General features: G+C 37.5%; 5 protein-coding genes across 9 annotated transcripts in view; all 5 read left to right on the top strand.

The window, feature by feature from the left end:
- Nucleotides 1-4,588: 4,588 nt before the first annotated feature.
- On the top strand, nucleotides 4,589-8,634 carry LOC104106258 (BEL1-like homeodomain protein 1). Of its 4 annotated transcripts, XM_070177595.1 has the most exons (6): nucleotides 4,589-4,752; nucleotides 5,162-5,190; nucleotides 5,224-6,125; nucleotides 6,777-7,153; nucleotides 7,576-7,636; nucleotides 7,725-8,634. In XM_070177595.1, the coding sequence occupies exons 3-6, from the start codon at nucleotides 5,310-5,312 to the stop codon at nucleotides 8,400-8,402; spliced, it is 1,932 nt and encodes a 643-aa protein (XP_070033696.1). In that variant the 5' UTR covers nucleotides 4,589-4,752; nucleotides 5,162-5,190; nucleotides 5,224-5,309; the 3' UTR covers nucleotides 8,403-8,634. The 4 variants fall into 4 exon arrangements, with proteins under 4 accessions (XP_070033696.1, XP_009613053.1, XP_033514614.1 ...); XM_009614758.4 differs by having other exon boundaries at nucleotides 5,162-6,125; XM_033658723.2 differs by lacking the exon at nucleotides 4,589-4,752 and adding an exon at nucleotides 4,819-4,914 and having other exon boundaries at nucleotides 5,162-6,125.
- Nucleotides 8,635-40,486: 31,852 nt separating this feature from the next.
- Nucleotides 40,487-47,850, top strand: LOC104107009 (uncharacterized). 2 transcript variants are annotated; one of them, XM_009615686.4, is made up of 7 exons: nucleotides 40,487-40,856; nucleotides 40,993-41,039; nucleotides 41,356-41,421; nucleotides 41,902-42,159; nucleotides 43,646-43,801; nucleotides 45,928-46,017; nucleotides 47,358-47,850. In XM_009615686.4, the coding sequence occupies exons 1-7, from the start codon at nucleotides 40,582-40,584 to the stop codon at nucleotides 47,552-47,554; spliced, it is 1,089 nt and encodes a 362-aa protein (XP_009613981.1). In that variant the 5' UTR covers nucleotides 40,487-40,581; the 3' UTR covers nucleotides 47,555-47,850. The 2 variants fall into 2 exon arrangements, with proteins under 2 accessions (XP_009613981.1, XP_009613980.1); XM_009615685.4 differs by having other exon boundaries at nucleotides 40,488-40,856; nucleotides 43,643-43,801.
- Nucleotides 47,851-53,805: 5,955 nt separating this feature from the next.
- LOC138894428 (uncharacterized) lies at nucleotides 53,806-54,372 on the top strand. Its single transcript, XM_070179127.1, has one exon. It carries the CDS (start codon nucleotides 53,806-53,808, stop codon nucleotides 54,370-54,372), a length of 567 nt encoding a protein of 188 aa, XP_070035228.1.
- Nucleotides 54,373-68,539: 14,167 nt separating this feature from the next.
- On the top strand, nucleotides 68,540-70,041 carry LOC104107010 (E3 ubiquitin-protein ligase PUB23-like). The gene has a single exon (XM_009615687.4). The coding sequence runs from the start codon at nucleotides 68,629-68,631 to the stop codon at nucleotides 69,886-69,888; it is 1,260 nt and encodes a 419-aa protein (XP_009613982.1). The 5' UTR covers nucleotides 68,540-68,628; the 3' UTR covers nucleotides 69,889-70,041.
- A 914-nt stretch (nucleotides 70,042-70,955) lies between these two features.
- LOC104107011 (leucine-rich repeat extensin-like protein 4) overlaps nucleotides 70,956-72,089 on the top strand; it is a 2,039-nt gene continuing 905 nt past the window's right edge. The window contains exon 1 of the mRNA XM_070177596.1: nucleotides 70,956-72,089. This exon is cut by the window's right edge and continues 446 nt beyond it. Within this exon, the coding sequence (XP_070033697.1) occupies nucleotides 71,128-72,089 (962 nt within the window). The 5' untranslated portion in view covers nucleotides 70,956-71,127.

Consider the following 72,089-nt stretch of genomic DNA (forward strand, 5'->3'; position numbering starts at 1 on the left):
AAAGAAGAAGAAGAAATCCTAATCAATAGTAAAAAGTAAAGCATCATAACAGCTCGACATTGTAAACATCATAAATAATATTAAAATATGTTCACAATAACCATATAAAATCATTGCCACCCGAAGAAGAAGAAGAAGAAGAAGAAGAAGAAAAAGGAGGAGGAGGAGGTGGAGAAGGAGAAGAAAGAAAACTGGAGTTGTTTAAAAGTGGGTACAAGTTAAAACGTTTTTAAAAAGTGGGTATAGGTTAAATGGGAGATATCAAATAGGACACCCCGTGCAACTTTTATACTTTTTAAGGTTAACGAGTCCAATTCTGAAGCCTCTGTTTCTTAGCTTATATCTATCACATTTACCCAACACCAAATGAAAATAGTGAAGAAGAGAATAGAACACAAAAATAATGTCCTTCGTAACACTGCAGTTAGGATAAGATTATACCTAATCTCTCTTGTTAATTCTAATATCATAATATATGCATCATGTTAGCTTGAATATGCGAGTAGTATTTCGAAAAAATATTACAAGTAATATTAACTCTTTCATTCAATAAAATCGATAAATTAATTAGTCAATTCAACGATATTGTTACTTATGCTGACCCATATCTCTTAATTTATTCTCTCAATAAATTCATCTCTAAGCTTGTTGAATTATTATTTTTTTAAAATTTCTTAGTTTATTACTCTAGATTAGTTTTAGCACACTTTAAAAAATCGATTGAATAGATTAATTATTTTAGTTTAATTTAGTTGATAGATAATCTGAGGTCATTGTGAGAATAATACTTTGCTTATCACTTTATTACTTACCGAACGCGTATACTTACATGTGCAATTGACGGTACCAATCTACAATTCTATTTAATTTTGAGAGTAATATTCTCTCAAACGTGCCAATATCAAATAGGAGTAACCTTTTAAGGGGCTTTTGCATTTATTCCCGATTTTGGGGTCACAATTCAACCTATACCCACTTTGAAAAAAAGTTTACAAACGTACCCACTTTACGATATCAACTTCAAACTTATCTGGCCTGAAGTTAAAAACAATTAGTTTGAAGTAAAAAAATTACACTTTAAATGCACTTAAAGCCAAATAGGTCTGAAGTGAAACCAATGGTTTCATGTACTTAAGGCTAATAAGTCTGAAGTGAAAACTTGCACTTCAGATGCACTTAAGACCAAAAAGTCTGAAGTGAAAATTTGCACTTCAGATGCACTTAAGGCCAAAAAGTCTGAAGTGCAACAAATGTTTTCATTCACTTAAGGCCAATAAGTTTGAAGTGAAAATTTGCACTTCAGATGCACTTAAAGTCAAATAGATCTCAAATGTAACCAATGGTTTCATGAACCTAAGCCCAAAAAGTCTGAAGTGCAACAAACGTTTTCATTCACTTAAGGCCAATAAGTCTGAAGTGAAAAATTATACTTGCGATGCACTTAAGGCCAAAAGGTCTAAAGTGCAACCAACGTTTTTATGCACTTAAGGCCAAATAGGCTTGAAGTGCAAATTGCCGTGAAACATGAAATTGTTCTTCGAATTATAACAATCAATTATACGATTTAATACCTAAATCTACTCCAAATGAGCTCAAATTTGAAACATAACCTCCAACTATCATCAGGAACAAATCCCAATCATCAATTTGTCAAAACACCACTAAATCTAATAAACTCATTTTGCAATTAAGAAAAAGAAGAAAAAGAAATCCTAATCAATAGTAAAAAGTAAAGCATCATAACTGCTCGAAATTGTAAAAATATCATAAACAACATTAAAATATTTTCACAACAATCATATAAAATCATTTTCACCCGAAGAAGAAGAAGGAGGAGGAGGAGGAGGAGGAGAAGGAGGAGGAGAAAGAATCCTGGAGTTGTTTAAAAGTGGGTACAAGTTAAAACATTTTTAAAAAGTGGGTATAGGTTAAATGGGGGATATCAAATTGCCGAGAAACAGAAAATTATTCTTCAAATTATTACAATCTAATATACGATTTAATACCTAAATCTACTCCAAATGAGCTTAAATTTGAAACATATCCTCCAACTATCATCAGGAACAAACCCCAATCATCAATTTGTCAAAACACCAATAAATCTAATGAACTCATTTTGCAATTAAGAAAAAAAAAAAGAGGAAATCCTAATCAATAGTAAAAGGTAAAGCGTCATAACAGCTGGACATTGTAAAATATCATAAACAACATTAAAATATATTCACAGAAACCATATAAAATCATTGTCACCCGAAGAAGAAGAAGAAGAAGGAGGAGGAGGAGGAAGGGGAGAAGAAAACGAAGGAGGAGAAAGAACCGTGAAATTTTTTAAAAAGTGGGTACGAGTTAAAACATTTCTGAAAGGTGGGTATAGGTTAAAGGGGGGCGACCAAATTGGACACTCCGTACAATTTTTACACTTTTTAAGGTTAACGAGTCCAATTCTGAAGCCTCTGTTTCTTAGCTTATATTTATCACATTTACCCAACACCAAATGAAAATAGTGAAGAAGAGAATAGAACACAAAAATAATGTCCTTCGTAATACTGCAGTTAGGATAAGATTATACCTAATCCCTCTTGTTAATTCTAATATCATAATATATGCATCATGTTAGCTTGGATATGCGAGTAGTACTTCGGAAAAATATTATGAGTAATATTAACTCTTTCATTCAATAAAATCGATAAATTAATTAGTCAATTCAACGATATTGTTACTTACGCTGACCCATATCCCTTAATTTATTCTCTCAATGAATTCATCTATAAGTTTTTTGACTTATTTATTTTTATTTTTTTAATTTCTTAGTTTATTACTCTAGATTAGTTTTAGCACACTTTAAAAAATCGCTTGAATAGATTAATTATGTTAGTTTAATTTAGTTGATAGATAATCTCAGGTCATTGTGAGAATGATACTTTGCTTATCACTTTATTACTTACCGAACGCGTATACTTACGTGTGCAATTGATGGTAGCAATCTACAATTCTATTTTATTTTGAGAGTAATATTCTCTCAAACGTGCCAATATCAAATAGGAGTAACTTTTTAAGGGGCTTTTGTATCTATACCCGGTTTTGGTGTCACAATTGAACATATACTCACTTTGAAAAAAAGTTTACAAACGTACCCACTTTACGATCAATTTCAGACTTATCGGGCCTGAGGTTAAAAAAATAGTCTAAAGTGAAAAAATTGCACTTCAAATGCAGTTAAAGCCAAATAGGTCTGAAGTGAATTCTTGCACTTCAGATCCACTTAAGGCCAAAAAGTCTGAAGTGAAAATTTGCACTTTAGATGCACTTGAGGCCAAAAAGTCTGAAGTGCAATAAACGTTTTCATTCACTTAAGGCCAATAAGTCTGAAGTGAAAATTTGTACTTCAGATGCACTTAAGGCCAAAAAGTCTGAAATGCAACAAACGTTTTCATTCACTTAAGGCAAATTAATCTGAAGTGAAAATTTGCACTTCAGATGCACTTAAGGCCAAAAAGTCTGAAGTGCAACAAACATTTTCATTCACTTAAGGCCAATAAGTCTGAAGTGAAAAATTGCACCTCAGATGCACTTAAAGGCAAAAGGTCTGAAGTGCAACCAACGTTTTTTTGCACTTCAAACAGAAAATTATTTTTCGAATTATAACAATCCAATATACGATTTAATACCTAAATCTACTCCAAATGAGCTCAAATTTGAAACATAACCTCCAACTATCATCAGGAACAAACCCCAATCATCAATTTGTCAAAACACCAATAAATCTAATATACCCATTTTGCAATTAAGAAAAAAAAATCCTAAGCAATAGTAAAAAGTAAAGCGTCATAACAGCTCAGACATTGTAAAACATCATAAACAACATTAAAATATGTTCACAACAACCGTATAACATCATTGTCACCCGAAAAAGAAGAAGAAGGAGGAGGAGGAGGAGGAGGAGGAGGAGAAGAAGAAGAAGAAAACGCAAGAGGAAAAGGAGGAGGAGAAAGAAGCGTGGAGTTGTTTAAAAAGTAGGTACAAGTTAAAACGTTTTTAAAAAATAGGTATAGATTAAATGGGGGCGACCAAATAAGACACCCCGTTCAATTTTTACACTTTTTATGGTTAATAAGTCCAATTCTGAAGCCTCGACTCTTAGCTTATATCTATCACATTTATCCAACACCGAATGAAAATAGTGAAGAAGAGAATAGAATACAAAAATAAATGTCCTTCCTAACACTACAGGAAGAAAGAAAGAAAGTACAGAATAGAAAACAAAATGCTCCTCTCAAGTCTTAACTATTATTACTCCTTTGTCAATCCGTTATATCCTCTTACACCGTGATAAAAAAAAAAAGAAAAAAAAAAGAGTTAACCTAAATAAATATTCATCCAATCTCTTAAACTAAAAGTAGTCTGAATATATATATATATATATATATATATATATATATATATATATATATAGACTAAAAAAATTAAACAATAAATTTCGATAAGCTATTTGTATAAATATCTAAAAATATCTCATTCTAGTATCATTTTTTTTTGGGTGCTCTCTTACCCTCATCTTTTCTAATTTGTCCTGTTGTGGGTGGCTAGGATAGGAGCAGTTGGTATAGAGAGTAGGGTGGGGTAACCCCACATCTTTTTATTCATATTTCCCTTTTCTGTTGAAGAATTTGCAGAGAAAACTGATCAGTCTGACAAGAAGGCAACTTCTCAAGCTTAGAGCTACCCAAGATAGACAGTTAGTTAGACACACATGTGAGTCTGTGTATTTTATCCATTTTCTGATAGCACAATCAAAGCTGTCTCAGTTAATATCTTTCTCTTTCTCTGCCTTCCCTTTCTTCTTGTTTTCCTTTTTCTTTTGTGTTTATTTTATATTTGAAGATCTCTGATTATACCCTTTACTTTTTGTCAGCTGTAAGCAGAATTTTGATATCCCATTTATCTACTTAAACAAATCCCCCATCTTTCTATGCTTCTAATATTTATTTTATATATCAAAATCAAAAGCCATCATCAATCAAGAATCATCCCATGTTTTGGGAGTTTTCATATATATATATTTTGAATTAATATTTAACTCTATGCTGTGTCAGAAATGCTCGCCATCTTTAGGATTCTTTGCGGATTTATTATAAGCTTCTTCTCTCTTACTTTCTTTCAGGTACCTTCCATCAGTACAAGTTAGCGCAGGTATTTGAAGTGACTTCCATCGGTAGATAAAAGTAGAAACCCGTCAAGAAAAACAAAAAAGAACTTTAATTTCTTGATTGATTGTGAAGTTAGAATTATTCTTTCTGCAATCTGCTGCTATGTACTATCAAGGAACCTCAGATAATATTCATCAAGCTGCTGATGGTAATATTCAGACACTTTATCTGATGAACCCTAACTATATTCATCAAGGGTACACTGACACACAACAACAACATCAACACCAGCAACAAATTATGTCCCACGCGCCACTGCAGCAGGCGCAGCAGCACTTCGTCGGCGTCCCTCTTCCGGCGGTTAGTTTGCACGATCAGAATCATGCCCAGCTTATCCACCGTCTGTGGAACCAAAGTGGTGGTGGTGGTGGTAGTGGAAATGGAAGTCATCATCAATCCCAGATTATACCGTCATCCACGGTGGTTTCCGCCACCTCCTGTGGCGGCACCACCACGGACTTGGCCTCTCAGTTGGGGTTCCAGAGGTCAATAACCATGTCGCCGACACAACAACAACAACAGCAGCAACAACAACGAGGTGGTCTATCACTAAGCCTTTCTCCTCAACAACAACAAATTCGTTTCAATAACATTTCAGCTCAGAATCAAGTTGGATCAAATATTAATAGAGGATTAGATGGAATTTCCAGCATGGTTTTAGGCTCTAAGTACCTGAAAGCTGCACAAGAGCTTCTGGATGAAGTTGTTAATGTTGGAAAATGTATCAAAGGAAGTGAATTAGAGAAGGAGGAATTCATAAATAAAGAATCAATATTGCCTTTGGCTAGTGATGTGAACACTACTAATAGTGGAGGTGAAAGTAGCAGCAAGCAGAAAAATGGAGTTGCTGAACTTACAACTGCCCAAAGACAAGAATTTCAAATGAAGAAAGCCAAGCTTGTTACCATGCTTGAAGAGGTACATACTTCAATTCATATATTTACAGTTTTATCTTCAACTTCTATCTTTTCTTATTTTTCATTTTCCAGGTTAATTCTAATTTCATCAACATGTCAAACTTTAGCTTCCTTGATGGAGTTTTGTCTAGATGAAAAAATCAAATGATCCATAACTGTAAAAACAATTTAATTATATCTACTCTATTATTTACTTTTTTCTCATAGTTTTGTGGAGGAAATGAAAACATACTATGGCTATAAAATTAATTAAGACCCCAATCACGTTTTACTCTGTTGATATCAAAGCTGATAATGTGTGGCTCTAAATTTTCTTCTGCGGGTCCAACTAAAGCTAAAGTTAATAGTACACTATAGGAACCTAAAAACTGTCTTTCCCTAGGCGAAAATTCAAAGCAATAACTCATTCTCCATTCACTAATTATTTCTTACTTGGAATCTTCCAACGGAGAGCTTTTTCAATTTTTATTTTTTTTCACGGGAACGACAAAGGCTGAATTTCTTATTAAAGTAGTAGTAATTAGAATTATGTGCTCAAATTTTATCCGTTGTCTCAAAAGGTCTTCTCGGCCTTTACTACTAGCAAACATGAAATAATTCCGTGTTTTAATATTGTTATGAAAGGTAATGACTTTGTTTTTGGTTGGTTTAGGTGGAGCAAAGATACAGACAGTACCATCACCAAATGCAAATAATTGTATCATCATTCGAGCAAGTAGCAGGAATTGGATCTGCAAAATCATACACACAACTGGCTTTGCATGCAATTTCGAAGCAATTCCGATGCTTAAAAGATGCTATTGTTGGACAAATAAAGGCCACAAGCAAGAGTTTAGGTGAAGAAGATCAAAGCTTAGGAGGGAAAATTGAAGGGTCAAGATTAAAATTTGTAGACCATCATCTTAGGCAACAACGTGCACTTCAACAGCTTGGAATGATGCAACCAAATGCTTGGAGACCCCAAAGAGGTTTACCTGAAAGAGCTGTCTCTGTCCTCCGTGCTTGGCTTTTCGAGCATTTTCTTCATCCGTAAGTACTTGTATAGTTATATTTATGCACTAACGATGTAAAAAATATCTACTCTAAAATAAAAAATTGCCTCTTACCAGGTTTTTACTAATGCTTCTAAAGCCAATGGCAGATTAATTAGGATGTCCGATGTATTCTTCAGTCTAATTGAATATACTACTTTTAGGTCGAACTATGTAAACATATACAAAATAAATTAAAATGTCTACGTACTATAAAATCATACTCATTCTAAAGCGTATCGATCAGGTTCCGTCTTTGACTAGTTGTAAACATAAATCTTCTTAAAAATAAATTATCCTTCTCTAATATCAAGAGTTGTTTTTAAATTACCAGGTTCTTGTCACTAATATCTTTGTTATAATTAATTTTTGTTTTTAACAAGTAACAACTGATTTTTTTCCCCGGTTTTTGTATTGCAGTTATCCCAAGGATTCAGACAAAATCATGCTTGCGAAGCAAACCGGGCTAACAAGGAGCCAGGTTCTTGGACACACATTATTCTACTTTATTAATTCTTGAATTAGTTCTTTTTCTTTCTTTATAAAAATTCCTGAAAAATGAAATGCAGGTTTCAAACTGGTTCATAAATGCTCGAGTTCGACTATGGAAGCCAATGGTGGAAGAAATGTACTTGGAAGAAGTGAAGAATAATCAAGAACAAAATACCTCATCAGAAGAAAACAAAAACAAAAATGAACTCAACAAAGAGAAAGTGGTCTCAAAATCAAGTGCTCCACAAGAAAATGGTACTCCAACAGAAATTTCAACCTCAACCATTTCTACTTCTCCTACTGCAGGTGGCTCATTTCAAGCAGTACAAGCTCACAACTTCTCCTTCATTGGTTCATTAAACATGGAAAATAATACTATAGCTAAAAAGCCAAGAAATCATGACATGCATAATAGTTCTCCAAGTAGTATTCTTTCATCGGTAGACATGGCCGAAACCAAAGCTAGAAATCATCAATCAAACAAAAGGTTCAATCCTTTAATGGATGCAACAGCAGCGTATACGATGGGAGAATTTGGAAGGTTCAATCCTCATGAACAAATGGCAGCAACAAATTTTCATGGAAATAATGGTGTCTCTCTTACTTTAGGGCTTCCTCCTAATTCTGAAAACCTGAGCCAACAGAATTACCAGATTGAGTTCAATAGAATGAGCTATGAGAACATTGATTTTCAGAATAAGAGGTTCCCTTCTCAACTATTACCAGATTTTGTTGCAGGTAATCTTGGAACATGAAAAGCACACAGTTTCTAGTATATAGGAAATATTCTTTTTTTTTTATATAGAAAAAAAGAGATTTGTGCTTTAGTGTATAGATAGAGTCTACTTAGTATAGGTCATACTTCCAGTTGTCAGAGAAGATATATACAATACAAACTAGTATCTTTTTTGTTTTTTGGGGGTTGAAATAGCTTGGTTGGATTATTATTTAAGGTTAATATGGAAAATAGTATATAGTTTGTTGCAAGTACCAGTCTCTAAACTCTGTTTTTATTGTTTGTAATTGCAATTTTATTTTATTTTTTACTTTTAAGTATGGTGCAAGTTTATAGTGTCACTGCTTTCACTATTAGCTTAGCAAATGTACACCTTATTTGTTTTTTTTTCATTAGATGGCATGCCGTAATACAATAAGTCAATTGATGTAAACTAAGAGTCCACCATATTATATAGAGAACCTGGTTCTCTATCAATTTTCACAGAACACACACAGCGGTAAGTAAATAACACAATAATATTTTACGTAGAAAACCTACACTCGTAGGATTTCAACTTCACTAACCGAACAACTTTAGATTACAACCTATTGTAATCTAGGAATTAAACTCTTAATCCCTCGCCTACTTGCAATAACTATATTGCAAGCCTCTTTGTAATAACTCTATTACAAAGCAACAAATCTTGACTAACTCTAGTCAAGAAACTAAACCAAACAGTAGTTTAAATTTGTCCTACAAAGACACTTCTTGAAAGTAGTGTAGGATTACAAATGAAGAGCAAATAACAAAGACTCAACAAACCTAAGGACTTAAGATATCTTCAATCTTTGGATATGGTCCTTCAGGTTGCAGCTGCTTTGTTCTTGAGAGAGATGGTGGCTAGCACTTGAGAGAGAAAATCAATTTTAGGTTTTTCAAGTGTTAGACAATGAAATCCCTTGCCTCATCTTGATATTATATATGTGTGAGGTCATTGGGATGATGTAAGCAAATATCTGGTACAAGGCATGCTCCATAAAGTGACTGATGCACTGTTGCGTGTGCAGTGCAGCAGTGCATTGACTTTGACAGCTGTAAGGAGTTAATCTGTACTGTGACCGGAGGAACTGATCTCTATATGTTCTCTCAATTGTTCCCTCTACTATTCCCTTAACTGGTTTCATTGAGAGTTGAACCAGGCATCTGACTAGTTACTCTGAACGTAAAGAAACTAATTGTTTCAGGTTCCTTATCTGGTTCTCTCATGAAGTTTGTCAAATCATTAAAACAAAGGACACATATCTTATCAATTTCCCCATTTTTGATGATGACAAACTTAGAGTTGATATTCTCCCTGAGAGCCAGATCTTCCACATTGTTCCCCCAGCAGAATAGCCATATTCACCTTGAGAACCTTTCCCTATCTAGTTCTCATATTAAGTTTGTTAAATCATCAAAACACAAAGGTACATAACTTATCAATTTCCCCCTTTTTGATGATGACAAACTTAGATTGAAGTTCCCTTGAGAACCAGATCTCCATATTGTTCCCCATGCAGAATAGTCATATTCCCCTTGAGAACTTGTTTCTCCCCTTCAATTTTCTTCCCCCTTTTGGCATCATAAAAAAGAATTAGCCAAGTAAATGCAAAAAGAAGTCTAGCAAAGTTAACTCATGCCACTTGTGTGCACACAACATAGCTAAAAACAGAACGAAAGAGTATAACATGCATTAATAGACGACGATGCTCATTAAGTTAGGGAAAATATATTGTAGAAGTACCATAATTAAAAACATACACAAGTCAAACAAAACTAGAGTACCACAATCGAAAGGGAAGGACAATAAAAAAACACAATAAGATTAAATAGAAGCTGGCAAAGGGGTAAGATATGGGACACTGGATGGAGAATGGAAGGACTAGGAAGCAAGGGCTTTGAGGATGTTGTCCATGCAAGCATTAACACCCATTTGATCGTTGATCAACTGCTCTTTCAGGTTCTCCACTTGGTTCCTCAACTCCATATTTTCAGCTTTTAGGCGGACAATCTCTTCTCCCTCAGCATTGCTGGAACCAGGTTCCTTGCTGGCCTGATTGAGCTTAGACTCAAGAATAACATTTTGCGCCTTCAACCGCCTAATCTCCTCATTTGCAACATTTTGGGCATCGATAAGCCGAGAGATTGTGGAACTGCTGCCTATTCCCTTTTTTTGTCAACATACCCATATTTCTCCAAGGTGTTCATTGAGAACATTTGTTTACGATTTCCTACAACTTCTCTCCCCAAGGGGACCTCAAATCATTCAAAGACTTTTGCGAGCATGAACTTATATGGCAACCCATGATTTTCACCCTTGAAGTTTGCCACTTTATTCATGTGTTCAACCAAAATCCTATGCAGATTGATGGGAGTGTAGCCGTCCAGTGCCTCCAAAAGAACCAGATCCGCTATAGAGGCAATTGATTGCCTTTCTGCTCTTGGTAGCAAGACCTTATTCACCAACTCGAACAAGAGTTGGTATTTTGGAAGCAGTGCCTTCTTGTACACGCGTTCCCCTTGTTGAATAGCTTGAGTCTTGAGAATAAGCTTCCTAAAACCTGGGGAACATGTTCCTTCCATAGTTGAGAGCCCTTCAGCAGGCACCCCAATAATATCCTCGAGCACAACCTCATCAATCACAAATTCTACCCCACTGATCTTCAAATAGCTGGTGTCACCTTCCACTATGAACAAATCAATATAGAAACTGCGAACTTCCTCCTGATAGACCTTTGGACTCTAAACAGTAAAGGGATGAGTCCACTTTTGGAAGTCGCAGATTTCAACCAACTGCCTTATTCCAGACTTATCAAGAATGTCAGTGTCAAAAACTTTGCCCCACAGAACTTTCTATTTTTTCAATTTTTCTTTCCTTTCAAGATCTGACACATCAACTCTGCCCTCTATGAGGAACCAGGTTCCTTACAGCTACTTAGCCTCTTTCTGAGTGGCCTTTTCTTCTCAACATTCTTCTTCTTTTCGACAGAATTTTCTTGTTCAAATCCTTCGTCACCACCAACCCCAGTAACTTTTGCAAATAGGTCATCCTCGCTATCATCAAATTCTCCCGCAAACACCGACTTCATCTCAGAGTACACAACCTCCAAAGGGACTGTATCAAGGTGAGGAGAAGATGAAGGGTTAGTACTGCCAAGGGAATATTTAGTAGAGCTTGGAGTTTCATCCTAGGTAGGAACTGAGAACTCATCTTGGGTAGAGGGACCAGGTCCCTCTGTAGGCTCCCATATAGTACTGACCGGTGTTTGGTCACTTTGAAACACCTGGTCCCTATTTTCTCGTTCTTCCTGCTGAGTCCCAGTACCCATATCACCAGACAAAGAATCTCCAACTAGATGTTCCATAGCAATAACAGTCAAAAACATTTCACCTATCTTACCCACAATAGTTCCCAACAATGCAGTATCAGTAAAAGTGGATGGAGCATTACCTTATGTTGAAGAAATATTCAGATCAAAACTCTGAGCACATTGAGTTTCAAAAAAAACCAGACACAACACATCATCTATCATATCAGGAACCAACACTCCTATCTAGATGGTTGTGCTTCGAGATACGGAGACACAACAGAGATGTCTTTAGTAGATTTAGGAGACTCGGATTGTGGTGAAGACATGGTTGATTCTGAGAGAGGGAAGACACAAAAAGAGGGTTTGGGGTTTTTATAGGGAAAAGAAGGACTGGTTATAATAAGGTGTGTGAAAAAGGGATAGGTAGTCGGGTCGGTTTAATAGGTATGAGAAGAAACGGAGGCAATTAATGATGTGGTACACTAGTAGTTCAAAATGCAAATGAGTGTAAGAGGAACTACTAACCTGAGTCATGGGAACCAGGTTCTTTGACAAATTTTGTAAATACGATCATCATCCTTCTAAAAATTTGCAATGTCATTAGCCACTTATTTGTCATGTAGTTGCCATGCGTGTTTACCTGTAACGGTATAGAATTGAGTTAAAAATTGCTAGAAAACACTTTTTAGCAATTTACCTTACCATATTTTCATAGCCAATCATCGAGGGACCATGTTCTCTGCTATATTAAGGGCACGTGTATTGTCACATAACAGTTGCACATAATCAGAGAATACACCAAAGTCTTCCAATCGTTTCTTGATCCATAATAGTTGGGCACAACAGGAGGCAAATACCACATATCCAGCTTTTGTAGTAGAGAGGGCCATAGAATTTTATTTCTTTGTACTCCATGAAATCAAGCAAGATCCCAAATAGTATGTCATGCCAGATGTGCTCTTTCTATCCACCAGATAACCAGCATAATCAACATCAGCATACCCAATCAAGTCAAAATTATCTCCTGAGGGATAATAGAGGACCAGGTCATGCATTCCTTTGAGATACCTTAGAATTCTTTTGACAGCTTTCAAATGAGATTCTTTAGGATGAATAGAATCTAGCACACAATCCAACACTAAACACAATGTCTGGTCTGCTGGCTATTAGGTACAAGAGAGATCCAATGATGCCCCGATACATAGTTTTATTTACAGGGGAATCAAGTTCGTCCATGTCTAGACGAGTGGCAGTAGCAATGCGAGTATCAATGGTCTTTGTGCTTTCTGTCTCAAACCTTTTTAGAGGCTCCTTAATGTATTCCTAATCACTTATCATCGTTCTCTTAGAGGTTTTCTTCACTTGTAGCCCTACGAAGAAGTTCAGTTCCCCCATTATACTTATCTCAAACTCGCTTCCCATAAGCTTTGCAAATACCTCACATAGGGAATCATCTGTCGTACCAAAAATGATGTCATCAATATAGATCTGCACAATTAGCAGGTTCTTCTCTCTTTTCTTCAGAAAGAGAGTGTTGTCAATTTTCCCTTTAGTGAAATCATTCTCCAGAAGGAACCTGAACAATATTTCATACCATGTACGAAGGGCCTGCTTTAATCCATATAGAGCCTTATCAAGATTAAAGACTTGTTCAGGATGTTCATGGCATTCAAGACCATGTGGTTGTTTGACAAAAACTTCCTCCTTCAAATATCCATTCATAAATGCACTCTTAACATCCATTTGGAATAATTTGAATTCTAAATGGGATGCAAAAGCAATGAGAATTCTGATGGCTTCCATTCTTGCAATTGGAGCAAATTTTTCATCATAATAAACTCCTTATTCTTGATTAATGCCTTGGACCACCAACCTAGCTTTATTTCTTGTTGTATTGCCAAATTCATCAAGCTTGTTTCTTAATGCCTACCTAGTTCCAATAACAGTTCTATCTGAGGGTCGAAGAACCAGGTGCCACATGTTGTTCCTCTCAAATTGATAGAGCTCTTTTTGCATGACAACAATCCAGTCAACAGTTTTCAATGCTTTCTTGATATTTTTTGGCTCAATTTGAGCCAAGGAAGCTGAGAAAGCAAACATGTTTCTTGTCTTTGATCTAATCTGAATTCCTGAATCCAGAGGAGTGATGACATTAAGGAGAGGATGAGAGCTTTTGTGCTTCCAGTTAGACACCTGAGTCTCAGGGTGAGAAGGACCAAGTTCCTCCGTGTGACACTCTGCTCAGCATCAAGTGTGCCTTGCATAACATCAGCAACTCTATTTTCTGCTTCAGTTGTTATGTTAGAGGGACCAGGTTCCTCCGAATCAGTCGGAGGTTTTGTTGTATTTTCTTCACTAGACTCCTTGACCTGACTCATCAGATCTGCCTTCCCGTTTTCCATGTCAATGACTTCTTCAGGAACCTTTGAATACTCTCCATCTTGATCATTTTTATCATGTGAATCTTTGAATAGTCATTAACAATAACAAAGATGTATTTCTTTCCTCGTCTGTTGGTCATCCTCATTGGTCCACACAAATCCTTATGAAGAAGATCCAGTGGCCTTGAGGTGCTCATTTCCTTCTTTGGGTTGAATGAGGACCTAACTTGCTTCACTTTCACACATGCATCACACACATTGTAATCTTGGAACTTTGACTTCAGCAACCCACGAACTAGGTCTTTCTTGATCAGCTTGTTCAACAGAGTGAAGCTTGTATGTCCCAATCTTCTGTGCCATAGTTCAGTTTCAGCTTTCAGTTATTCTGTTGCCTTACATACTCGGTACATTATTTCGTACTGATGTCCCTTTTGCCGGGGATGCTGCATTGCATGCGTGTAGGTTTAGATAGACAGACTAGTAGACCTCCTCAGTAGGTGTTGCCCGAGTTCAGCTTGATTAGTGAGCTCCGCGTCCTTCGGAGTTGTCGGGTCATGAGTTTTATGTACATCTTGTATATATATATATATATATATATATATATATATATATATATATATATGTTATGGATAGGTTGGGGCCCTGTTCCGATCACAGTACGTCCATCAGTAGAGGCTTGTAGACATATCCTGTCAGTTAGTACAGTATGTTGGGCTTGTAAGCCTTGTATGTATATTTTGTTGGTTTGCTAGCTGTAGTAGTTATGACGGCCTTGTCAGCCCAGCTTTATATTGATATTAAGTCAGCGTTCGCAAATTGTCTTGCAATGTGGCCTATGGGCAAAGTATGACATTATATGTTCAGAGTCCCTTAGTCGCAAGTTGGTATGCAAGGATAGGTGAGGCACCGGGTGTCAGTCTCGCCCCCCAGGTTTGTGGCATTACAGAAGTGGTATCAGAGCAGTTCTGTCCTAGGGAGTCTACAAGTCGTGTCTAGTAGAGTCTTGTTTATGGGTGTGTTGTGCACCACATTTATAAGCAGGAGGCTACAGGGCATTTAGGACTGTCACTCTTTCTTCTTACTCTAGATCGTGTGGTAGAGCTCAGTTGTACGAACTCAATTTCCTAAACTCTATCTTATTCACAATATGAGGATGCTTACATCTAGAAAGACGGTTGGTAAGAGATTGCAGGTGGCTGTGAAAGAGTTGAATCAGAGGAACTCGATTTTGCATGATGCTTATGATGAGTAAATGTAAGTTCTTCAGTAGATCATGTGTGTACTAAGACGTGTAAGCCTCTTGATAAGGAGCCTTAAGGCAAAGAATATCTATCCACCCATATGGTGAAAGGCAATGAGAGATTCAGAAGATAGATACAAGCTTCAACAAGAAAAATGAGCAAGATGAGAAGGGTGCGAGGTACCCAGTTAATGAAGATTATCGGTATTTTCAACTCCGGCAGAAAAATATAAGCATTGTGAGTTACCTTTAACGGTAACAGAGGTATGTAGAATTGGCCACACCCATCACAGTTATACCCTATTGGAGGCTAACAGGTGTAGTTTAAGAAAAGGACGGGATATTAAGATCCGAATGGGGTTAGAGTAACCCAAAATGGTGAATGGATTGTTTGTGTTAGTTGACATTTCCGAAGGATATTACAAAGGTTCTAATAGATCTCCTTGTGAGGCACCCAAATGGTGCACTCTAGAATATTACAATTAGATGTGAATATTAGCATGATCAAAAAAAATTTAGAAGATAGGCACTGAAAGCATGGAAGGGATAAATATTACTTTAGTGTGGCTCGCGTCCCTAGTAGAGTGAGAATGTTAAGAACCCGAAGAGCTACTGGATGGAGCAAAGGGTATCTAAAAGCAAAAGAATATCTTGTTCGAGTTTTCAGAATAAAGTGATATACATAAATATTAGCAGAAAATAAGAAAAGAGTTAATGAAGCATTATGAGTAATATATGATACATGGATGACAACGGTAGATCAAAAGATGACAGTATTACAGAGTCTATAGTCAAGTGAAGGAAAAGACGAGAGGTGACAGGCCTTGAGACAACAAAAGAGTATAGGCCATAAAGTCATATCCTAATTTCGAGAAATAAGTTTGTGACTCCAACGCGACTACCAGAAGGAAAAGTTAGACCCCAAAGTAATAGAAATCAGCATGGGCTGGTGAACAAGATAATCTAAACATGAATTAGGGACTGAATGATTTGATAATGGTCGACGTCATGAGAATTTCATATATCGTTTCGGAAATAATAGAATGGACAACAAAAGAAGATTCATGAGAAATTCAGAGAATGGTCATTCAGGAAGACGCTTCCCTAAAGCAAGCAATGTGAGTAAAGTTTGGCTTAAGGGACTGTATGTGTCAGTTATACTAAGTATCACCCTCGCGAGTAAGGAAATTTATTATCCTTGGTACAGAAGGATTACCGCGAGGCGAGTAAGGGTCATCGATGATGTGAAAAGATGCTAAAGATGAAGAGGTAAAACATCTATACATAGATCATCATAGCACTAAATTATACTACTCCCCAAAAGGGGAGAATATAGAGTGATGTGGCATTAAGTCAGAATTAAGTGGTTCTAGTAACTATGGAATGGTAAAGGAAGAATGTGATAAAAATGAGAAAGGGATGAGATTACACTTATTCAAATCCTATAGATATGCTATGATTCCAGAACATTATGCAAGCACGACGTCAAGGAGAGGAAGTAAGGTTTCCTGCCCGGGATGTTTTTGATAAATAAGGAGCCAGTGCGAGAGGTATGTTAAGACAAAAGGAATAACCCAAGAAAGATTATGTGGAATATTGATATGAGAATGGGACAAAGAGTAGTTAGCAGTTAACTCAGGAAGAGCCTAGTTATGGCTAGACAGGTGGTTACAGACGAATCAGCAGATCGTGCAAGATAAACATAGTAAAACCCAATATAGTGAATTCAGTCTCGTAGATATGACATCGTAACCTTGATAAATATTAAGATAGGAGTTGGGGTAGTTAAAGGTACCGTATGAGTGTTACGGAGGAAAAAGAGAGTGCCACTAGGAAGACAATCAAAATATCAACTAAGAAGCAACCCTACGAGCACAAGGGCATGAAGGTAAGTAAGTAAGGATAATTACAAGTAAGAAAGAACATCAAAAATTCTGTCGGGTAAACGATGTAATAAGCTCGCAGCCTTGCAAGAATCAGAGGGTCCTCCCTAAGTACTACAATGAAAGACTAGCTGAGGAAGTAAGGAAGAAGGCTTCTACCTAAGCTCAGTGACCTAAAGAGGAAGTGATCTTATAACAACAGTCTCACAACAATGTTGTATGCACTCCATAAGAAAGCGGCACCTACCGTGGCTAACAGACATGGAGTAAAAATCATAAGTGATATTCAAGATCATATGAGTGGTATGGAATTCCAATATATATGGGCACTAAGATAAGTTAAGTATGCACAGGGGCAGAAAGACCAGGAAAAGTAATTGCCTAGGTTTAAAGAAAGTTGAGAAGGAACGAAAGGAATTATTCGATTAGTGATCCAGAGTTAGCTACGTCATGAATGCACTTACGATTTCAGAATATTATCCATGCAGCATATAGACTGACATTCATATAGCCGTAGAAGACTCCGGTATAAGTTAAAAGAAATAATTGAGCCCAGGGTATAAACAAAGGAAGAGGAAAGTTAAGACAAAAGGAATAACCCAAAAACATTACGTGGAATATTGATATGAGAATGGGCCAAAGAGTAGTTAGCAGTTGACTCAGGAAGAGCCTAGTTATGGCTAGACAGGTGGTTACAGATGAATCAGTAGATCATGCAAGATAAATATATTAAAACCCAATATAGTGAATTCATTCTTACAGATATGACATCGTAACCTTGAGAAATATTAAGATAGGAGTTAGGGTAGTTAAAGGTACCGTATGAGTGTTACGGAGGAAAAGGAGAGTGCCACTAGGAAGACAATCAAAATATCAACTCAGAAGCAACCCTACGAGCACAAGGGCATGAAGGTAAGTAAGTAAGGATAATTACAAGTAAGAAAGAACATCAAAACTTCTGTCGGGTAAACGATGTAATAAGCTCGCAGCCTTGCAAGAATCAGAGGGTCCTCCCTAAGTACTACAATGAAAGACTAGCTGAGAAAGTAAGGAAGAAGGCTTTGACCTAAGCTCAGTGACCTAAAGAGGAAGTGATCTTATAATAACAGTCTCATAATAATGTTGTATGCACTCCATAAGAAAGCGACACCTACTGTGGCTAACGGACATGAAGTAAAAATCAGAAGTGATATTCAAGATCATATGGGTGGTATGGAATTCCAATATGTATGGGCACTAAGATAAGTTAAGTATGCACGGGGGCAGAAAGACCAGGAAAAGTAATTGCCTACGTTTAAAGAAAGTTGAGAAGGAACGAAAGGAATTATTCGATCAGTGATCCAGAGTTAGTTACGTCATGAACGCACTTACGATTTCGGAATATTATACATGCAGCATATATACTGACATTTATACAGCCGTAGAAGACTCTGGTATAAGTTAAAAGAAAGAATTGATCCCAGGGTACAAACAAAGGATTGAATTGTTAGAAGATTTTATCATGGATATTCTATAGCGCCCATGGAAGGCTAAAGTAATAACTAATACCTGGAGCCGCAGATCGGAAGATAGCTCAAGCCTACATGAAGGCTGATCAAAAGGAAAAGGAAATTAAAGAGTTACATCAACCAAATAAATTAGGAATCTGATTATTAGACCCAAAAAATTATAGAAATCGTGATTAAGAACATTGCAGACTTACTCTAATATCAGATGTACAAGAGCGATAGTATAACTACTATGTTCTATAACGGCTTTACGATAAAGCCAGTTAAAAGAAGTACCATCCTCATAAGAAGTCAGTATGAAGCTCCCACCGGATTGTATATGCACCAAAGGTACAAGTATTATAATAGAGCTTCAAGTTGTGGATGTGAATTATACCTATGTGGAAGGAAGGTTATGAAAGAGATAAAAGATGTGATAATAGTCCATACTTTAGATAGAAGGCTAGAAGCGTTGGGATTCAGTATCCATGAATGATAGCAACGTCGTCAGTGGCATACCTTCCTTCCTATGGTTTCTAGGTATCGAGAGGTCTAGTTAAGAGAGTAAAGAAGAGTTTGAAATGATATGATGTCCCGCTTGATGTTCCAGAATGGCACAAGGAAATCTACGGTACAAGCAAGTTGAAAAAAGGTTGCGAGTAGTATAAATGAATATGTGTACGTCGCAAGCTAAAGTATGGTAGAGCAACAAGGTTTTAGGAAGACAGGAGTAAGGATAAGAAAAGGCGAGTGAGAAGGTGACGAAAATGGATAAGTCCACAGGATTAAGCCCAAGAAAACAAGAAGAGCTGATGGTTTCTCTATGTTATAGAAAACTCAGTATAGCCTGAATAGACTCAAACGAGTCTAAGACTAGTAGCATTTAGAAGAGATGAAATGTTGCCCTGCTAGTAGAATGAGGGTGTGATTGTGATAGATAAAGGATGATGTTTGGGCCATCAATTGAGTAATGACTTGAAGAGAATTTCATGAATTGTACGGGATTAAAATACCCATGTAAGGTGAGTCATATTGGAATGCTATAAAATACGATTATGGAAGTAGAGTATCGCCCCTAGGTGGATCAATCTAATCATTTCAGATATTCCCCGATGAGACATAAGCCCTAGCGGCAGTGTTACATAAAAGGTCAAGTTATCAATGGTAGATTATAGATCAATATTGAGGTGAATCAACAATGGATGGATAAGAGTTACAAAGTATGAGATGAGAATAGGTTGTCATTCTTAAGATAAACAGTAACGAGGAAGTTTAAAAGACTTAGATTTATACATCTATGATAAGAAGCGAGAGAGTAACCTGGAATTGGGTAGCAGACCTCGATAATAATAAAACCAATGTAAGAGCTATGGTATAGTATGACCTACCTAGATGCAGTAAAGTCATAGGGATGAATAACCAGGTCTATGAAATAAGATATAACAATATTCATAAGTTCGACAAAGTATCGAGCGAAGAACTTCAGTATACCTATAGATGCCCAGAGGGACATCTTATTAAGATATGTATATGTTTACAAAGTGAGGCATAAAGATTGGCTAAAAGCTGGAGGAAAACAAATGAGAGAAGAGTCGCATAGGCGTACTTACAAAGTCAGAGTCGTATAGGCTGCATGATAAAAGGTAACAACAGTTACAAGATTGGAAGAATTCCGACCACGAGTCGTGGTGTGAGAAAGAGGCCTAAAGGGGGTAATGCCCTGGCCTTTGGATTTATTCATAGAACAATTACCTAAATGGCAAGGACGGTATTAAAACCATTCGTAAGAGCCATCCGGTTATGAGACCGATAAATGTATTACTCAACATTCGAGGACGAATGTTCCAAAGGGGGGAATGATGTTACGCCCCACAGTATTACGTCGATGTTACGCTCCGCAGTATTATATTATGACGATGTTATACCATGTAGTATTGTACATTGAATTTGTCGTAAGATGATTGACATCATTTCAAGGACAAGATTATTTGGAGATTATGAGTTTTATGTTATTTCAAACAAGTGACGAGTAAATTCGTGAAGGTGAGAAGGTAAGCAAATCTAAGAAAATAAATTTTATCGATGTTTGACATTTTGAGATAAAATACGGTCCAAGATAAAATACCCTGTATTTATGGATTAGTGTCATACAAGGTATTACATGACCATGATAGTATGATGTATAAGGTGTATTAAAAATGAGTAGTATTTTAAGTAGTTTGAGATAATTCTTAATTACGTGGATAATTGGTTAATTATTGGTTTAATGGGAGATTAACCATATAATTAAGGATTTGTGTATAATTGTAGGTGGGGACAAAGCCCCCCACGTGGAAGCAAGTGGAGAAAGATTTGATAATGACTTTGACTTTAGACAATCAATTAAGAGGACACATGGATAATATGCTAAGACATTCCTTGCAAACACGTAGAAAGGGAAGTCATATTAATCATACCTACACTTATCTTGAATTAATATCAAAATTCATTTGTTAAGGGAGTTATACAGAAAGGCAAAGCCAAGAACAAAGATGAGTGAATTTGGAAATTCATACGAGACTCCATATTATAATAGCAACGGGATTTTACGATTCTAAGGGAGTACGGTGCAATCTTTCTCAAGAATATCATACGGATTTTTCCTACTCCAGGTATATTAAGGCTAAGCCCTTCTTTCATTTTGGCATGATCTCATAATTACACGAGTTTGATAACGAGGCATAAAGAGAAGTTCGTATTCCTGAACTTATGTACAGTATCCTAGTCTCATAAATTACAGTATTCTCCCTTATCGGGACTTTATATTCAATTGAATATTGTCTTCTTCTAGTCAAGAGAGAAGAGGTTCTCTCTCTCTCTCTCTCTCTATATATATATATATATATATATATATATATATATATATATATAGTATTATAGTATTTTCGCCACCATCGAGCTATAATCGGTGGACAGGCCCCTATTGGACAACCTCTGATCAGATGGTAAGTTATATACCGAGCCTATTGTGGTTGAGCGCCTATGAGCGATCCCAGAATGGATGAGATACAGAGCCTAGTATGGCCGAGCGCCTATAAACGAGCCTACTACGGCAGAGCAGGCCGGGCAACTATTTTACTTACTATATTGAGAGAGTTGAGTCAGTATCAGCAGGTAAGCATATCTTTAGATTATCTTTGACTCCCAGTTACTTTCAGTTATTATATTATCAGTTCAGTTTCAGCTTTCAGTTATTCTGTTGCCTTACATACTCGGTAAATTATTTTGTACTAACGTCCCTTTTGCTGGGGACGCTGCATTGCATGCGTGCAGGTTTAGACAGACAAACGAGTAGACCTCCTTAATAAGTGTTGCCCGAGTTCAGCTTGATCAGTAAGCTCTGCGTCCTTCGGAGTTGTCGGGTATAGAGTTTTCCGTACATCTTGTGTATATATGTATATATATGTTATGGATAGGTCGGGACCCTATTCCGATCACAGTACAACCATCAGTGGAGGCTTGTAGACATATCATGTCAGTTAGTGCAGTATGTTGGGCTTGTAAGACTTGTATGTATATTTTGTGGGTTTGCCAGTTGTAGTAGTTATGACGGCCTTGTCGGCCTAGCTTTATATTGATGTTAAGTCAGCATTCGCAAATTGTCTTGCAATGTGGCCTATGGCCAAAGTATGACATTATATGTTCATAGTCCCTTAGTCGCAAGTTGGTACGTAAGGATAGGTGAGGCACCGGGTGTCGGTCTTGCCTCCTAGGTTTGGGGCGTGACACTTTTTCCTTGTGGAACCCGATTCCTTGTTGTTCCCTCCATTACTTTTATACATGGAAGTGATTGTATCAGAGGTCCAGGTCCACTTCAGAGATTTATCTAGATCATTTTTAACCCTATTTAAATCTTCTTGAAGTTGTCTATTCTTTTCAAGTTCAGCAACAAGACTCAATTTTATATTTTTGAGTTCATTTTCAAGCTTAAGGTATGCCTCACTTGCCACTCCCTTTCCTTTAGAGGAGTTCATCCATTTTTCCATTGAATTTTGTAAGAGGATATTTTCTTTCTTTGTTTCCTCCACTGTATCTTTCAAATCTACAACTACAACCACCAGGTCATCTCTCTCTTGTTATAACTCTCTAATTTCCTCGGTTAAAATATTTTTATCACTAATGAGGTTATGGTAAGCATCAATTAAAACATTAGCGAAAGATACCAGCTTTTTTGTAGAATAAGACTTCAAATTTATTTGAACGTCCAGAAAGCTTACCTCATCGTCATCATCTTCTTCATCCTCATTAGATTTTTCCATCAATGAAAATATGGAATCATATTTTGTAGCTTTACTTTCAACGACCATCATAGAGGTTTCTGCCTGTTCATCATCACCCTCAGAATCACTAGAGGAATCTCTCCAGGCAGCCAGAGCTTGCTTTACAATATTATCAGCGACATCTCTTCTCTTGAACTTTCTGTCGGGGACCGAGTTCTTCTTGACCATCTTATCAGCATTGTGTTTGTAATGATCCAGCTTATGGAGAGGATAATCTTTGATGAAATGTCCTGACTTTCCGCACTTGTGACAACAATCATATTCTTTAGTGTTTCTGCTAGAGCTTCCCTTCTTTAGAATGCCTCCATTTCTACGAACCATTTTCTGAAATCTTGGTGGTCTGTAGGTTGATTGACCTTCTTCAAAATTTGGTGGAGTATCCATATAGATCCTTTCTAGGTGTTAGCCTTATAGAAAGAACCCGCTCTAATACAAATTGATGTAAACTAAGAGTCTATCAAACTATATAGAGAACATGATTCTCTATCAGTTCCCACAGAACACACACACACAACGGTAAGTAAATAACACAACAATATTTTATGTGAAAAACTCCCAGCTTACGGGATTAAAAATCACGATCTACACTCGTAGGATTTCAACTTCACTAATCGAGCAACTTTAGATTACAACCTATTGTAACCTAGGAATTAAACTCTTAATCTCTCACCTACTTGCAATAATTATATTGCAAGCCTCTTTGTAATAACTCTATTACAAAGCAACAAATCTTGAATAACTCTAGTCAAGAAACTAAACCAAACAGTGGTTTTAGTCTGTCCTACAAAGACACTTCTTGAAAGCAGTGTAGGATTACAAATGAAGAGAAAATAACTAAGACTCAACAAACCTAAGGACTTAAGATATCTTCAATCTTTGGATCTAGTCTTTGAGGTTGCAGCTGTTTTGTTCTTGAGAGAGATGGTGGCTAGCACTTGAGAGAGAAAATCATTTTTAGGTTTTGCAAGTGTTAGACAATGAAACCTCATGCCTCATGTTGATAATATATGTGTGTGAGGTCATTGGGATGATGCAAGCAAATATTCGGTACAAGTCATGCTCCATAAAGTGACTGTTGTACTGTTGCCTGTGCAGTGCAGCGACTTTAACAGTTGTAAGGAGTTGACATGTACTGTTACCGGAGGAACTGATCTCTATATGTTTCCTCTACTGTTCCCTCTACTGATTTCATTGAGAGTTGAACCAGACATCTGACTAGTTACTCTGAACGCAAAAAAACTAATTATTTCGGGTTCCTTATCTGGTTCTCTTATGAAGTTTGTCAAATCATTAGAACAAAGGACACATATCTTATCAATTTACCCCTTTTTGATGATGACAAACTTAGAGTTGATATTCCCCTCTGAGAACCAGATCCTCCACATTGTTCCACCAACAGAATAGCCATATTCCCTTGAGAACCTTCCCCTATCTGGTTCTCATATGAAGTTTGTTAAATTATCAAAACACAAAGGCACATAACTTATCACCAATTAATAATGCTAGATAGAACCTTATACATTTTAATAATAGAGGTGTGATATATAGTAACAACATGTCCTTTTGATTTCTTGATCTAGGAGAGATAAGTGGAGAGAATTGTTTGTTTTCACTTTTCAGCTTGAGGAGAAGTTTCTCCTAATCTATATAGAGGAAATAACATTCCACCATATAATATATTTGTAGGCATACAAAATTTATTGAATTTAAATTCAATAAAATAATTTGGACTATATATTAAATTTGTTAGTCTAGCTAAGTATTATGGACTAATATAATTAGATTAATTGTATAAGTCCAAATAGATATGGATTAAATAAATAAGTCTTAATCAATTGGGATAGCCCATTTAGTTGAGCTACAGATGATGAGCCCACTTTGTTAAGCCCAAGATGACATCTTCCTAGAGACCCAGTTTGGTACCACGTGTCAAATGATGCGGCATGCCAAGTCAAGCGGAAAAGCCAATAGGATCGTGCCACGTGTTAAAATGACAAGGCACACCAATTCACATTAAAAGGTTAGTGAAATTGCGCCACGTGTGCAAGTGACATATTCTGGCCAATCAAATACGGCCTTGTCACACTTCGATTTGATTGGTCGGAAAGAGTTTGTTCTTACCATAACTCTTCCCTCCCAAAACTATAATAAGGGTCTTCACAACCCAGAAAAGACACCAGAAGTTATAACAAGAAGCAAGAAAGAGCTCGTGGATCAAACGCTGCAAATCCTCCACAAGTTTCAAGCTTCAAGCAATCAAGTTCAAGTTCAACAATCAAGTTCAAGCTCAAGAACGAAGAACAAACCAAGTTCAAGCTCAAGAACAAAGTACAAATCAAGTTCAAGCTCAAGAACGAAGAACAAATCAACATTCAAGGAGTATGAGTTCAAATCAAAGTTCGTGCTAGTTGAATTCAAGATCATCGTCCGTGACAATGAATATAGATTCAGGATCAAGCTCGAAGGCCCTTGAATTTATATTGGAAAAGTAGAATCATAGGAACCATAGAGATTGTAACACTCAAGTATTTGAAATAAAATACTACGATTGTTGCAATATTTTTCGGTCTTGATTTTATTTTCTCTACGTAAATTTTTTGTCTACAATATTGAATGGAGAAGTTTGCTAAGACAGTGACTCCTCGATTTGTTCTCAACTAGTTCATGAAAAGATTCGAGTTTTCTTGCATTTGAACCAGAAAGCTTTGATTTCATTTACTCTCGATTTCGTTTTGCCCTCCACAAAATTGTACACTTTTTATTCTAGTGGCTTAGAAAAAAAATTAAACATTTTAATATTTAAAAATAATTTAATTATAAACTTATATCCATTTATATTAAATGACATGCTTAATTTTATAACCAAAGAAATGTTACAACAATTTTAAATTCACAAGTTCTAAGTGTATTTTAATTTAGAGAAAAAGGTCAGATTTATCCCTCTACTTTAGTAAATTGTCCATGTTTATCCCTAGTTCTACTATCTGTCCAAATATATCCATACCATTAAGAAAGTAGTAAAAAATGACCCCAACCCTAATAGTTGCATTATGGCAAAGGACCCTCTCAATAAAAAATGCCACATCATTAAATAGAAATGACGAACTCTATATGTGTCCCAAAAATAATTAGAAATGAAATATAAAATATAGTAAGAAAAAAATAAATAAACATAGAAAAAAAGTTAAAGATCTATGCTCGTATCCTTCCCTCCCGCTCTTTCTTCACCTCATCAGAATATTCCAGCCAAAAAAGTATCCTTCTTTTTCATCCAATTTTTTATTTCTCAAGCTTTTACTTTCCTCCTCCTTTCTCTTCTCTGTTCATAAACTATCTCTTCCACTATATCTCTTAATATTCAAGTGGCTCTCAATCCTTAAAATCCCATTAAGAGCACTGTTCTAGATAGCAAATTTTCCTCGGCGAAGTCTTATATTTCAGGCCAAAGATTCTTTTTTTATTAATAATTACTATATTATTTGTTTGCAAAAAAGATTGTTCCGTCGAGATTTTACTGGTTTTGATATGTTCAAGCAGTGAAGAAATTTTTGAGCGAAAAAAGGTTTTTCCGTGGGGTGGATGAAATTTTAAAGAGAAATAGGAGGTCACTAGTAAATGGATTTTTATGGAGGATTTATTTCTTCTGGATCTTGCTCTTCTTCTTTTTGTGGAAAAGGAGTGTTACTGGCCAGTTATGACCAGTAAAGAGGAGCGAGAGATGGGAGAAAAGAGGTAATTTTCTAATGAGTGACTCGAAATATTTATAGAGATGGTTTCTAGTGAAGCTTTTTGGTGGGTATTCTTGATGAGTAATTGCTGATGATTTCTGAGGTGGAGAGAAGGTGGGGTATTTTCTTGGTGGAATACCTGGAGTGGTGGTTCGAATAGTGACGACCAATGATGAAAATTTATGAAATAATTTTGGGGAGCTGGACAAGAACCTTGAATTTGCAGCAATGGTGGTATGTTAGCCGAGAAGGAGAAGACTAATTTTAATGGGTTTAGTTATTTATTTTTACAGATGGAAAATAAATAGTGACATGGAGTCCACCGTGTTATTTTAGTTACTAGGTCATAGACATCCGTTAGATTTAAGGACGATTTTGTCTACTTTCTTAATGATAGGGATATATTTGGACGGATAGTAGAACCAGGGATAAACATGGATAATTTTCCAAAATAGAGGGATAAATCTGACCTTTTTCCCTTTAATTTTGATTCTTTAATTGTGCCTAATCAAACATAATATTATCCTATAAAATAAAAGTTTGCTCCTCACTAGCAACCTTTTCCATGGTAATTATGAATCTACGGTGATGGCGAATATTGTATTCTTGTGTCTTAGAGACTGGTATTTCTAGAAATATATATCAAGTGACAATAGAAACTTTTCATCTGAGTCTACATATATACTTCTTCTTACTTTCATTAGATTATGCGTTTCCAATATAAATATTGTATATGCATATTGAATAATACCTTTTGATCGACCTTCTGTTAACGATATCCTGATGATGACATAAAGCAACTAGAAGAACTGACAGAAAAGGTAAGAGTATCAAACCTTCTGAGTTCTACCTTGCTAAGCTATCACAATTCACAAATATCATAGCCCATACATTGCTCGAGGGTATAAACGTCAACTTCTTAATTGAGAAAAATGGAGTGATTGAGTCCCGGAAGATGAGGGAAAGAAAATGTTGGATATTTGGTTTGACTTATGCGTTGTCCATGTGGACTGACCCAGCCTACTTAAAAATGATAAGGCTGATGGAAGTTAATTATTAGGGAAGTTTATTAGCTTCCAAAAGAATAGGAGAAGTGTCGCACTTTAAAAGAATAGTAGGAGCGTGCAAACAGTTGAAGCAATCGGCAGTTGTCCCATATCCTCTTCCTTATATAGTTCTTTTCACTGGAGATTAAAAAGATATACAATTGTTTACCCTCAAAATCAGATAACAATTAAATTTGTAAATGGTTTTAAGGATACGCGGATTAATTTAATACAAAGCGATAAATTAAGTTACTATTGAACAAACAAAGATAAAATAAATTCAAACCACACGAGTAGGATAGTTCCAGCCTTAGTAAAATAGACACCCTCGAGCCAGGCGCACCACAGCTATCATTAATAAAAAATAGAAAGATCTAGTGATAAAGAAAATAACGATATATTGCTTTGGTAAGCGTGTTACAATGTGCTTCATGAATTATCAGACCCCCTTTATATAGTAGGGAGTCCTACTTTAGGTACAATTCTATAAAAGGTAAAAAAAAATCTGATTAACTTATTGACGGTTCCTTATCGATATGTGCCGAGATCCCCGCCGTGATATCCGGCCGATCACGGATGTTTCGGCCTTCTGTTGGCTATGTTTTATTGTCCGATAATGTTCTTCGAAGTCGTTCGAGGCTAGGACCGATTTCGGAACCATGACCTCGACATTCTCGAGGGCACGCGTCATGCCCCCAGATTCTGGCTCGGTGGGACTTTTGGCTCGATTTTTATCCCTTGCCACCATGTCTCGAGCCTGACTTATCTTGTCAGAGGCCGGGGTACATCATGAGCTTGGTTTTATCCATATACATATAGTTCCCTAGTTTCTTATAGTAATTGACGAGAAACGACATGAGCTCGACGTGAGCTTCAGATTACGTCGCGGCAGAAACGACAAAAAACTCTAAACGTCTCGTCAATCACGTCATAATGGCATTAAATGCATGTCGGCCGCTGATTGGTTGTCCCTGGACGTGAAACGTCATTGAACTACTATAAATACCCCCTCCTTTGTTCATTTTCACTTTACATCAAACCTTCTACCCCTCGTACCCTCAGGATTTCAATACTTTTTAGCACTTTTACCCCCCTTACTCAAGGTTCTTTACAAAAGCTATTACCCATCTTCTTCTCAAGCTAACAAGTCTAATTCTTCAACTTCCTTTCTTTCTTTATCATTTCCATATTTTCCTCCATTTTTACTTTCTAAAGGAATGGCAAAGAATTTCAAAGCCATTCCCCAGAAAGAAGCTCCTTCTACTTAGCGGTCATTGAGATCGAGGAGACCACTCCAGGTGTGGCCGTTGATGAACCAGTACCCGAACCCCCCTTGAAAATTTTCATCTCTGGGGGATGCTCGGTCAATGACGATTTCAAGGTCGAAAAGCCTTTCTTCGTATAGGGTCGGTGTGAGGAGATCTCGAGATACATCTTCTCGATTACCGAAGAGATCCTCCCTACGGTCCGAAAAGACTGCAACTGGGCTGATAAAAACGTACTGGTCCCTGACCCTGAGGAGGCCATTACCACCCATGTCGAGGGATACCTGAGTGTTTACACTTGTCCCTTTACATTGGGACTTGTGGACCCCATTATTATAGATTTCTGTAAGAGATACGAGGTTTGCCTCGGTCATATTCATCCTTCACTGTGGAGAATTATGATCCTCCTTCGGATTTTTTGTGAACAAAATTGACTCCTGCTGGTTCACTGTGGATCACCTACTCCGTTTGTACAGTCCCCGAATATTCTGAGGGGGGTTGATAAAGCTTGTGAGTCGGGCAAGTAAAGCCCCGTTCTCAAGTATCGATGAGGATCAGGATCGAGGCTTGCAAGGCCATTTTGTCCGAGTGAGGACTTCGGACTTGATTCTGGCTGAATGCAGGCCATTCCCCGAGAAGTTAAATACGTCATGTAAGTAGAACTTTCCTTCGAATGTTGATTTTATGTTTACTTCTCTTTTCCTTATTGGTATTTGTAGTGGTGCAACCGTCGCTCGGGTCCCAAATGTTGTCCCTCGACTCAAGGAGTAGCGAGGGTATCGTTTCACAGATACCCTACTCCGAGAGCTTGTGGCACAAACTCTCGAAGGTTTGTTGGGAGGCCCGTTCCCATGGTGAGACTTTTTTCCCGAGTAGGTTATGATAGGCTTCTTCTTTTAACATCAAGTCCTTATTTCCTTTACTTCCTTTTGCAGGCTTGCCTAAGAATATCGAGCTTAGGACTTTAGTCGGTGGTGAGGACTTTCCTGTTGAGTATCCTTCTCCATGGAAGGCCGAAAAGAGGAAAAAAGGAAGGCTCCGAGCACCCCGAGCTCGGAGAAAAAGAAATCGAGAAGGAGGCTAGTTCGAGAGTCAAAAGAAACCTCCATCTCCCGAGTGCTTGACTCGGACTCACTCCTCAGGATCCTCTGGCTCAAGGACGAGCATGAGGAGGACAAAAGTTTAGTTGCCCAAGAGCCATCAGTCCCCGAAGAACGGGCTGCAGCCAAGGAGGAAACGATGGAGGCTAACCCCTTTCAAGTTCGTGAGGCTGATGCTGCAGCGGGGTTCTAGAACTCTCGATATGCTAGCTACGCCCCCCGGTGTGATAGATATTACGGAATCGCCTTCGTTCAAGGACTCAATGTTCGACATAGACCGAACGACGAAGGAGCGATCGAACAAGGGGGCCCACAGAGTGGAGATACCCTTCGTGACTTCTTTGACGGTGTAGACTCGTCCATAACCGGATTGGATGATTTATAAATGCCTAGGAGAATTCAATCCTCAGAGGTTGGCGGGCCCTACTCGAGACCGAGGTTGGTCAACCGGTTCTCGGCCCCGAGTACGGATCCTAGCCGGAAGCGGTCAATTGTCATCACCGTCCTGGAGGATGCCCGAGTTCTTTTCGCCCCCGTTGGGGTAGCTAGCTACCTCCGATGCCTGGTAACCGATAAAGACCAAGATAAAATGAACAAGGTGGGCGCCCCATGCCTGTTCAATGAAGCACAACAGGAGCTGAACCGGGTAAGGTGTTACCAAACATTTTTTCAACTTTAGTTCTTGACGATCCTAATATCTTTTCTCGTATTTGCAAGCCTCGGTGCTTCACCATGAAACCTTCCTCTGGTATCGAGATGAGATGAACCAACTAGATGCCAAAGTCAAAGAGCTTGCTAAGAAGAGAGACACATACAAACTTCTCAGCGAGCAATGTGAAGGAGAGGCTAAGAGCCTTCGAGCTGAGTTGGATATGACTCGGAAATAACACGCCGACCTGGTTGAACAGATAAAAATCTTTGTAGTTAGTGATGATAAGCTAGACACGGTGACTAATTGTCAGAACCCGCAGGCCCAACAAAAGATTTATCGGATCGACCAACTCCAGGCCGAGATAAAAGTAATCAAGGTTGAGGACGAAGAGTGCAAAGGCAAGATGGACCGCTTGGCCTTAGAAAAGGAGACTGCCCGAGTGAAATTGGTCTCGGTGGAGGCCCAACTTCAAGCGACGAGGGAGAAGACTGAGGCATGGCCCCAGAAAATTGAGGAGCTTTAGTCTCAGCTGAGCTCAATTGTTGCCGATCGAGAGACCCTCGCCAAGGAGCTTAAAGCGGCCAAGTCGGTAGCTGAAATAACCAAGGCCGATGCCGATGAGATGGTGGCCCAATACAAAGCCGATGTCGAGGCATCCCAGGACCGCTTGAAAGACATTGTTGAATATGTGAAGTAGAAGTCCCGAAGGGAGGCCTTCGAGGAGGTTCATGCTCGGGGTTTTTATTTATCGACAGAGATCGAAAGTAATAAGGGGCTCGAGGTCGAGGCTAAGAAGTTGGCGTATCCCGAGGATAAAGAAGACTCTAAGGGTTCAGGCGAATTCGGGAAAGGAGAAGACCCCGATGATCCCGATGATGAGGCGAGCTCCGGCGAAGACGAGGCTGTTTAGGTGCCTTGTAGATTTTTCATCATATTTGCACCTTTGTAGTTTTTGTTGAGGTCGTTAGTCCTTTGTAAAGATCTTTTTCTTATATATATATATATATAAGGCTTTTTGTTTTCTCCGACAGTTTTTAAGCTTGTTTCTTTTCGCTATTTTCTTTATGATCATAAAGATATCGAATGCCTTAGCACGTAATAATTAGGTCTTGTTTGGAGGTTCGAACATGCCTTGTTCTCGATATTATTTTTTTTAAGACTTGTGGGGGGCTTGGTATGATCGGAAGCTTTCCCCAAAGTACTTAGAATATCTTAGATTACAATTTACCGAGAGTAGCCTTTTGAACCGGTTTAGAAATTTTAAGGGCCTAATATTTTGGTTACGGGTCTCAGACGTCTTTGAGCCATTCTAGGACAGTCATAGACTTTCTAGTTCGGGAGTTGCCTAGTGGGCTTGTTACCCCGAGTCGTCTGAGCTTACCCAAGACAACCGTCCTCGAATGTAGATGGTTGTAGCCTTTACAGTTCGAGCATTGCCTAATAAGCTTTGTGCCCCTGGTCTTCGTTATCCCGGGTCGTCCGAACCTGCCTTGGGAGGCAGTCACCGAATGAGGTGTCCCTTGGGTTCTATGTCTTTAGGGTACCAAATGTAAGGAAAAAAAAATTAAGGGACAAAATATTTATCCGCAAGGTTGAAACTTCCTTTCATTTATGTGCGTAATATACAAGGTCACACATGTGTAAAAGCTTTGTGTCAAGGCTCGGGTAGTCTATGTTGGGCATGGTGCATTTGACTGTTTGTCCCTTACAGTAAATCCTATCGATCGAGCATAGACTATTTGAGCACAAAGTTTCTTTCCTTGCTAAAAATATTATCCGAGGGTGATGCCCCCCGGTGTTCAAGGCCGATTATAGAGAAGCCTCGAATATTGTTGATGTGATCCTGGACACTGATTCATAATCGGTCTTCAATTCTAAGTTAGCACAATCCATTGTTGCCTCGCTAAAAACCTTGCCGATAAACTCATTTGGGACAAAACCGGTTCAAGGGAAAAAGAGTGCATCGCGTGCTTTCAGGCCTAAAAATTGTATTGTTCTTTGACGGTCACCTGCAAGTGTTAGTCCAAAATATAAATAAATAAAAGAAATGAATAGGGCCGTAACTTAGCAGTAGTATCGTTTCAAGTGAGTTATGTTCTAGTTGTTCGGTAGTAGCTCACAGTTCATTGCTCCGAGTTTGTATGATCCTTTTCCGGTGATCTCGATAATTTGATATGGACCTTCCCAGTTTGGCCCCAGCTTCCCTTCGTTCGGGTTCCGGGTGCTTAGTGTGACCTTCCTTAACACTAAGTCCTCGGCATTGAAGTGTCGAAGGTTGGCTCTTCGATTGTAATACCTCTCAATCCGTTGTATTTGGGCGGCCAACAGGACAAGGGCGACTTTGCGCCTTTCATCTAACAATTCCACGCTAGTATTCATGGCCTCGTCATTTGACTCTTCGGTCACATATCAGAACCTGAGACTCGGTTCTTCCACTTTGACTGGTATTAGAGCTTCGACACCGTAAACCAACGAGAATGAGGTGGCCCGGTACTGGACTTCGAGGTCGTACGGTATGCCTATAGGACTTGGGACAAGATTTCTTTCCATTTTCCTTTGGCGTCGGTCAATATCTTTCTGAGGTTTTGGAGTATGGTTTTGTTCGTGGACTCCGCTTGCCCATTCCCACTAGGGTAATAGGGTGTTGATAGGATCCTTTTGATCTTATGGTCTTCTAAAAACTTGCTTACTTTACTATCGATGAAATGCTTCCCATTGTCGCACACGATCTCGGTCGGCATTCCGAACCAACATATTATGTGGTCCTAGATGAAATCAATGACTTCATTCTCCCTAACTTTCTCAAACGCCTGGGCTTCCACCCATTTAGAAAAAAGTCAATCATAAACAATATAAATTGAGCCTTACCGGGTGCCCATGGAAGGGGGCCAACGATGTCCATCTTCCATTTTATGAACAACCAGGGTGACAAGACCCAATGTAGCAGCTCCCCAGGCTGATGAATCATCGGAGCATGCCTTTGACACCCGTCACATTTTCGTACGAACTCCTTCGCGTCCTTTTCCATGTCGATCCAATAGTAGCCGACTCTGATTATTTTTCCAAACTAATGATTCAGTTCCCGAATGATTTCTGCAGGTGCCTTCATGGACTTCCCTCAGAACATACTCGGTGTCTCCTGGTCCTAAGCATATTGTGAGTGGGCCAATGAATGGCCTCACACTCGGCCTCATTGTTAGTCAATTTTACAGTCCTAATAGATTATCTAACTACGTTACCTGTTGGTGGCTTCAATATAATGCCAAGTCCGGACCCCTTTGCGTTCGAGGCGCTGTCCGTAAAGAGGGTCCAGATTCCCGAAGAAGTCCCCGAGTTCAACAACAACTCTCTTTTGACCTCAGGTATTAGGGCCGGTGTTAAGTCGGCCACGAAGTTTGCTAAAATTTGAGACTTGATGGCGACCCGGGGCCGATATTTTATATCGTACCCACTGATTTACGGCCCATTTGGCCAATCGTCCAGAGAGCTCGAGTTTATGCATTATGTTTCTCAATGGGTAAGTAGTTACAACACATATGGGGTGGCATTGAAAGTACGATTTTAGCTTTCTAGAGGCGCATAGCTAAGCGAGCGCCAATTTTTCTAGGTGCGAATAACTAGTTTCGGCCTCGCCTAGAGTACTGCAAACATAGTAGATTGGAAATTGCGTACCTTCCTTTTCCAGAACCAGGACTCCACTTACCTCTACTTCGGATACTGCTAAGTACAGGTACAAATGTTTGCTTGCTTTCGGAGTGTGAAGCAATGGCAGGCTCGAGAGGTACCGTTTGAGTTCCTCCAAGGCTTGTTCGCACTCCGGAGCCCATGAGAAGTTGTTCTTCTTCTTCAACAGTGAGAAGAACCGATGGTTCTTATGGGAGGATCTCGAGATGAATTAACTCAAAGCAGCTATGCGCCAGGTTAACCTTTGTACGGCCTTAACGTTGTCCACTACGGTAATGTCTTCTTTGGCCTTGATTTTATCAGGGTTGATCTCGATCCCCTAGTTGGACACCATGAATCCGAGGAATTTTCCGGATCCGACTCTGAATGCGCATTTCTCCGGGTTCAGCTTCATATTGTATTTTTTCAATATATTGTACTTTTTTCAATATGTTGAAGGTTTCCTGCAAATGTTTTAAATGGTCTTCTGCTCGCAGGGACTTAACTAACATGTCGTCAATGTAAACCTCCATTGATTTTCCTATTTCTTCTTCGAACATCCGATCTACTAGGCATTGGTAAGTGGCACCGGCATTTTTTAGTCTGAATGGCATTACGTTATTGCAGTAGGTACCGTACTTAGTGATGAAAGATGTTTTTTCCTGAACATCCGGGTCCATCCAAATTTGGTTGTACCCGGAATAGGTTTCGAGAAACTGAGGACCTCGTGGCCGGCCGTCGCACCGATCATGCGATCGATGTTGGGCAAAGGGAAAGAGTCCTTGGGGCATGCCTTATTCAAATCTTTATATTTCACACACATTCTTAATTTATTCCCTTTTTAGGGAATACCACTACGTTTGCTAACCAATCCGGGTATTTAACCTCCCGAATGGACCCTATTTTTAGGAGTTTAGATACCTCGTCTTTGATGAATGCATGCTTGACTTCAGACTGAGGTCTCCTTTTCTGTTTGACTGGATAAAACTTCGGGTCCAGGCTCAGCTTGTGAGTGGTTATGTCTGGTGGGATCCCTGTCATATCAAGGTGGGACCAAGGGAAACAATTTATGTTAGCTATAAGAAATTGAATGAGTTTTTTTATGAGCTCGGGGCTTAACCCCGTGCCCAGGTATACCTTTCGATCAGGCAAATGCTCGATCAATATGACCTATTCCAGCTCCTTGACCGTTGATTTAGTGGCGTCGGAGTCATCGGGGGCTATAAAAGACCTAGGAACCCTGTAGTCATCGTCTCCATCGGTCCCCTGCTTCCCCGGTTGGGTTAGGCCCGGTGTTGGTAATTGCTATTTGGCTTCTTCCTGATGATCGAACCTGGACCTTTTGTCGTTGTAAGTGCGGATATCAGGGTCGCCTCTTCGACCGCGAACATTTCCTTTATGGCTGGCTGTTCTCCGTAGATCATTTTAATCCCTCATGGCGTCAGGAATTTCAACACTTGGTGTAGAGTCGAGGGTACTGCCCTCATGTTGTGGATCCATGGCCTCTCGAATAGAGCATTGTACCTCATATCTACTTCGATTACATACAACTTGGCTTCCTGAATGGTCCCAGCGACATTCACTGGTAATGTTATCTCCCCTTTAGTGGTTTCACACTCCATGTTGAATCCATTTAGAACTCAGACTGCAGGCACGATTTGATCTTGTAGACCGAGCTGTTCTACGACCCTCGATCTGATGATGTTGCCCGAGCTACCTGGATCAATTAGCACACGCTTAACTCAAGATTTATTTATGGATACAAATATTACCAATGCATCGTTGTGGGGCTGCACGATCCCTTCAGCATCCTCGTCATTGAAAGACAAAGTCCCCTCCGGCAAATAATCCCGAGTTCGTTTCTCCCTTGTGATGGATACTTTGGTTCGCTTTAGGATCGGCCCCTAGGGGACGTCGACCCCATCGACGATCATGTTAATGACGTGCTGAGGTTCTTCATGTTGATCTGTTTATTAGAATCTCTATTCCTGAAATGATTCTTGGCTCGATCGCTCAGGAACTCTCGGAGATGTCCGTTGTTGAATAGCCGATCTACTTCCTCTCTTAATTGTCAGTAGTCCTCTGTTCTGTGGCCGTGAGTGCCATGATATTTTCACATTAGATTAGGATCCCTTTGGGATAGATCTGACTGTAGAGGTCAAGGCCATTTGGTGTCTTTGATGCATCCAATAGTGGATACAGTGGCGGCGACGTCGATGTTAAAGTTGTACTGCGATAGGCTTGGCACTTCCTTAGGCTCGATGGGCCTGTCGAAACTGTATTTGCTCATGAGTCCCCAGTTGTTTTGACCTAGATTACTTCTCCTTTCACTTCTCATAGGGTTTCGCCCAGACCCACTACCTCTTTGGTCTCCATTATATGGATGATACCGATACCTGTTCGATCTTGGTTCACGGTCAATGTCTCTCTTGACTCTGTCGACGGCTCCGACGGGATAAACGAACCCGGAAGAGGCCCCAAGTTGATCGTCTTCGACCCTGATTTTTGATTGATACCGGTTATGCACGTCGGCACAAGTAACAACCGGATATTCTACCAGATCTTGTTTCAACTGTTGTGAAGACAACGAGCTTCGAGAATTGAGTCCCTAGGTGAAGGTTTGAACGGCCCAATCGTCCGCGACCGGAGTCAAGTCCATCTGTTCCATTTGAAACCGGGACACGAATTCCCTGATCATCTCATTATCCCTCTGTTTCACTTTGAAAAAGTCTGATTTCCTGGTCTCGACCTTTATAGCCCCGGCGTGTGCATTTATGAAGGAATATGCAAACATAGAAAATGAGTCAATAGAATTAGGAGGTAGGTTGTGATACCATATCATAACTCCCTTGGATAGAGTTTTCCCGAACTTTTTCACTAGGTTAGACTCGATCTCATCATCCTCCAAGTCATTACCGTTGATGGTGCACATGTAGGAGGTCACATACTTATTTGGGTCGGTCGTTCCATTGTACTTAGGAATCTCGGGCATGCGGAACTTCTTAGGGATCGGTATCGGAGCTGCGGTCGGAGGAAAAGGTTTTCGAACAAACTTCTTGGAATCTAGGCCCTTTATATCGGTGGTGCTCCTGGGATTTGGTCGACCTTGGAATTGTAGGTTTCTATCTTTTTGTTATTGGCTTTGATTTTATCTCTCTCTCTATTCTATCCGTTTTGTCAGTTCCTCGAGCATCTTTATGATCTCGGGGTTGGTCTTCGATTCATTTTTATTCGACCTTCCAGTGATTGGTTTATTTTTGCGGGTGACTTCTCGGGATGGCTCAGGCTCATTTCTACTTGGCGCGCGGCTTTGGTTCTGCAACTGGGCTATCGCTGCTTTTTAAGCCTGTAATATTTTGAAGATCACCCGCAAACCGATCCCGTCACCTTCACTGTTGTGCGTATTCTGGGCGATCGATCGGACTTCCCTGCGGACGCTGTTCTCTCGATCGGTAGGCAAATTTTCATTGATGGCCACATGCGAGCTCGCGTCAATCAGGTCCGCGGCTGGAACTCCGCCAAGATCGGCGGCGGGGGGGGGGGATCACCTCGTTACCGGGCGCTATGTTGTTGTTCTCGCCATGGTGGCCGGATTCAGCATCCACGTTTAGAAGGGCTGATTGGGAGTTCGATATTTTAAACTTTGGCCTGAAATTAGAGACACTTCAAAGAACAAGTGTAAAATAGGGTGTGTTATAGAAGTTTGTATCAAATAGCCACTATTATCCTTAGCCCCACAGTGGGCGCCAAACTGTTTACCCTCAAAATCGGATAACAATTAAATTTGTAAGTGGTTTTAAGGATACGCAGATTAATTTGATACAAAGCGATAAATTAAGTTACTATTGAACAAACAAAGATAAAATAAATTCAAACCACACGAGTAGGATAATTCCAGCCTTAGTGAAATAGTCACCCTCGAGTCGGGCTCACCACTACCGACACCAATAAAAAAGAGAAAGATCTAGTGACAGAGAAAATAACGATATATATTGCTTTTGGCATGCGTGTTACAATGTGCTTCATGAATTATCAGACCCCCTTTATATAGTAGGGAGTCTTACTTTAGGTACAACTCTATAAAAGGTAAAAAAATCATCTAATTAACTGATTACCGGTTCCTTATCGATGCGTGTCGAGATCTCCGCCGTAATATCCGGACGGTCACAGATGTTTCGGCCTTCTGTTGGCTATGCTTGATTGTCCGACAATGTTCTTCGAAGTCGTTCGAAGCTAGGACTGATTCCGGAACCATGACCTCGACATTCTCGAGGGCAGACGTCGTGCCCCCAGATTCTGGCTCGGTGGGACTTTTGGCTCGATGGGACTTTTGGCTCGATATCGGTCCCTTGCCACCATGTCTCGAGCCTTGCTTATCTTGTCGGAGGCCGAGGTGCATCATGAGCTTGGTTTTACCCGTATACAAATGGGAAACAAGAACTCCGTTTTTTAGAGATTCAAAGTGCGACTTGGGGCTATTATTTTGGTGTTGAGTTCAATAATTTTTCTGTTGCGTTATTGACAGGTACACTAATGTTATTCTCCTCCCGCGATTTAATCTTCAGGAAATAGAAGAAACAATAAAGTCTTGCTAAGACCTAAGTCCCTTTTCGTATCTCTCCCCGAAGCCCGAACCATTCTAGCATGTAAAGCACACCACAAGAACATCACATACGAAATACGTACGAAGTATATAAGTAGGTCAAGAATTTTAATAGCTTGATTTGGCCAAACTTCTACCTAAGTCAAAAGTATTTTTTTTCTTTCAAAAAAGTATTTTTTTTTTCCTCAATTTGAGGTATTTGGCCAAGCTTTTTTTTGGGGAAAAAAATATTTTTTTGCTAGAAACAGAAAAAAACAGTTTCTCTTCAGAAGCAGAAGCAATTTTGACTTTTCTTCCGACCAAAAATATCCTTAGCAAAATATTATATATACCAAACAACCTTACTTAGTTTAAGCTATTTAGTAATATATAATAAATTTTGTGATGAATTTTCATATTCGTTGAATGTTTTATATCCAAATTATCTTAAAAGAATAAAGTACTTTTTAAAATTTATTTTTATATTTTACTTGAATAAAATAAAAAGACTTAATTATAATCTTTAATAATAAATATGTGATTATTTATCGACTTATATAACATTAACTATTAAGCAAATCTTTTCATGTCCTTATTCGTAATTTGATACTTAAAAATACTTTTTGAAAAACTTGGCCAAACACAAATGGTTGTTTAAAAGTGCTTTTCAAATTGATTAGCCAAACACAAACTGTTTTGCTCCAAAAGTACTTTTTTGAAAAATACTTTTAAAAAAAAAAAAACTTTTTAAAATAAGTTTATTTTTCCAGCTTGGCCGAACGGGCTATAATACTCCGTTGAACGTTTTCTAATTTCCAAATTAAATAAAAAACAAGACCTGATATCAAACTCTTATTTCGAGCTTTTCTAAGAAAATCGTTGAATGACATACATTATTTGTATCCACACTATGATAGCAATTAACAACTTTATCTAAATACCTCTAGTGCATGTATATGTACCATCTATGGATATGATATGCTAGCACAAACTAAACTATCTCTATGCCTAGAATATCTATTTCAAAGGTCTTTGCCTCAAATGTGCTGTCAGTTATATATTTATATATTAAAAAAATATATTTTTAACTATTTTAAAAATAATAGTCGATAAAATATATTTTTATATTTTATATATATATATATATATATATATATATATTGTTTTTTTGTTTAAGCTAACAAATGCAATTATTTCAGACGACTAGCTAATTTTGTATTTGGCCTTTATCTATCCTTGTCTAATGGACCGACTCAGGACAAGAACATGCTAGAGTCTGGTGATAGGCTTGGAATCAGTTTAATATGGGCTGGGCTGGTCCGGCCCGTTTAACATTAGTAATTGTTTGCAAATTCTCCCCTAAAGAAAAACTTATTTTCAATTAGGTACATGAATAAGAAGAACATATATAAAGGGTAAAGGTACGAAAAAGCCTTTCTGGAAAGCCTATGCAATTTCTGAGTGCTCCATTCTCTGAAATCCTACTGTAAAGACCCAATTCAGCACTCCCGATTTTGGGAATGGACAGCGGGGCAAACTGGTCGGAGAAGGTGGAGGATCTCGTTGATGGCGGAGAAATCAATGAAGCCATTTCTTTACTAGAAAAAATGGTTTCAAAGCTAGAAATTGAGTCCCAAATTTCTCCATCAGATTCTCAACTTGTTAAACAGTTATCTACTGCTCTACTGGATTTGTCCAAACTCTATTCTACTAAAGGATTATCTTTACAAGCTGACCAGACGCGCTCAAGGGCATTTGTCATTAAACAGCAGCAAGATTCTATTAAAGAAAATAGGTCAGAACACCAAATATTTTCTTGTCCTTCTCTTTGTTTTGGTTGCGAAAGAAAGGGGAAACTTTGCATTTCTTGATTTTATATGACATAGGTATCGATTATTCTTGAGCTTCTTATTCCGGTTTTGGTTTTCCAGGGATGTAAATGCAAACAAGGAGTCAACTGGTGGTGGAACTTCGGGAGGTGGACTTTCACAAAACGAGGCTTTTGCATTTAATTAGTTTTCCTCTTTATTTGGCCTTTGTCTAGATTCTTGATTTGTTATTTGCTAAACTCCAAGTGTTCGATTAACTTCAAATGTGCTAAAAGGGGAATAGTGATTGCTTTCTTAACAAATTTCCGAACTCTTATTCATATCAGTTACAATGTTGTCAACTTCTAATTATCCCAAAACCCTTTTTCCCAGTAAAAAATTTTCCACGAAAAAATATTTTCGAATTTCTTTCATTCTTTCTGCATTTCTTGTTCTCGGACTTATTAGCATTGCCTCATTTTTCAGGTGGTAAAGAGGATCACCTCGGCTTGCAAATTGAAACCTCACAGAATGATGATGCGCCTGATGATGGTACATACCCTACCGTCTAAATTAGAGACTCTTACATGTCTTCATTGAACTTAGGCTATTATATTTGGAATGAGACCATTTGGAATTAGATGTATGAATATCTTATTAAAAGAAGAAAGATTCTAAGATAGTAGAGATTCTCAGTTAAGTGTGCAGTTATGGATATGATACCTATCAAAAACAATATATTGTTTGTCGACTAGAGAACAATGTCGATTTCCTATATTTGTCGAAACTGGCCTCTTTAACTGTAGGTTCCTTTCGTCCATGTTAATATGGAGAACGTGTCACATTAAGCTTTGCATACATTTGAAAAGTTCGTTTCACTTGTGAACTTTGCGAGCCACCAGTTAAGACTACAAAATTGGTTCAGTGTCAATTGGTATAGGAAGTTGGCTTTATGCCCTTCTGTATTGCCCATTACTGGCTCCTAGTTAGTGTATATTGAATTTTGAAGAAATAATCTTGTGGTGAATACAGATTGGGAAGCTATTGCTGATCGTGCTCCAGATGAATTACTTTCCCCACAGTACTTGCCAGAAGTCTCAAAAATTTCTTTGCAGGATTCAAAAGTTCAGGGTGTCACCTCTCAGGGTCCCAAGCGACGTGGAAGGGGTACATTCGCCTATCAGAAACAAAGTCTCTACAGTGATCAGCACTCTGATGGGCCTGCCAATGATGACTTTGAAGATGAAACTATTTCCCATGCTTCAGAAGGGAGCTCTGATACAAAAAAATGTATGGCTGCGTTCTTTTCAAGCAAGGCATCATTTGGACATCAGCTGTTATCATGTCATTATTTTGATTATCAATATATTTCTTTTCATTTGAGAAAAGATTTGGCTATCAGCGTATGCCTAGTCAACTCAGTTTTTCTGGTTACAGAAATGCTATATTTGTATGTGTTTCAAAATGTCACTCTAAGCAATCCAATGTGTTATGTATGTCACAGTAAGTATTAAATATGTAACCACATTTTCTCATTGTAGTCTGATATTTTCCTTAATGGGAAAGAGGAAAAAGGTCTTTTATGGGAATTTTACTCTACGTTTTATTTCCCAGTTATTCCTTATAGTAGGAAAATAAATGGAGCAAGCGTAAACTTTTGTGCTTGGTATGTCCTTGGTTGAAGTGTGCACAGTCGCCTATTTGTATTGTTACTTTTGTTAATGGTGACATGGAGATATTGTTTTTCATAGGGCTAGATTATCATTCAATATTGACATAAGAATAAATATTTTATCAGAAAGCAGAGGCAAATGTAATTGAGTTTACTCCTACTGATTTTTCAGAATAGACTTGATTCCACCGAATGACACTTCAGGAAATTTTGGCACATAAGTCACATTTACTAGATTGCTTAAAGAGGCCTTAAGTTACTGCAAAATCTATTAGGAGGATCCTGTTTATACTTTTGTGCTTTGACTTGTATTATGCATATTAGAAAACCAGCTATGTTTGACTGAATATGCTTTATTGCTTTGTTTTCTCATTTCTGCGGCGTGTAGCTACTTGCCATTTGGTACTGAAGTAGTGATGAGCTTTATGTTAACTTGTGGTGGCAACTTGATTCTCCTGTTCCCAACCAAGTACTTCAAATTTTGTAAGCGCGAGTTTGTTTGTTTTGACATATGGTGATGTAACGACTTGAATTGGCCTTTCTTGCCTACTATTTCTGATAAAGCATGTGCAAAAATACAGTGATGCGAATAAAATTTGTTTATTATGTCTCATGTGAATGATAGACCTTGGTGGAAATTAAGAATCTTCGTTAGGTCTTAAATTCTTAGTAGTTTTCCACTTGTGGGAAACTACTGGGTTTGTTGTTGTTTTGTTTGTTGTTAGGTCTTAGATTCAAATGTGAGCACTTAATATTAGAACTGTTCCCAACTTATAATGAAAGGGATGAGAGCACATGACAACAACAACTACTACGACTCAGTCCCAAACAAAGTTGGGGTCAGAGATATGAATCCTCTCTTCTTTCTTCAGCTCAACTTATATCATCATCATGCCAAAATAAAATAATAGTGTAGTGGAACGAGTGCGCTTGACGTCTGATAAATTTCTCTAGAATTGTTCTCACTGTTTCTGCTGAAATAATGTCCATATTGTGCATGACAACATTCTCATTTTGAGTTACTCCTCTTCCCCTCTCCATTTAGTGGCTGACTTTTCCTCTCTCACTTCTTTTATGTATTTTTTCTTTTGTAAATTTCAGTAGACTATGGAACACGCCACGTCTTGGTTCTGGCTGATTTTTCACCAAGCACTAAAACAAATGATCTTGAGAAACTGTTGGAGAAATTTAAAGACGATGTTGCAATTCGCTGGGTCAACGATACAGTTGCACTTGCAGTTTTCAGAACACCATCCCTTGGTAATTTAGTTCATTCTCTTTATCTGTGTTTGAAATTAAAATTGATTCCTGCCAAAGGCGTAGCATTTAATGACTCTCCGTGCTTTCTTGATGTTTAATTTATGTATTGGCGTCTTGGTTCTATTACAAAGGGAACCCTTATCCTAGTTTATTTGATTGTTAACTGCAAAGTTGAGAGCTAATATGTCTGAGTTTCTCTGCCAGATGAATTCAACTAAATCATCAGTCCTTTACACTATCAATGGCTAGGAAATTATTTTGCTTTTCATAGAAAAATGTGTCAGATGGACATTGGAGGTCAGATTTATATTTCCAAAGTATGGTATGTGAGAGCCCTTTGGTCTAGACTGAAATGGGAAAGACTAAAGGGGAGGGACATCACAGTCAACAAAAATCGTATAGCCTATAATACAGACGGAGTTTCGTTCTTGTAATGATTATAAAAAGAAGGGGTTCACTTACGGAGCAAACAAATTTCAAAAGAAGCAAATAGTTAGTCAAATTTGCTTGAGCATAAATGTCACTAATGGAGAAAGAGAAGCTAATCTTTAGATTTTTGGATAAGTAGGAAAGCTTTTCCAGTTAATCAAATGTTTCTGTCTACCTCTTTTGGAATAGGAGATTCACAAAGTCCTTTATATACTTTGAGGCTTATCTAGTAAATGAAACTCCATTTCATTTCAAAATATTAGAAGAAGCAGTAAAAATGGTATGTTTTGTTTTGTATTCTTTCATGGAAAATGTTTTTGAAATGAAACCCAGATTGTGGACCCTCCCTTCCCGTCCCTTCTTTAAAGGTAAAACACTTTAAAGGAGAAGTGTAAACAGGGAAAGGAGTAATTACTTCCTGTTCTAAAATACTTCGAATGGATATGCTTTGAATAGATTGATATGCTCTTCAATGTTTTGTAACCTAAAAAGATTTTTTTGTCAATTTATCAAACAAATTTCCTATCCTAAAGTTTTTCCTGTTTTAGGTATGTTGACTTAGTTGATTGCTGACTGCAGACAATACAAAAAGAAAGCTCTGTCATTTTTGTGACACATTTCCTACTAAGATTACCTTCAAACACGAAGGAAACTACTTATTATTTTACTTCTACGACAGCGTGGACCTTTTTCTTTAAGGAAAAAGTAAAATAGCTAACATTAAAAACCTTACACCACACATAGGCTTGTTTTTTATTTAATATAAAATTAATGCAATAACACAAATCTGTCCAGCAGCTTTTATGTATGGTTTGAACCCCTGCATCCATTAAATACATGTTTGAAATCTCTGCCCAAATCAAAAGAACTAGTTTCCTTCTTAAACTTGATCCCCACATCAAAAACATACTTGGCACTTCATTTTGCCAAACTTCTTGATGCTTGGATAGCCAAGGTTTTGGTGGTTTTGTGGTCTACTATAATGCACGTGACATCACATTAAGCGTTGTGGCTTTGATGCTTTTCTTATTTTATTATAGGAAATATAAGTTGATAGAAGCATTTGTGCTCTTTTAGGATTGGATTTTCTTTGTAATTTCCAAGTCTGTACAATCTACTGTAAATACACAGTTATGACGAAGTTTGCTGAACATTGTGTATTAAGTCCATTTAAGTTTATCTCATACAGCTCTGATAAGGCGAGACTGGCTCCAGAGAGATCTCTCTAGAGAAAATGTTCCAAATGACCCCACATACCCCATCTATTTAAAATATAAAAACTAGCATTAAATGAACACTTATATTGCAGAGTTCTATTTTCCATTTCCTTAAGAATTTCCTCGCAGCAGGAAAAATATTGGATTTGAGAAGTATAGTTACTAAGAATAATTAAAAAGGAGAAAGATAAATTTCCATTGAATCATGGATACAGTGCGCTTTTTTGATGAAGTATGGGTAGAATGCACACTTAATTTGATAGTTCGAGGATAATCGACTGAAATTTACAAGTTGGTGGTACTCGTTAGAGATACTTAGGAGAATCTACTGAAAATCCAAGTTGAACAAGTGGAAAATATTTAACATGTGGTCACAAAATTTCACATAAATGTTCCTGCTTTGATAACAAAACTATTATTTATCATGGTCATATTTAGTGCTTGTAACCATGTTTCAGCTACTCTTATCTTGTGATGCAGCATTACAGGCCAGCAACTCGATACAATGTCCATTTACAGTGAGAGTACTGTGTGAGGAGGATGAACTTTTGAGCTCAATTCCGCCAATAGGTAACCTTGCTCCTCTCCTCCAATTTGCTTCAGCACCAATTCAGATCAATGATCTAAAAAAAAATCTCCTTTCCCAATATTTTTCAATATAAACAGTTCGAATATTTGACTTGACAATAGGATAAAAGAGGATTTATTTCTGTTAATTGAAATTGTCGTGGAAGTTTGAAAGTGGAAGAGAAAAATAAAATCCTTAGCAGACAGAAAATAGATGAAATTGTGGCAACAGAGTGACGTGCAATTTGAAAATTTTAATTGCAGATTTCAGTCTTCTTTCATGAAATTTATAAGACGCTGGGAAAAAATGAAGACAAGTATCATGGTGATTGAATGTTTAAAAAATCTTATATTTATGTGTCATATGCTTGTATTTAACATATACTATATATGGGTACGTGTATGTACACACACACATACACGTATTTGCGTGTGACCGTATATATAGAATAACATCTTTGATGTATTGAAGAGGACCAAAAAGGGTGAAATTGTAGCACCAGAAATCTCACTACATCATTATGCAGTTCTTTTTAGTCCATTAGGGAGCAGAAACCTGACCTTGTATTTAGGTGCGATATGCTTGTACTATCAAATGGACAAGCACTACCAGTGAGTTATGTGATAGAATTTACCTACCAAAGTGAAAGGTATGTTCTATGGAACAGTTATAAGACTGGCATATATGGTATTGAATGTTAGGCCGCTAAAGGTCAAAAGATTCACAAGATGAATGTTGTAGAGATGCGGATGCTAAGATGGATGTGCGATCGTACAAGATTAGATAAGATTAAAAATGATAACATTCACTAGAGGCTGCAAGTAGCAAACATCGAGGATAAAACGTGAGATGATTTGGTCAATCTCCTACGTCAACTAGGTCCATAGGTGTGAAACTATGGTGAGTGAAGGCGTTAAAAGGGGGCAATGTAGGCCTAAAATAATATGGAAGGAAGTTGTCTTGAGCGATAGGGCATAATGGAAGAAAAAAATCCTTATAGGCGATATTTACTAACTGGGAATAGGTTTTATTCTTGTTAGTACGTTGATTTACATGCCAGTAAAAATATAGAGAACTTTTAGTATTATTACTATTGCTACTACTATTGTTTTTATATATATATAACTTAATTTTCACTATTACTTATATTTGGAAATCCGATGGTTTGTTCTTGTGGGTGGTTCGAGGAAAATATATAAATGTTGACTGAACATGCTTCGTTCTGATCTGCCACAGTTTTCTTATGCCTTTTTCTATCCCTGCTTATCCAGTTATTACTGGAAAATTTTGTTGTAAGATGCTTTCTGGTTCATTTATGGTACTCACTAAATGTATTTTATAGATCTGGAGCCCCCTCGTAGAAGACCCCCGACATCAGCTAGAACCGCCCAGAGATTGATTGCTCAAAGTATGGGTATAAAGTTGCCTTCTACGGACTTTGGATCCAGAGAATATAGGAGACAGGAGGAAGCCAGGAAGAACAGGATAGTTTCAAGACAAAATATGAGGAATGATGCTTGGGGCGATGATGGCAACTAAGGATTCATTTGCTCAAGCTCTCTAAAAATTTCTTTTTTTCTTCGGTATGCATTAACCAGTGTTGCCTTACTTTTTATGTTTTGCATATGTTCACCAGTTTTGAACAGATGAATAATGTCTTGAGGAATTCTTGATATTCTCCCATGGTTAAAAAAGTAGGTACTCTACTCATCCTTGTATAGCTACAGAAATGAGCCGAACCCTATTCAATTCTCAGTTTTCTGATGTATATCTGTGATGTCAAAATTGTATTATTTGTTTTGGCTGGCAATCTCATTGGAAGCTGTGACTTATCATTTTTTTTGCTTCAGTTATATTATTTTTCTGGCTGTTATTGCTTCTCTTTCCGTAATTCTTTGTCATAACTGCTGTGATTTTGCTTTCGTTGAGCCGAGAACAACCTCTCTACCTTCACAAGGTAAGAGTATGGTATGCACGTATGCTATCTTCCTCAGGCCCCACTTGTGGAAATAAACGAGTTTTTTGTTGTTGTAATATGAAATTGATGTTCTGACTGGGGCAAAACATTGGCATGGGATGCTGGGGCGATGCCTGGTGAGGTCTTTTCTATGAGAGAGTTAGCTCATTCTGCACAACTCATTATCATTTGTTGCATATTTTGGGGCCTGTATCAAGTCAAATGCTAGATGGGTGAAAGTGTCATACAAAAGTATGAGAGAACAAAGTTCAAACTTTTTACTGGGTTTCATAAATAAGAGGTGAACAATATCATTATCGCGAGTAGAACATAATCAAGAGCCAAAAGGGTATGGTCACGTTGTTGATGTTTTACTTTAGTCGTGTCGAGCGAAACTAAATTGAGAGGATTGAAAACCAGAAGAGAATAAGTACAGTCCAACATTGATTACTTCGAGTGTCGCTAACGATAAAATTAAAGTTAACTGTCCAGTATCTGATTACATGGATTTCGGTTTAAAAAAAAAAAAAATGAAGCAAAATAACCATTCCAAAAAGTTCAAATAATTGCAGCTTTTACTACGAATGGGCAACACTTAATTAAGAACGAAGTGGCAATGGTTCTGTATTCTTTACAGTCTACTCATTCTTTAATTATTTGTTCTTTATGATTTATGAAGTCCAATATTTATAGTATGGATGGTCATAATCTCAAAAATATAATGGATCTTGCAATTGCATGCATATTATGATTAGGAAAGAATAACGAAGGTTATTATAGTAGTTATTTATTTTACCAAATAAAATTGGTTAGTTGATATACAATTTGATAGTATGCATGAATTAATATTATAGGTTCATTAATATTATGTGTGCTGCATGCATATTTGTTTTCGCAAAAAATACTACAAGGGAGTGACGTTATAAAGCAATTTTGGATCACGTCGCCTCTGATGGCGCCTCGCGGGGTAATGTTGGTGCCTCTGACAATGCCCCACAACGGCGATGCGTATCCGAGTCATTTTTATTTCCTCCTTAATTTTGGAGTGTATACTTTAACCCTACCTTATAAATACCTCCTAAACTTAGTTTTGGAGGATGGGGACACTATTGGAGAGGCAAAAGGCTACGAGAATACTTGGAAGTAAGGAATCACAAGAGTTTTCTCTTCCGTTCTCCCTTAATCTATAGTTTGATGCTTTCAATTATTATCATGGTTGTTAGTATGGTTATGAGTAGCTAAATATTTTCATCTAGGCTTTGATGGAATTTTTTGAAGGATAATTTTCTGTTGCATTTAATATAATTTTGCCGTTGGATTTTATCTACTTGTTTAACTATGTGATTATCTTAGTTGATTAAAGGGCCCTCAATTGACTATGCCTATTTAGTGTGTATTGCTTGAAAAATGGTACATATTTAGGTAGTTGTTGAACAACATCACTCCTAACGTATATGAGGAATCAATACGGAAGGTTTAAAGATGGGGATTAGGAATAATGAAACCTTGGTGCGATCTTGGTAAGTGGTGAACTAAAACCAGCTAGCGTAGTTCGGAAGAATTCGTCTAGTAAATTGTGGTAGTTTATCGAAAGAGAATTACGACACCCGAAGTACCCACGATCGGTAGAGGATACTTAGGCAAAATTGTAGGAAATGTAGCGGGAATAATTCCGATAATTGGGGAAATTATAGTTGTAGACCTCTTTAATTTAGTCTCCAACCCTTAGTAGCTTTAGTTGTTAAATTATTTCTTTAATTTATTAGTTAATTAGTTAGACATAAGAATCTTAATATTTATAACTTAGAAATTGTTTGAGCTTGTCTTCTTAGTGATATTGAATAGTTATAGTGAAACCTTAGTTTTCTGTAGGATTCGACTCCGTACTTTTAGACCGTATTATATTTGTAGGGACCGCTTATCCTTTTTAGGATTAGAGTTGAGCGTGATCAAATTTTAGCGCCGTTACCGGTGAACTATTGGTGTAGTTGTAGCTATATATATTGCTATGTTTCAAGTTTGAACTTTTATTTTGTTTTGTTTTATTTTATTTTTTTAATTTTATTTTATTCTACTTGTTGATTTTAGAAACATGACATCTTGGAATTATGAGAGTTTAGGTGTTGGTAATTTTACTGTTGATCCTCGTATATATTATGAAGGAAATCACTTGTGGAAAAATTATCAAAATATTTTCGAGAGCGAGTTATGTATACCAAGTCAATCTTATTTGTGGAATGCGTGTGATGGTCAAAATGGTCACTTTCATGGTTATGCTTATATTTCTTATCCTCCCCAACCCTTACTATAATGGTTATAATTTTTCTTGTGAAGTGAATAGGAACAAAGGACACGGGGCATGCCATGGTCGTTACAACAAGAAGTAGAAAAGGTGGGAATGCACCCACCTCAAGTCAAAGGCAACTTGTGGATGATGAGCAAGTGGTATAAGAATAAGAGACCCCTAGCAATGTGATGCAATCAAATGATGAAGTTCGGTTTGATATTGGTGACAATGTGGAAGATACTCAAGAGGAAGTGAACCCGTCTAGGAAGCACGTTATTGACATACCGGAATCGGTAGTGCAAAAGGCTAAGGCACCATTGCCTAAGCCTACTCCTCCATATCCTCAAAGTCTTGCCAAGCAAAATGGCGAGAATCAATTCAAAAAGTTCATTAACATGATGAAGAGTCTCTCAATCAATGTGCCATTAGTTAAAGCTTTGGAATAAATGCCCGGTTATGCAAAGTTTATGAAAGATTTGGTGACAAAGAAGCGGTCGATAAATTTTGAAACTATCAAAGTCACTCATCAAGTGAGTGAAAATTGTGCATTCATTGGATCCTAAATTGGAAGATCCCGGTGCTTTCACAATCTCTTATACCACTGGAAGTGTCAAGTTTTCTAAAGCTCTTTGTGATCTTTGGGAAAGTATCAATTTGATGCCCTATTCGGTTTTCAAGACTTTGGAAATTGGGCAACCAAGACCCACATCTATGAGATTACAAAAGGCCGTTCGTACCATGAAGATATCGTTGGGAGTGATTGAAGATGTATTGATTCGTGTTGATAAATTCATTCTTCCGGTGAATTTTGTCATTCTTGATTGTGAAGTGGACTATGAGGTGACGATTATTCTTGGAAGACCTTTTCTTGCTACGGAGAAGGCTCTTGTTGATGTGGAATACGGAGAACTAACTTTCTGGGTGGGTGGTGAAAAGGTGGTGTTCCACGTGTGCAAATCGATGCGGCAACCAAATAGCACTGAAGTGTGTTCTTTTGTGGACTTGGTTACCGATGTGATTGTTGATGATACAAATACCACGATTAATGTGGGTGATATGTTGGAGGCCGTCTTGCTCAACTTTGATGATGACGAGATGAATGGCTTCATGGAATGTGTGAATTCTTTGCAGGGAATGGGGTCGTACAACTATGCACCTCGAAAACTCTCTTTGGATCTTTAAAATAGGAAAATTCCTCCTACAAAGCCTTCAATTGAAGAGCCTCAGAACTTGGAGTTGAAGCCATTGCCTCCACATCTTCGGTATGAATTTCTTGGCCCTTGTTCTACTTTACCCGTTATTCTTTCCTCTTGTTTGATTAATGTGCAGGTTGACTCTACATTGACAGTGCTACATAAGAGGAAGAAGGCTATTGGATGGACATTGGCGGATATTCGTGGAATAAGCCCCAAATTTTTCATGCACAAGATCAACTTGGAGAAAAACGCCAAATCATCTATTGAACATCAAAAGAGACTCTATGAGTCTATGCAAGAAGTGGTCTAAAAGGATATTATCTAGTGGTTGGATGCCAGAGTTGTCTATCCCATTTTCGATAGTTCGTGGACTTCTCCAGTGCAATGTGTCCCAAAGAAAGGGGGCATGACGGTGGTCACCAATGACAAGAATGAGTTGATTCCCACAAGAACGGTGATCAGGTGGAGAGTGTGTATGGACTATCGCAAGCTCAACAAAGTCATAAGGAAGGATCATTTCCCACTTCCCTTGCTTGACCAAATGCTTGATAGGTTGGTCGGTCGTACTTTCTAGATGGATATTCGGGCTACAACCAAATCCTTATTACTCCAGAAGATCAAGAGAAAACAACGTTTACATGTCCGTATGGTACTTTTGCATTCAAGCGAATGCCATTCGATTTATGTAATGCACCGGCGACTTTTCAAAAGTGTATGATGGCTATCTTCACGGACATGGTGGAGGACTACCTTGAGGTTTTCATGGATGAATTCTCGGTGGTTGGGGATTCCTTTGATGATTGTTTGGAAAATTTGGATAAAGTATTGGCAAATGTGAAGAAATGAACTTGGTGCTCAATTGGGAGAAGTGTCATTTCATGGTCGAGTAAGACATTGTCCTTGGCCACAAGATCTCAAAGAACATCATAGAAGCCGACAAGGCTAAGATTGAGGTGATGTCTAAAATTCCACCTCCGACTTTGGTGAAAGACGTGCGGAGTTTCTTAGGCCACGCGGGATTTTACCGGCGCTTCATCAAGGATTTCTCTAAAGTGGTGAAACCTTTGTGCAAGATCTTAGAGAAATATGCTAAGTTTCACTTCAATGATGATTGCATGAGAGCCTTTGCATTGTTAAAGTTCAAGTTGACAACCACTCCCATTATCAGCGCTCCTAATTGGAGTATCCCTTTTGAGCTCATGTGTAATGCTAGTGACGCAGCGGTTGGAGATATTTTGGGGCAATGCATCAACAAGATTTTTCATCGGGTCTACTATGCTAGTAAGACCATGAATTGTGCCCAAGTCAACTACACTGTTACGGAGAAAGAGCTTCTTTCCATTGTGTTTGCAATTGAGAAGTTTCGCCCGTACTTGATGGGTGCAAAAGTTATTATTCATACGGATCATGTGACACTTCGCTATCTTATGAGCAAGAAAGATACAAAATCTCGGTTAATGAGATGTGTGCTATTGTTGCAAGAGTTTGATATTGACATCCAAGATTGAAAAGGGAGTGAAAATCAAGTGGCGGACTACTTGTCTCGTTTGGAGGAGGAGGTGAGGCCGCATGATGTCCTTGATATCATTAACTCCTTCTCCAATGAGCAACTCTTGGCTATCTCAATGAAAGAGGTGCCATGGTTTGCGAATTTAGCAAATTTCCTTGTGTGTGGAGTTATCCCGGATGAGTTCTCTTCAAACCAAAGGAAGAAGCTCAAATGGGATTGTCAAGATTATAATTAGGATGAGCCATACCTTTTTCGGATTTATACGGATGGGGTAATTAGAAGATGTGTACCGGAAGAAGAGCAAAGTGATATTCTTGGGGCTTGTCATTCTTCGCCATATGGTGGTCACCATGATGGAGCAAGAACGACGGCGAAAGTGCTAAGTTGCGATTTCTATTGGCCAACTATGTACAAAGATGCAAGTGATGTACTGAAAAGATATGATGAATGTCAAAGGGCCGGTGGTATCTCAAAAAAAAATGAAATGCCTCTTACAACCATTTTGGAGATTAATACTTTTGATGTGTGAGGTATTGACTTTATGGGCCCTTTTGTGAGATATTGTGGAAACACCTACATCTTGGTCACTGTGGATTATGTGTCCAAATGGGTTGAGGTCGTTTCTTTACCCAACAATGAGGCGAGAAGTGTGGTGTCTTTCTTGAAGAAAAATATTTTCACAAGGTTTGGTACTCCGCTAGCTATCATAAGCGATGGGGGTCGCATTTTTGCAACAAGGCTTTTGACACTTTACTTAGCAAGTATGGTGTTACTCATAAAGTTACGACTCCCTAGTATCCACAAGCTAGCGGTCAAGTGGAAGTCCCTAACCAGGAGATAATGAGTATCTTGTCCAAAACAGTGAATGCTAACCAGACTGATTGGTCAAAGAAGCTTGATGATGCATTATGGACTTATCGGACTGCTTTTAAAACTCCTATCGTAATGTCTCCATACCGGTTGGTGTTCGGCAAAGCTTTTCATCTTCCGGTGGAACTTGAGCACAAAGCCATGTGGGCTCTAAAGAAGTTGAATCTTGATTGGAATGCAGCCACTAACTTCAGGATTGTACATTTGAATGAATTGGATAAGTTCCGGTACCATGCTTATGCAAGTTCATCCTTGTACAAAGAAAGGATGAGGTACCTTCATGACAAATACATTTGGAACGAAGAGTTCAAGACGGGCGATCTTGTTTTGTTGTTCAACTCACGGTTGAGGAGGTTTCCCGGAAAGCAAAAGTCTAAATTGAGTGGTCCTTTTGAAATTGTGGGTGTGACACCTTTTGGTGCATTGGACTTGAATAACAAAAGCAATAAAGTATTCCAAGTCAATGGTCACCTGGTGAAGCATTATTTGGGAAAAGTTGGTGATGGCCACGTCGTGACAGTGATTCATTTCAAATGATGGTAATCTGCGTTGTGTCGCGACGTTAAATCAGGAGCTTCTTGGGAGGCAACCCATGCTTCTTTTTCTTTTCTTTTCTTCTGTTGTAGTAGGTGTTATTTTTGTGCTAATTGGATGTGAAGTGTGTTGCAGGGATAAGTGTACTTTATAGTAATTGTGCCCAGAATTTTGGTTAAGCGTGGGAAGAATTGCGGACCGAAATTGTATTGTGCGGGCTGCACAATTATGGTTGTTGCAGCAAAAGGTACTCTGTGGCCGCACCATTGCATTGAGGACCACATAAGTTAAAGGTGAAAAATGACAACTCTCTGAAGTTGGTCAGTCAGGAAAATGGCCAATCGACGGCCGCAAAATAAAATCTACGGTCCGCAACAGATTCTTCGGCCGCACAACAAATTATGCGTTCCGTAAAACAACAAGGCAGCTGGGCCCTCAGGAAACAGATTGCGGACCGCAATTGGAATTTTGTGGCCGCACTCACGCCGCTTTACCTTGACAGAAACCATAGAGTATAAATAGAGGGGCTAAGGCATTGTTCTCCTTTTTCATTCTCTAAGCTCACAAATTGCACCAAATTGAAATTTCTTGTTAAATTGTCTGCCTACACGCCTAGCCACTATTAATCACTCATCTCTTGCACTCATTAACATCTCGTATGCTTAATCATCTTGATTAATTTCTTTTAATTTTTAGAATTTTAGTAAAAAATTAGACCATTTGACTGTTGAATCTATTTGAACAACTATGTGGGGTAAATATGTAGTGGGTAGACTGGAAAATTCTCTAAGGGGAATAGGTAAATAGATTTTCATGCTTAGATATTGTTTCCATGTCAATATTGTGCAAAAACATTTTAAGCCCTAGGTAAAATTGACCGTCTATTCGTAATTGTTAGAATCTGCTACTGCACAAGAAATTGTGCGGTCCGCAAAAGATAAAGACTAGTGCACCTTAGCAAGGCATGGTTCTGCGTCTGCAATGAAAAATGTGTGAACCGTAGAAATCCTATTGCGTCTGCAGAATAACTTATATCCTGTGATTAGAGAGTTGTCAAAATTGGTGACTCTCAAGTGCGGCCGCAAGACAATTCTCTGTCATTAGAGAGTTGGAATATTGGTGATGTCTGAATTGCGGCCGCAATGAGAAATGTGCGGACCGTAATCCATTTCTGCGGCCGCACTGGAAAATTATGTGGTTTGCAATGCTCCTTCTGCGGCCGCAATGAAAATTTTGTGGACCGCAACTCCCTACCCTACAAAAGTGTTTCTATTGTGTTTTTCGCAGTATCTTTTGGTGTGTCCTTACGTTCATTATGTGTCTAAACATGAATTGCAATTAACAATCGCCTTTGCGTGGAATAGAACATGGTTCTATCTAGAGGAATAGGTAACACTTCAAAAGGAAGGGGTGATCCCTCTCGGGGACGAGGGAAGAGACCCTTACCTAGTTCCCAACAACTTAAAATCAGAAAGAAGACAACAACCGGCAGAGGTAGAGGTACACACCTCTCAAAGACCAGTTCTTTTGTCCCGTTTAGGGATGTATCAGAGGGAAACTTAGCCTTTGTACATGAGTAGATGACCGTCCAATCAAGACCGTCGGGGATATATCAGCTCAGGGATGAGCCGTCATCATCACATAGCACCTCCAAGGGTTCGGAGAGTGTCAGTCAGGCTTCTGAGCCTTCCACTACACTTGTCCGCCAGGCACGAGAGACATCATTTCAAGACATCCCCGATGATGGAAGATGTGGATATGCTAATGTTACCGGTCTCAAGAGGTCGAAAAAGAAAGAGGTGTGGGATGGCCGATTTGTCAGTTTGGTTTCCTTCACCAGTTTCTGTCAATGGTGGCCAGTGAGGTCGCTCACTCTTGAGCGATAATTTCAGTTAAAAGATATAGAAAAGTATAACCCTGCAATTTTGAGACAATTTCGGGAACACAAAGGATGGATGTAGTTTAGCCAAAGCATGGTGGATGCGAAAGAATACCTTGTCCGTGAGTTCTACGCCAATGTGGCGCATATCAAGAAAAGGACAAAGGTAAATAAAGTGAGGAACCTCAACGTGCGATTTGACCAGCACACATTGAACACTTACTTGGGGTTTGATGATGTCGATCCCCCAGAGTACCTTGAGAAATTTGCACTTGGGGATGCAACTCGTCCTTGGCTAGCTGAGATTTTAGCAGCTCCTGGGCCACCACCACCTTGGATCACAGCAGGGGTTTCTATTCATAGGAGTACTCTGAGCTTTTAGGCAAAGGGGTAGAAGACCTTTGTATGCATCCGACTAGACCCGATCCAGAATGAGACATATCTTCCTATCCCATGGGCAGTTCTAGTGGCTTCCAAAATGGCCGGGTACCCCATCAATGTGGGAGACGTGATGTAGGCCAATATCTTTGTGGTCGCTCGGCTAGCTGACACATCCTACCCGTATCCCAACACCATTATAGAGTATCTTACAGATGCGAGGGTAGAGCCGAGGGACTTTGATACGAAGGTGCGGGCAAAGAAGCCCTTCTCATGGTACTCATTAATGGATGCACACAACCCTAAGAAAAAGGATCAGTCGTCTACCACCACATGCCAATCTAATGAGCCATTTGTGGTAGCTGCAGAGGAAATTGAAATTCCATCCACTTCGACCGAGCCTTCAGCTAGTGCCGAAGCTATTCCTTCACCACCATCCTTAGTTCCTAGAGCAGTCCTTGTCACAGGTTCCATTTGGCTTTGAAGACGGTGTCGATGCCTACTGCCCTACTCTCTGTGCTGCGAGTCTCCCAGACATTGGCAAGCCTCAACAACTGGATGCAGACAGCTACTGCAAAGCTGTCTGATTTATCCAGTACTGTTGTAGCATAGTCCTCTATATCGGCACCTCAGATGCCCCCATCAGTGGAAGACGCTCTAAAGAAGCTCCTGGAAAACCAGAACACTATCATGGCCACCGTGGTACAACATAGGTCAGTGATCGAAGAGCTGGGAAAAGAAGTTAAGAAAATGAGAAAGTCCCATGCCTCCAAGAAGTCAGTGGATAAGCTCTGGAGATAGGTTACCAAGCTTGTGGCAGCCATTGGTTTTCTTATGCCACGGTTCTTTCCAAAGGTAGTTTTTGTGTGAACCGGGTGACTCTTCCCAACGATAGATGGCGTGACAACCTTCTTAAGGGGCTGAGTCCGTTTTTGGTGTGTAGATACTAATAGTAGTATTAATGAATAAAAAGACATAATTAAGTCATGCTCAAAGAGTTAAACATGCTTCACTTGACACCAATACACTTAACTACGTGCTTATGGTTAGAAATAAGTTTTTTAAAAGAAATAGCTCTAGTTAGTGACTTTGTGACTCTTATGTTGACTTAGGCATTCATCGAGTGGTTTAATCGAACCATTTTGATTTTAAATCTTGAATGTGGTTATTGTGGGCCCTCGACTCTATCCTCTTTAACAATCCAGTTGCGTGAGGGGTGAGCTGTTTTGTTGCTAGTTCAAATTCCCGTGTGAATGGTCTAGAACTTTCCCCGAATGTGTTTCAAGGCGAAATCTTAAGTTTTTCTTGGCTTGAAAAATGATTGTAGGCTTTCCTTGACCCGCTTGAATTTTCCATTGCATACCAATGTTGTTATACCTAGTCAACCCATTTGAGCCTCGAGCCTGTCTCATTTGTTAACCATGTTACAAGCCTTTACCCGTTTTGTCGTGACCCTCTCTTGGAACCCGAGCTTTTCTTAACACTCTTGTGAAATAATTGGCTAAAAATGTAAGTTTGGGGGATAGACGAGGAACTTGAAATAGGTATCAAGGAATAAAAATATAAAAGAAATGATGAGAATGAAAGGTAAGAAAAGGAAAGAACAAAAATAAAAATGCAAAAGAAAGTAAATAGGTGGAAGAGTTTAAGGGATTCAAAGAAAGGCAATGATCCAAAATATGGAGAAATCAAAACGGGAGAAAATGAATGTCATGATCAAGAACATGGAAAAATCAAAAAGGGATAAAATGAATGTCATGATCAAGAAAGAGTGATGTTAAGTCTCTCTAATTCAATCAGGAAACAAAAAGTGTCTCAAAGAATTGGCAAGGTGTGAGCCGAGAATAAAAAGATGGAGTGCTTAAGAAAGGTGTAACCACTCAACCATAGCATATCCAACACTAGCCCAAAAGCCTTCATTACATCCCGAAAGAAGTCCTACCTGATATTGAGCCAAGTAAGCTTACATTAGTGGCGATCTACATGAGGGGTAAGCCTATGGTACTTGAAGCCGTACTTGCGACATTCTCTTGAGAGAGATGAGTGAACCTTTCCTAAGATTTTGGATTGAGTGCTAAAATTTTAAGTGAGCCATGAAAATGGAGAGTAGAGGAGGAGGAGGAGTTTAGAATCCACAATGACCTATATGAGAGAGCGAGCTTCCTTGATGAATAAAGTCAACTCTTGATGATCAAGTGTCACATTAGAACTATATGAGCATAAACATTCAACTTATCTCCTTGTTGATAATACATAAGTAGTGTGGGTAATTGTTGGTCCCAACTGATGTGTGAATGGCTCACCTTTGAATGGCTTAAATGGCCGTCAACTTGTGGAGGTAGGAACTATTTTGTTTGCTTGAGGACAAGCAAAGACTTAAGTTTTGAGGATTTGATAAGTGGGGATTTAGACTACTTATTAATGCCTTTTTGCTTTTGTTTTAGTCTAAAAACATTGAATTGTGTTCCCAAAACTAATGAAAAGTGCCAATTTGCAGGAATCTTGGAAGTTGGACTCCCAAGATGAAATTCGACTAAAAAAGGAGTAGTCTGAGATCAATGCAACAAAAGGGTACAAAAGCATACAAAGTGGGTCTGCATAAGGAATTTTGCAGTCGCAAAATAAATTGCGGTCCGCATAATTCCATTTGTGGTCACAGACAATGAAGGAAATCCTAGCAGACTTTCGAGCAAACTGCGGACCGTACAGGAATTGTGCGGCCGCAAAAGAAGATCTTGAGATCAACTTCAGAGAATGTGAAAATCTCATCCTTCAGAAGTACCTTGCGGCCGCAGAAGTAAATATGTGGACCGCAGAAGACCAGGTTACGACCGCAATGCTAAATCTGTGGACCGACCGCAAAAATATTACCTTGCAGCTGTAATTCAGAATTATGCGGCCGCAGAACCCCAGCTCCTGCAAGATGAAGAATTCTGTGGACCGCACATGGAATTGTGCGATCGCAAAACCTCCCGAAGGGCATTTTTGTCCGAAATTTTCAGCCTTGTATAAATAGAAGAGTTTCATAAAATTAGGTCAACTTTTTGACACAACAAGTTCTATAGCCGTTTTTCTTTACCTCTTTTGGCAGTTTTCTATATTTTGGAGTATTTTACTATAGATTTTATCATTCTAACTTTACAATATGAGCTTAATTAGTATTTCTTCTTCTATTTCTACAATTTCAAGCATGAATAGCTAGATTTTTAATAGGGTTGTGACCCAACCCTATTGTGTAAACCTTATGGGTATCTAATTTAGTGCTTGTTTTTGCTTGAGTGTTTGTTATTTAGCCTTGTTCATGCTTTAATTTATGGAATTAATGGTTGCAAATATTAGTTCATGCCTAATTGACTTAGTCTCTACTTGAGAAAGAGAGACTTAGCCTAGAAAATCTTGGCTAACAAGAAATTGGGTCAATCGAGAGATTGATTAACCCAATCAAAATGGTTCAACCTATAGATAGTAATAACCCGACTTTAGCTTTTATCAACCGTTTTATGTGATACTCATTTAGACTTGAGAAAGCCAAATTGGGCAAAACCACTCTCTGACCGAGAGGTATTGAGTGGGTAATTGAGAGTTGATAGCTATAATACACCCCGATCACCAAAACAAGCATTAAGATTTTATCCCATTAGGCAAACACCCTAGGTGAAAGGTCATACCCCTAGGCTTTTTACAAACTTGAAAAACAACAAAAATAATTATCATCCTCTTATTTCTTTACTTTGAAAAACTTATTTTTGAAATAGAAATAGCAACAAAACTATTTTGTGGAAGTGCAAATTAAGATAGTTCAAATTTACGCATTAGAATATATACTCCTAACTCCCATCTAGCTCCCTGTGGATTTGATCCCGACTCTTCGTTAGGTTACTATAATTGCAATCGACCGTGATGGGGGATACACTATTGGAGAGGAAAAAGGCTACGGAAACACTTAGAAGAAACGAATCACAAAAGTTTTCTCCTCCGTTCTTTCTTAATCTATAGTTTGATGCTTTCAATTATTATCATGATTGTTAGTATGGTTATGAGTAGCTAAACTTTCTCATCTAGGGTTTGATGGAATCTTCTGGATTTAATATAATTTTCCTGTTGGATTTTATCTACTTGTTCAACTACGTGATTATCTTAGTTGATTGAAGGGCCCTCAATTGACTGTGCCTATTTAGTGTGTATTGCTTGAAAAAGGGTACATTTAGGTAGTTGTTGAATAACATCACTCCTAACGTATATGAGGAATCAATGCGGAGGGTTTAAAGGTGGTATTAGAAATTACGAAACCTTGGTGCGATCTTGGTGAGCGGTGAACTAGAGCCAGCTAGCGTATTTCAGAAGAATACATCTAGTAAATTGTGGTAGTTGCTCGGAAGAGAATTACGACACCCAAAGCGTAACGACCCGACTTGTCGTTTTAAGAATTAACGTCTCATTTAGCGACTTAAGGTAACGAGCATCTTTGTAATGTGTATTATGACTTGCGTGTGTGGTCGAGTTTGGTTTTCGTACGATTCAGGATTAAATTGAAAGAACAATTTTTATTTTTGAAGCTTAAACATAAAGAGTTGACCGGAGTTTGACTTTTGAGCAAACGACTCAGGATTAGAATTTCGATGATTCTAATAGTTTCGTATGGTGATTTTGGACTTAGGAGTATGTCTCGATATTTATTTTGAGGCCGTAGTTGAATTTGGCTTGAAATGGCGAAAATAAGAAATTGAAGGTTTGGAAGTTTGAATAGGGAGTTGACTTTTTGATATAGGGATCGGAATCCAATTCTGGAAATTTGAATAGGACCATTATGTAATTTATGACTTGTGTGCAAAATTTGAGGTCAATCGAACTTGGTTTGATAGGTTTCGGCATCAAATGTAGAAGTTGGAATTTGTTAGTTTTCATTAGACTTGAATTGGGGTGCGATTCGTGGTTTTAGCATTATTTGATACGATTTGAGACTTCGACTAAGTTCGTAATATGTTTTGAGACTTGTTGGTATGTTCGGACGGGGTCCCGAGGGGCTCGGGTGAGTGTCGGGGTGGTTTTAGATCATTTTTAGGCTATTTTTAGGTGCTGGTTTTTAGCTACAACAGTGTGCAATGCCATCGTGTGGAATTGGCCGCAATCGCGACGAGAAAAATGGGAAAAATTGGCCAATGAATCACGATCGCGAAAGGCCTTTCGCGATCGCATAGAGAAAAATTATGCTGTCATTGACTCGAATTTGGAAGCTTATAACTTGCAATCTATAAGAAATTTGGAGATGATCCAAAAATGTAAGTTGTATCCCTTGATGTCTAGTTTTCATAAAATCAAACCATTTTTTATTTGGAGTTTTGTATAAAGAGTTATGACCAATAAACTACATGATGTCTGAGAAGAATTTGGGAAGTGTAATAGAAGTTTGCGCTTCGCGATCGGTGGAAATGGCCGCTACCGCATAGGGCAAAAATGCTCTGGAAATATTTGTACTTTGCGATCGTGAAGAATTTTCCATGATCATATAGGGTAAATGGCTGGGCAGTATATTTAAGTTCCGAAAATAGGACTTCGTCCCATTTTGCATTTTTGACGATTTGGAGCTTGGGGAAATGCGAGTTTCAAGAGATTTTCAAGATAAACATTGGAGTAAGAGTTTTTAACTCAATTTTGGTTAAATTACTCGAATCTATTATTATTTTTATCATTAAATTAGTATTTTGGATTGAAAATTGTAGAAATTTTATAGACTTTAAATTGAGGATTTGGAGGTCGATTCGTTATCGGAATTTGATAAAAATAGTATGGTTGAACTCGTATCGGAATGAGTGTTCGGATTTCGTAAAACTTCTATCAAGTTCCGAGAGGCAAGCCCCGCGTTCACTTTTGGTTGACTTTTTAATGTGAATTTATAAGACGACGTTTTATTATCTGGAATTATTTTCGATGAATTTTAATGAAGTTATACAATTAAGTTGGATAGATTTGAGTTGTCCGGAGGTTAATTCAATCAATAAGGCTATTTTGGAATATCAGCCTAACTTCAAAAAGGTAAGTATTTTGCCTAACCTTGAGTGTGGGAAATTACCCCTTAGGCATTGAGTCGTATGTGCCATTTGTAAAATGTGAAAAGTTGTGTACGCAAGGTGACGGGTACGTACTTCGCTTATATGTGAAAATTATACCGGTTAAAATTCTTAGACACCCTTAAATATTGAATTGGAAATTTGTTGGCACTTACTAAATCCTTATTTGTTGAATTTATTTTTATATGATAATTTGGTGTGATTGCCACCTTGATTTTTATGTGAATCTCGTATTTTTGTTGAGTTGATATTTCCTGGAGATAATTTCATTATGGATTATTACTTTGCAAATAATTTATTAAATAAATTTAAAAGGAGGCATTAATCTATTTTCAAAAAATTTGGATTAAAGAAGACGTTGTTCCTTGATGAATTACTTTCCAGTTCATATTGTCGAAATTGGTATTGAGTTATAAAGGCCGTAAATCATATTGAAGCAAAGTGTTAAATTGCGAAATATTATTCTGTTGAGTTGTTCACTCCCGAATATTTTTGTTAAGATTTTGTGCACATTATGGTCGAGCCTTGAGCTCCTTATTGTGGAAAATAATGTATTGTTGATTTCTGTGGCAAGTTGTAATATTTGAGCACTTGAGGTGCAATTTATGAGATATTGTGATGTTTGAGCACTTGATATGCAATTTGTGATATGTTGTGATAATTGAACACTTGAGGTGTAATTTATAATATGTTGTGATATTTGAGCACTTGAGGTACACGTTGTGTTATGCTGTGATATTTGGGCACTTGAGGTGCGATTTGTGAAATATTGTGATATTGATACGCATGTGGTGATATAAGGTCAGGGTGCTGAAACGTATGCGGTGAGATAAGGTGGGATTGATGCGTGTGGCTAGTAGGGGAACTACTAAAAGTCATGCGGTGTGATAAGGTGGACTAAAACGCGGGATGTTATTTCTGAAAAATAATTTTTAAAAACTAAATGTGAAGGCTCCCGCGGTGATATAAGAAAATATTGGAATTTATTTATGATTTGGGAGTACGAGGCGGTACCTCGGGAGTGCCCTTTGTTGATATTTCTCTATGTCTACACTTGCCTTTGGTTCTTATATTTTTTTGTGATATGTAAATTCTTCTGTTCTTCCGTAATGTATTATTTGATTTTATTATGTCTTTTGTATTCCTTGTTGTATTGTGTTGATTTTGGCTCTTTGTACAAGACTCTGAGGATTTGTGTTTCTGGTTTTTAATGGTTTTCGAAGTTTGAGTTGTTTTGAATAAAAGAAATTGCTATTATGTTGTATTATGTTTTAATACAAGTGCTTCATTTTAATTGAAATGTCATTTTCTTCGCCCAAATGAGTTCAAAAATAAACTCATTTCTTTGTTGATTTCTTACTTTGTTTAAAAATTGTGAACTTACTTTATTTTAAATAAATTGATCATGCAGATATTATATATATTGATATTTTGGTACGTGAGTTGTCTGTGCGGTTGTAATAGAGATATGGGCACGAGGTTCCATGAAAATATGAAAGTGAGATGAGACTCGTGTTTTATGATTATGAAATGAGGTGTCATAGAGTGACTTTTATTTGAATGAATTATATTCGAAAGATATTTTATTGGAAAGGATTATATTCGAAAGATATTTATTTGAAGGAATTATATTCGAAAGATATTTTATTTGAAAGAATTATATTCGAAAGAGTTTATTTGAAAGAATTATATTTGAAAGATTTTATTTGAAGAATTATATTCGAAAGATCTTTATTTGAAAGAATTATATTCGAAAGATATTTATTTGAAAGAATTATATTTGTAAGATACTTATTTGAAAGGATTATATTCTAAAGATTTCTATTCGAAAAACTTGTAGATAAAAGATGTATATTTTGAAGGACTTGATTAATTGGTTGTGCTTTTGTTCATTATTCGCTTGGGCAATATTTATGGTGTTCTTGTTGCCTTGCTGTTTATATCACTAGTTGATTGTTGTTGCTATCACTGCTATTTGATTTCTATTATTTTTGTATGCTATATTGCACAGGTTAATTGACTAGTGAGTGTCTTGACTGTACCTCGTCACTACTCCACCGAGGTTAGTCTTGATACTTACTGGGTACCGACTGTGGTGTACTCATACTACACTTCTGTATATTTTTGTGCAAAGTCAGATATTGGAGATATCGGACTCGGACAGAGTTAGTGTGTTGAATGTAAGGATTCAAGGTAGAGTTGCTTAGCCGTCGCAGTCTCTGGGAGTCTTTCCATTTTTATTGTACTGTCATCTCTTATTCGAACAATATTTTATATTCGATCCTTGAGATCATTGCATGTATCCGGTTAGAGCTCGTGACTCAGTATTACCAGTCTTGGGAGGTTGTTATAATTATTTTCGTTATTGGTTTCGACACTTGTATTAAATTAAAAAAATGGCTCGAAATATAATTGTAATCGTCTTGCCTAGTCTTAGAGACTAAGTGTCATCACGACGCCTGAGGTGGGATTTTGGGTCGCTGACACGAAATACTCACGATCGGTAGAGAATACTTAGGCGAAATTGTAGGAGACGTAGCGGGAAGGATTCCGACAATTGGAGAAATCATAACTTAGTCTCCAACCCTTACTATCTTTAGTTGTTAATTTACTTCTTTAATTTGTTAGTTAATTAGTTAGACATAAGAATCTTAATATTTATAACTTAGCAATTGTTTGAGCTTGTCTTCTTAGTGATATTGTACAGTTATAGTGAGACCTTAATTCTATGTGGGATTCGACTCCGGACTTTTAGACCGGATTATATTTGCAACGACCGCTTATACTTTTTAGGACTAGAGTTGAACGTGATTAGAAGGAAAATATTTTCATAATTTTTAAGTTCTATTAACACTAATGGTCAAAAAAGAAAGAAATTAGAGGGAGAATAAGTTGAGATGCCAGAGAAGTTTAACCCTTAATTAGTCAAATAAGAAAATGTATAAAAGAGGTTTCACGTCCACCAGAAATTCTTGAATTCATCCAAAGGAGGAAATAGGGAATAAATTGATAACTTTCGCAGGAGGGAATTAATTTTGAATATATTTAAAAGGTAAAAAAAACGAGAGAGTTAAAATTAATCCTTTCAATTTCTACAAAATGTTTAAAATTCCAATGCAACGTAGTTATGTGAATTAGTAAAAATGCTGCATACATTGAATCAATTTTTTGGATATTGGACAATTTGATAAGATGACGAATATTAAGGACGAGTAATAATGTTTCACATTTATCAATCGACCAAACTTTAGATCGGTCAATTGGTTGGTTGTTTGAGTCTCAAATTTGAGTTGCGTCTCCATATATAAGAGTTGTGTAAGTGTAGAATTTAAGAGAATTATGAAATATAGGACAAAATAACACAAATATAATGTCTGAGTCGAAGCTATTAGGTTCTGCCAAGCTAGAGGTGGCCTGTTGGTAAGGCAACTCAAGCAACTGCTTGAGGCCCCATATCTATAGAGGCCCCAAAAATTTTCTAATATTAAATAGGTTCATATGAATTTTTTTTTTAAAAATATCTAGTATATCAAAGAAAAAATGCATTTAACATGAAAAAGAAAATAAGAGATAATTTGATAATAGAAATAGTTACTTTTGGGATTCAGCCCTAAACTTAAGGTGTGAATATATTTCTTGCCTCCTTTATACACTATCATCATTATTATTCGGTCCATATTACTTTGATTACTTTATCTTTCTTTACAAGTCCACTATCTCATAAAATATTCCGTCAAGTAAGATAGCAAAAGAAAATTGCAACCCTTTTTTGTCAAGCTTTTCCGGCATTGCATCAAAAATATTGAAGCAGCAAAAGTAACATCAAGTTATCTATGACTGTTTGTTAAACTAGGTTCAATTGTTCCGTACTTTCTTAATACTTTGCATCTAGAATTTGTTATTTTTTGATATCTTTTGTTTGTAAGTATATGTATCATCTTTTTATTTATTTATTATGAATTTTAATATGTCAACAAGAAAATATGAATTCGCGTATTAAAAATGCCAAAAAATGGAAGAATTGGAACTTTAATACAATCTCAAAAAAGAGCGCTTAATAAATTTTTAGCGAAAAATAAAAATTTTAAATAAAAAAAATAGGGAAAATTTTGTGGTAGATGAACAAATCACTAATATAGTTGAGCTAGACGACAATGGAATGCAAGAAGAAGAAGAAATTGGTGAGTCATAGATTTTTTAGAAAATCAGAAAATCCTAAAAGAATTGAATAATAATCCTAGAAAGTGGAAACATATATAATCCTAGTAAAGAAATCGATTATAAATAAATTATTAATAATTTTACATCTCAAAAAACTAAAAAAATAAATTTTAAATAAAATCTTACTAAATGAGTTTTTTAATACCGAAAAACTTAGGGATCCTCATTGAAGTTTGGCTTTAGGCCCCAAATACCGTTGGACCGCCCCTGTGCCAAGCCATAGCCAAACTTATTGTTTCCTTCCTGTAATGTTGATAGAAGATTCGAATTAATAGGATACGCAAAAGAAGACTAGAAAATTGATTTTATGTTACTACTTACAGGTAAATAGTTTTATCTTTGAAAAGAAGCATTCTTATATTAAGTAAAAAACCAAATATAAAGTTCCTCCTCACATAGTCCAAATGTACATATTATCATTTGTAAACAACAAATAACGTAGTCGAAACTTGTTTTGCCTCGTATGGCAAACTTGAAGGACTATCCAATGTACCAAAATTCCCAGTTTTCACATTAAATTAGTTAAGAGAATTAGGAAAGAAGCCGTATCTAGTGCATGAAACTAGAAGTTATGCCGTTTAAGAGAAAAAGTATTTTTGTCGCCGTGCATGCATGCAGTATTTCATATCGTGAAGTACAGGTTCAGCCAATTTTGAATCAGACTTTCCAACTCTGTTAAGGCATTCAACAAAGCAAAAAAAAAGACCTCACGTTGCTTTACCTGTTTCTAGCACTTTCAGACTAACTTTTTTTAAAAAATTGTCGTGTCCCAGAAAGTTTCCGCGCACCTTAATTGCTACTTTCCACTTGCACATATATCGATTAATTCCTTCACCAAGTAACAAAGTTGTATCAGTTTATTATCACGAGAGACGAGCCACAATATTGGTTGCGGGTTCGGTAAACCTAGTAATTTTTGTTCAAATCTTATATTTATATTAAAAAATTCAATGAATATGTATAAATTCTTAATTTATAATCCAATAACTTAAAAAAAATTATAATTCTGAACTCATAAAGTTTAAATCCTACATCCGTCTCTGATTATCATAATAAGACTTTTAATTGGTTTGAGTTATAATTGTAGCTATTGGTTGAAAGGTTTTACCTTCAAGCCCAAATTAATATTTAATTTGTATTATTTTCATATTATTGTCGATGTAATTTACATATAAGGTTTTGTAAAGAAAATATTGTTTGTACATATAAATCTTTGTTTTTTTGTGAAGGGTTGTGGAATGACTGTATCTAATGAATTTCTTCGTGTGATTATTACTACGTCTTTCTACTTGTCGCTTAGCCCCACTTTGCCACTATGGTTGGTCTGGAATGTTGAAATTGCAAAATGTTAGAAAGTCAGCAAAAAGTGTTTTCTATGGAGTAGTAGTATATTTTTCATTTGTTCCTCGTGCGTTGACTGACTCCTTCTAGTCCAAACATTGACCAAAAAATCAAACGAAAAACAATAAAACAAAAGCAACAATAATTAAATAAGTAGTATAGTACGTATATCTAGAAATTGATTATTTTCTGGTACATCTTCCTTTGCTTTGTCCACTCAAACAATTCATGCATATATATATATATATATATATATATTAGCGGCTTTCTTTTACCACCTCTCGTCAGAAAAGAAAAAAAAACTCTGTTTCTCTTCTTTTTTTTTCTATTATATATAGTTAGATTCTTGTTGTTGATTTTCATATAGAAAAAATGGAAGAAGTAGAGATACCCCAATATTTTTTGTGTCCTGTATCACTACAAATCATGAAAGATCCTGTTACAACAGTCACTGGAATTACTTACGACCGTCAAAGTATTGAACAATGGTTGTTGATGACAGACAAAAATACAGCTACATGTCCAGTAACTAAACAATCTTTGCCTAAAGATATCGAGTTGTTGACGCCAAACCATATGCTCGGGCGATTGATCCGATCCTGGACCATTGGCAATGCTGAGAATGGGATTGAGCAAATACCATCGCCCAAATATCCTTTGAACAAATCACATGTCATCAGGCTAATTCGCCAGGTGAATAATCGCGAGCTTTATGTAGAAGCGTTAAGGAAAATGGGTAACATGGTCAGTGAGAACGAGAAAAATAAGAAGTGTTTGAATGAAGCTGGTGTAATTAAGGCCATGGTTTGTTTCATATTGAGGAGTTTTAAGGAAGGGAAAATAATTGTGGGAATTGAAGAAGTTTTGAGGATTTTCCATCTTGTTTGGAGCCCAACACATGAAAACAAGCAACTTGTCAAGGAAAATCATGATCTAATTGAAGCTATTTTATGGATTTTGAAGAGAGAAATGATCAACAACAACAACAATCAAGTTGTAATAATCAAGACTCATGCAATTATGGTCCTGAAAAATGTGATCTCAGTATCAAGTTCAAATCTATTATCGAGTCTAACACCCGAATTTTTCCAAGAAATGTTGAATATTTTGCGCAAAAACAGCAAAACTAAGGTGTCTCAACAAGCTACAAAAGCAGCTTTACATGTGCTAATAGATGCATGTCCAAGAGGAAGAAACAGGCTTAAAATGATAGAATTGGGGGCTATTTTCGAGCTAATTGAACTCGAATTAAGCAACAATGAGAAAAGGGTAACTGAATTAGTGTTCTGTCTTTTGTTACATTTGTGTAGTTTGGCTGATGGGAGAGCAGAATTACTTAAACATGCAGCTGGAATTGTAGTGGTTTCTAAAAGGATACTTAGGATATCTTCAGCTACAGATGATAGTGCAATTCAGATTCTTGGATTGATTTCTAAATTTTCTGCTACAAAAGAAGTGCTAATAGAGATGTTAAGAGTTGGGGCTGTCTCAAAACTTTGCATGGTGATTCAAGCTGATTGTAAAGCCTTTATAAAGAAAAAAGCTATGGAAATTTTAAGGGCACATTCTAATGTTTGGAGCAATTCTCCTTGTGTACAAATTTATCTCCTCACAAGATATCCTGGACAATAGAGCTTTAGAATCTATTCAACACACTTCTAAATTTCAATTCTTTTGTTATGATATATGTACAAATTGTAGCAACAACAAATTAACCTTTTTATTCTGCAAAACAATATGCAAAATACATACATTGAAACCCCATACAAATATGAAGAAATTAAATGCTTCACTTGCCTTTTTAGTTATTTAACTGCATGCAACAACATTAAATTTTTTTCCTTCTTTTTTTAATTAAATTCTTACTAGTAAAAGTACAACCACTAAATTCCTGAAAACTCGAAAATTTGTTATTAAATTGCCACAAGGTTTGCTGATAATTTCTAGCTCATCTAGTGATGATTTCACTATTGCATGGATCTTTTTTTTTTTTTCTTCTTCTGATTTTGTTGTGTTAGCCAGCAAGTATAGGTGCACCATAACGCTGAAATAGCTGATGTAAAACGATCAAGACTTTTTCTTTCCTTTTTAATTTTTTTGTTTGTTTTTATTATGGGTAAAGACTTGTAATAAAGGACAAATCAATTCTTAGCAAATTAGCAGTACTGTACTTCACTTCTATATTCAACCTTCATTTTTTCCTAACAACTGAACATCTCCGTTTATATTCACAATAATATTTTCCCCTACATTCTCATTTTGTTTTCTTGTGCGATATCAATGCAACATTAAAAATTATTACTATAACTTTTTGAGTTCTCAAAGCATTTATATTAAAGTTTATTATTTTGATATCCTATTATATACGAGTTTATAAAAAAGAATTTGCGCTATGTTATTCATTAACATTCCAATGCCTTTATCTTCTATATAACCGTGTGAGCTAATCGTCAATGAAAAATATCATTTCTATATTTATAATAAAAAACAAACGTTAAACTTTAGTATTAGGACATAAATTACTAGGAGTATACAACCGATTAAGTACGATATGAAAGATTTAATGAAATTTTATTAACGAAATAAATTGAATCTGTTTCACCAGAACTCCGATCACGACGAACAAGCTGAAAAAGCTCATCTAATTAACAAATCAAAGACTTTTTCTTTTTTGGGGTTAAATATCCAAAGACTTACCTCAAAAGAGAAAACAACAAATCAAATAGTAGCAAAGCCGTCTAGGCATATTAACTTTTTCACCTCACAATACCTTCTTTTTCCATTCTCATTCATTTTTCCTCACTGAAACAAGACTCAATATAACAAGTTTTGCTACCCAAAACTTCCCAAGAAAAGGGAAACGTTTTTTACATGAACATGCACCATTTTGCAGGTCATAGTTCTGGCCTAAACACATTATTCTACCTAGTCATTTTCCTTATTCTCTTCAATGCATCCACCACTTATCAAATATCTAATTCTAGTCATGATCATTTGGGTGTCCCTGATATCGAATACACTAACCGTAGAAAGCTCTTATCCTACAATGGTGATATTCTTGCCATCAATCCATCACTCAATTTTGAGAATTTTAGGCTAAAGAATGCATACATTGCGTTACAAGCTTGGAAAGAAGCCATTCTCTCTGATCCTCACAATATAACCGCGAATTGGATAGGATCTAATGTGTGTAACTACACTGGAGTTTTCTGTTGGCCTTCTCTTGATGAGCCCTCTGAACTTACAGTTGCTGGTATCGATATCAACCATGGCGATATAGCTGGTACTCTTCCACATGAATTAGGCCTGTTATATGATATTGCATTGTTTCATATAAACTCAAATAGGTTTTGTGGTACTATCCCTGAGAGTTTCTTGAATTTGAAGCTCCTTTTTGAGTTAGATGTTAGTAATAATCGATTCGTTGGCAAGTTCCCTGATGTGGTTGTCCAATTGCCTAACTTGAGGTTTCTTGATTTGAGGTTCAATGAGTTTGAAGGTGAGCTACCAAGGCAAGTTTTTGAAAGGAGTTTTGATGCTTTGTTTATTAACAATAACCGATTTTCTTCTGAGTTGCCTGATAACTTTGGGAATTCGCCTGTTTCTGTCATGGTTTTGGCAAACAACAAGTTTCAAGGATGTATACCGGTTAGTTTGGGGAAAATGGCTAAAACATTGAATGAATTGCTTCTTATAAATAACAATTTCCATTCATGTTTGCCTAATGAGATTGGAATGCTGAAGAACTTGACAGTGTTGGATTTGAGTTATAATCAAATTGTGGGTACTTTACCTGAGAGTATTGGAAATATGGAGAGTTTGGAGCAGTTGAA

This window comes from Nicotiana tomentosiformis, chromosome 6 (genome assembly GCF_000390325.3).
Source record: "Nicotiana tomentosiformis chromosome 6, ASM39032v3, whole genome shotgun sequence".
Lineage (NCBI taxonomy): Eukaryota > Viridiplantae > Streptophyta > Magnoliopsida > Solanales > Solanaceae > Nicotiana > Nicotiana tomentosiformis.

Bases quoted from the DNA above. Each gene is read 5' to 3' on its own strand.
- LOC138894428 (XM_070179127.1), top strand. From the start codon at position 53,806: ATGAGTATCTTGTCCAAAACAGTGAATGCTAACCAGACTGATTGGTCA.
- LOC104107010 (XM_009615687.4), top strand. From the start codon at position 68,629: ATGGAAGAAGTAGAGATACCCCAATATTTTTTGTGTCCTGTATCACTA.
- LOC104106258 (XM_009614758.4), top strand. From the start codon at position 5,310: ATGTACTATCAAGGAACCTCAGATAATATTCATCAAGCTGCTGATGGT. The intron at 7,154-7,575 runs GTAAGTACTTGT...TTTGTATTGCAG, and splicing joins TTCGAGCATTTTCTTCATCC to TTATCCCAAGGATTCAGACA. The intron at 7,637-7,724 runs GTTCTTGGACAC...AATGAAATGCAG, and splicing joins CCGGGCTAACAAGGAGCCAG to GTTTCAAACTGGTTCATAAA.
- LOC104107009 (XM_009615685.4), top strand. From the start codon at position 40,582: ATGGACAGCGGGGCAAACTGGTCGGAGAAGGTGGAGGATCTCGTTGAT. The intron at 41,422-41,901 runs GTACATACCCTA...TGGTGAATACAG, and splicing joins TGATGATGCGCCTGATGATG to ATTGGGAAGCTATTGCTGAT. The intron at 43,802-45,927 runs GTAATTTAGTTC...CTTGTGATGCAG, and splicing joins TTTCAGAACACCATCCCTTG to CATTACAGGCCAGCAACTCG.